The sequence below is a fragment of the Pyrus communis genome, chromosome 7, assembly GCF_041283825.1.
Source record: "Pyrus communis isolate YQ-2024b chromosome 7, ASM4128382v1, whole genome shotgun sequence".
Classification (NCBI taxonomy): domain Eukaryota; kingdom Viridiplantae; phylum Streptophyta; class Magnoliopsida; order Rosales; family Rosaceae; genus Pyrus; species Pyrus communis.
The window spans coordinates 13882266-13954354 of record NC_142571.1 but is presented as its reverse complement, the minus strand read 5'-3'; the positions used below and the strand labels follow the sequence as shown (position 1 = coordinate 13954354).

Sequence of the window (72089 nt, the reverse complement as noted above, 5' to 3'; positions counted from 1 at the left end):
AGAGGAATACACCCAACCCACGGAAAGGGTGGAAACACCTTTACCGGAGGCACCTATTGCTCCTATGCCATCTAATACAGGTATGGTTGTTCCAAATTTCATTATTTTTAACCCTGTTCCAAGATTCATGACTTCCAAGGAAGAAGAAGGTGAAAAAGACATCTTGGAAGCCCTTCCAAAGGTGACAAGTAAGGAATGTCATGAATTCATCAAAGAGGACGTTCTTGAAACCACAAAATCCAAAGAAGTTAAATTTGATGACATTGGACAAGTCATAACCATCACTTGCAATCTGGCCAAATCCAATATCCCTGAAACTTTCAAAGGAGTGGTGTTTGTCATTGAGTTCTTATCGGACAAAACAAGTAAGTTTTTTTTTCCAAATTCCATTAGATTTTATACTAACTTGCTATTTTTTTTGAATCAGGCACCTACACTAGAATTCAAACCACTGCCGGTTCACTTCAAGTATCACCTTCCATTCAAGGACCAATTCCATGCCGTTTGATTTTATTTATGTTAATAATAAAAAATAAAAATAAAAAAAAAAAAAAGAAAAAAAAAAAAAAGAAAAAAAAAAAAGAAAGATACTAAATGTGGAGAAAGGTGGAGCTTCACAAAGGTTGTTTGCGTGAAGCCCCACTACGAGGCGCAGAAGCGGAAGGCATAGAAGCGGGAGGCATAGAAGCGGGAGGCATCGGAGCGGAAGCCATCGGAGCGGGAGGCATCGGAGCTAGAGCATTCCAAGCCTCAATACTTGGCCAAGCGCTGGATGACCCAGGAAAAAGGTGCCTCTGGAGATAAGACGCAAGCCTTTGACGGTCACTGTGAATTCGACCCTCAGATTCTTGCAGCTCATCAAGCTTCCTCTTCATCCCCGACGAATAGTTATTTGCAAGCACATGCAAACTTCTATTCTCGTACTTAAGCTGCTGGATCTCTTGCTTAAGTCTTTCCACCTCTGCCATCAACGATTCCACTTGGCGGGACCGAGCAAGCAGGCGTTGGCCCATGTTGGACACAGAACTCGCACACTGAACACTAAGTGCGAGGGACTCTTGAACGGCCAACTCATCGGACCGTCCTGACAGCAGCCTACTATCTTTTGGAGTGAGGAGGTTTTTAGCTACTATTGTAGCTGTTGTGGCGTCCTGCATCACAGAGTCTTCACCTGAAAGAGGACCGTTAGAAGATAAAAAAGAAGGGCGCCATACATTACCTTGACGGGGCACAACCGGATCGCTGCTGAGACTCAAATCTAAGCTAAGGTTCGATGAGTTCGCCATTTTTTTTTCAACGATGTTCAAAGGGAAGGGGTGGATGGAGTTAAAATTTCACAAAGGGCCGGAGTCGAGTTTCAGGAATGGGAAATCTTCAGAGTGTGTGTGTTGGGGTGATTGATAGCTCTATAAAAAGCCAAGACGACGCGTCCACCGATTCAAAGAGCCGGATTTTCCGGCGTAATTTAGGCGACGCCCCCTCGGCTTTTCAAGAAAACGCGTTCAACTTTGTCAAAAGATTTCTGACAAAGCTGAAAACACGTGGAGGCCATCATCGCATCTACACATCTTTAGCCGACAAGCGCAAAGTTCGGCGACGCTTTCTCTGCTTTTCAGAAGACGTGTGCAGCTTTGTCAAAAGGAGCCGCATCTGCACTACCACGTGTCGTTCAGAAAGCGAAGGGGCGTCGTTCAGAAATCGAAGGGGCGCCTGCTCAGAAATCGAAGAGGCGCCACTATTTCAAAGAGCCGGATTTGCGGGATCAAAACGTTTGTCGACAAGGGTAAAAGTACCACCACTTGATATTATCTCTATATATGTCGACCTTTGCTTTTATGGCAGGGCAAACCTGAAGAAAATGCCCAACTCTCCCTCACCTCTGAGGGCGCACTCCCAGCAAAGCCTTTCAAAATACTCAATTCTTTCTTCTTCCCCAAAGATGATACCAGATGCCTGGAGTACATATGACCCAGGAGGAAACGGCGGATTGAAGCATGTGCTGATTCATTCACCGCTTCTTCAAAGCAAAGGTATCTCATATCATCAAGGTCAAAAGCAAAAGTATCTCATATCATGCTCTTTCCCTGTCTTTTTCTTTGTCCTTGTTCTTACTTGCATGGCAAAGTAAAAGAAGCAATCAGCCGGCACTTGGAGTCAGTCTTCCGATCTGGAGCCAACTGCTTGGAATCTATTCCTGATTGCTTACCTAGCGTTGCTCTCGAGTAGTCATCTTCAACGGTTGATACACTTCCAGAGAAGGGACCACTCCTGCAAAGATTGAACAAAGAAACAGATAACAGGAGGAAGCTCAGACCTTCGGGGGAGACACTAAAGGGAATCCTGCTGCCCAGTTCAAGAGTAGCACAAAGGAAAATCAACGATGGGCGGAAACCAGTTCAAGAGTAAGCCTGTGGAATCATAAAGATCAAAGCCTCAATGCAATCACCAAGGAGAAGAGGGAATTTACACTCCATAACCAGATTTGCGTCCCTAAACTCTTCTCTTTGTTAATTACATTCTGCCATGTTTAGTATGTTTAAGTGCTTTTTGTGTATTTACTTATGCTTTGTGTGAATCTATGCTTAAAACATTGAGGACAATGTTTGATTTAAGTGTGGGGGGGGGGTAACTAATGTTGTTAATTTAAATTCGTGGGATTTTATCACCCATAACTTCAAATGTTGTTCCTTGCTGTTTTAAGGTGTTTTTAAGTTGTTTTAGAGTGTTTTAGTGTGTTTTGTTTTATAATTCGAAAATCCCATAAAAATTTGAAAAATTGTTTTGAAAAACCCAAAAAGAGTTGTTTTAAGAGTCGTTTTTGTGTGTTTGTGTCTTAGGGTACCTTCCAACACAATGATAAGGATTTGGTTTATAATTGCATGACGGTTAGAAAGAGTTATAAACATAGAGAAAAGTTTGATTTACTCTTGGTATATGCTTGGTTATGGTTATAATGTATGACTTCACATGCAATCATAAAAGAAAAAAATTCGTTTTTGTAACATGCTTGAAGGAAGGAACTCAAACAAACGCTACAACCCTGAGAGACTTGAGCCTATAACGTTCTTTGGAGAGTATAATCTGTGATTTCTTGTTTTCTAAAGTCGTTGCATGATCTCATTATTCTTTGCTTGGTTACTACTTAGAAGGCGTTTCATCATATAGTTCCAAATGCTAGAACTCATGCCCATTTCATTCAAAGCATGTTATTGATTTGCATAACACATATTCAAGAAGAAGTTGTGTAGTGACCACCACCATAGCCAAATAGCCTTACTTCCCATACTTCGTATATGTTGTAAGTTTTAACCCCGTTGAGCCTCGTTTTGCCTTTATTCCTTGTTTACCCACATCACCCCTTACCTAGCTTAGAGTAGGACTTTCCTATACCCTTGTTCTTAAAGTTTAGTGAGCATGACTTAAATGAATTCCTTTTGAGTTACATTATGCAAGAAAATGAGTGTGGGGGAGTAAAAGTTTGTTCTTACGTTTATATGTATGTTTTGAGATTCAAAAGAAAAAGAAGAAAAGAAAAAAAAAAAAAAAAAAAAAAAAAAAAAAAAAGGAGTGAAAATAAGTAAGAATGAACTCACGAGCGTTGATGGTTGAAGAAAGGGTCCAAAAAGTTGAATATGGCCCTAAGTTTTGTGTGATTTTCCCTTGGGTGTTCAAAGTTGACTTCTGCGTTCTTAAGGGAATTCTAAGTGCCTAATTCAATACTTTGCTCACTATTGCTTTAAGAATGTTTGTTTATCCTTCACCTTTCATTGTTAGCCAATACCCTAGCCCCGTTACTACCCTTTGACTTCTATATTGAGTGTTATGTATTTCAATTGTGGAGTTTGAACTTGGTATGAGCTTATGGTGTCACTGGTTCTCGCGTCTAAGTAGTAGCATTCCATTCATGAGATCATATCTAAACATGCTTATTAACACCAGAAAATGCTTTCCTTATTATAACATATGTGAGTGTTCGTCTACATGTTTACATCAATCTTCTCACATATACCTAGTGTAGGGTGTGTAGTCAGAAAATCTGTGTGAAAAACGAGAGTACATCTAGTAAGAAATTGAGGGAATTCTCTAAAGGCATGTTACTACATTTGAAATGTGTTTTAATTGCTTAATTGTGAACTAGTATGTGGTGACTATGATTAAGAATGTACTTAAGTGTAAAGATGGCTCAAATCTGTGAGAATAATGATTTTTAACTTGTCATGTGCATTGGAAGTCCCTGATACGATAGTTGGAAGGTGTAGGTTGTGTTTTGTTCTTTTTGTTTTGTTTTTTTGTTTTGCTCGAGGACTAGCAAAAGTTAAGTGTGGGGGTATTTGATAGGAGCATATTTATGCGACTTAAATGGCTTGTTCTCGTACATTTACGTTATGTTTCTTTAGTTATTTTAGTACTTTAAGCTATTTTCGTGTGTTTGTAGGTCCAAAGGGCTAAAGGAGCAAAAAGATGCATTTTGGAGACTTTTGGAGCACTTTTGGGCTAAGGACGGATAGCTTATGCTTGAAGCCAAAGTGTTGGACGAAATTGAAGACCTAATTGGAGCCAAAGTGTTGGAACCTTGTTCTCTTTAGTTTTAGGACATTTAAACCTTTCCTAATCCCAATCATGCCATGCATAACACACATCCATTCTAACACATTGTCATTGCACATGCATTTCCTTCATTAGTTAACCCACATGCACTTATCACTTATCATCACCACATATCATATCACTTAATCACTTATCACTAATCATCACCACTTAACCACTTATCATATCATAACCACATATCATATCACTTATCACTTATCACTTAACATAACATCCACCTACTTCACCTACAACATCCACCTACTTCACCTACAACATCCACCCACTTCACCTACAACATCCACCCACTTCACCTACAACATCCACCCACTTCACCTACAACATCCACCTACTTCACCTACAACATCCACCACCCACTTCACCTACAACATCCACCTACTTCACCTACAACATCCACCTACTTCACCTACAAATGACATAGCCATATGTTCCCTCCACTACTCCTATAAATACCCTTGCATTCATTCATTCATGGACATCTCATTTTCATACACAACACACCACAAACACATCCCTTTCTCTCTTAGCCGTGAGTCTCCCTTAGAATCCAAAAACCATCTTTCCATTTCCATCACTCCTCACTCCATTCCACACTTCCATTCCCCCAAACCAACTATCCTTAGACCTTGTGCTACAACAACGAGGAAGAGAAGAGTGCCTAAACGTTCATACAATTCAAGTTTGAGTTGTTGGAATGTTTAGGTGTTTCTTTGATTTCAATGTTTAAATTCAATTCTCTTTGTTTGTACGTATGAGGAATGGAAGAGAAGAGTGCCTAAACGTTCATACAATTCAAGTTTGAGTTGTTGGAATGTTTAGGTATTTCTTTGATTTCAAAGTTATAATAAACTAAACCCCCTTTAGCTAGGGGGTGATTCGAAATATATGTTTATGCTTGCATTTTGATTTGATTACTTCTAATTGCATTTCATAAGTTGTTGATTCAATTTGTTTAACCGTTTGATTGATAACTTATTTATGTATGTTTATTAAGAATGCGCGCTTAATTTTCATGCATGAATATGACGCTAGAATATAAGTGATTTTCACCTAATCGTTATGAACTTATATTCACAAGTAGTGGAGGTTGCTTATAAACAATCGCGTTAAATGAATTCTTGGCACGAGTTTCATGCTCATCATAGTAACGAATGCCTCGTCAACACTTATAGTTTTCATAATGCTTAATGATCTTTGATTGTATCTTTATTGTGCTGTTCACGTAAAGGACTTTTGGAGAATGTTGTGAATTGCGTTGCGCTAACCCATCCAATTCATTAACTTAAGGAAAACTTGACGGTTAATTTAAGCGGACCTAATTAACCCGGGGTGATGAGTTTCATAATTTATTGAAATGTAATTGGAAATCTTTTTATTATGCAAGTGTAACATATGTGGAGATGACCCCCTTAGCTAGCATTCATCCATTCTATTTCATCAATTTCATATTTACATTCTGTTTTAATTTGTTCATTTAATTTAATTTCGTATAAACTTAAATCCCCCTTTACTTTAATGTCAATTTAGTTAGAAATCATTTTAGTTTGTGTTTTTAAAAGCATTTTGAGTCTTTGGTTTGTCTTAGTGTTTTAAAGTTTAGTTTTACATTCTTTGAGTCTAGTTTAGTGTTTATTATTACGTTTTTACGTTTTTGAGTCAAATCCAAGTGATTAACAATCCCTCCTAATCCCCGGTCCAGAACGATCCCTACTTATACTTATACTATAATTTGACGAAAAGAGGGTTTAATTTGTGTGCGTATAAATCACGCATCAATCAACACATGCATTCCCTTCACATTCACCCACATGCACTCCCACTCTTTAATCATATGCAGTCCCATCATAATTCCACCACCAATTCAGCCACAAAACATTATCATTGCACCACATTCAACCACTCCACATCCCTCACCAAGAAACCATTCAACACACACATGCATCCTGAAATTCTTTGCCATGCAATCACATGCATTTCCCTTGACATTTTCAGCCATCACACTTCATCATTACACCACCATTCACTCTTTAACCCACACACACTTCACACAAACAACATTCACATGCATTTCCAACACAAAACACACTCAAAACCGTGGCCACCTTTGCATTTCAGGATTCCCATTTGCATTTTCAGATTTCCAGCTTTCCCTTTTATTTTCCAGCTTTCATTCTTCATCATTGCAGCCATTCCACATGCAATTCTCCATCATTCCTCCACACAAACACCTTAAACAAATAGCCATATACATCTCCACTCCTCCTATAAATACCCTTGCATTCCCATCATTCAAAACATCTCATTCCATTGTAGATACCACAACACAAACACTCCATTCCTTCTCTAGCCGTGAGTTTCTCTCCATTTTCTGTACCATTTTCTCCACCACTCCTCACCTATTTCCATAATTCCTTTTCCATTCCACACTTCCATCCCCCAAACCAATTATCCCTAGACCTTATGCTACAATAAAGAGGAAGAGAAGAGGGCCTAAACGTTCATACAATTCAAGTTTGAGTTGTTGGAATGTTTAGGCGTTTCTTTGATTTCAATGTTTAATTTCAATTCTCTTTGTTTTGTATGAGGAACTAAACCCCCCTTTAGCTAGGGGGGGATTCGAAATATATGTTTATGCTTGCATTTTGATTTGATTACTTCTAATTGCGTTTCATAAGTTGTGGATTCAATTTGTTTAACCGTTTGATTGATAACTTATTTATGTATGTTTATTAAGAATGCGCGCTTAATTTTCATGCATGAATATGACGCTAGAATATAAGTGAGTTTCACCTAATCGTTATGAACTTATATTCACAAGTAGTGGAGGTTGCTTATAAACAATCGTGTTAAACGAATTCTTGGCATAAGTTTCATGCAATCATAGTAACGAATGCCTCGTCAACACTTATAGTTTTCATGATGCTTAATGATTCTTGCTTGTTTCTCTATTATGCAATTCATGTAGGGAACTTGTGAGGAATGCTTTGGGTTGTCGTATGCAATCATCCAATTCATTAACTTAAGGAAAACTTGACGGTTAATTTAAGCGGACCTAATTAACCCGGGGTGTTGAGAATTCATGGTTTATTGAAATGCAATTGGAAACCATTTTATTATGCAAGTGTAACATGTATGGAGATGAACCCCTTAGCTAGCTTCCCATCCATTCATTTCCGTCAAATCCATATTTACAATTTGTTTTGTTTCCAAGTATTCATTTTAGTTTAAATTCGTCCAAATCAATCCCCCCATATTTCGTTTAAGTCTTAGTCTTAATCTTTCTTATTTTTAGTTTTGCATTCTTTGAGTCTAAGTTAGTATTTCATATTGTTATTTTACGTTTTTGAGTCAGTTTCCAAGAGATTTGCAATCCCTCCTAATCCCCGGTCCAGAACGATCCCTACTTATACTTATACTACAAATCGACAAAAAGAGGGTTTAATTTGTGTGCGTATAAATCTCGCATCACATCACGGTTAACTTGGGGTGTTGAGCATCATAGATAATGAAAAGAAATTGGAGAATCGATTCATATATAAATGTGTCATGTGTGGAGAATGGACCTCTAACTAATCCATCCATCATCTTGTTTCTCAAATCCGTTTATACAATCTGCCTAGTTTATTAACTTGTTTTATTTAATTTGATTTCGTCAAAACCTTAATCCCCCTTTACTTTAGTGTCCAACTTAGTTAGAAAGTGTCTTAGTTTGTGTTTTTAAGTGTTTTGATTCAATTTGTTACACAAATTCGTCCAAATTCACCAAAGTGTCCAAAACTGCCCAGAAAGTGTTTTTAAGGCAGTTTTGAGTGTTTTGGGTGATGTTTGAGTCTTTTGGTTTGTTTTAGTGTTTTAAAGTTTAGTTTTGCATTCTTTGAGTCTAGTAAGTGTTTTATATTGTGTTCTTACGTTTTTGAGTCAATTTCACATTGATTAGCATCCCTAGTTAATCCCCGGTCTAGAACGATCCCTATTTGCTCATTTACTACAATTGTCATCCATAGGGTTAATTTGTGTGTTTAACTATTTTCGCATCAAATTTTGGCGTCGTTGCCGGGGATTAGCAAAATTGCTAATCCCTTGTGTTTTTGCCGTATGTTTTTAGTGTAATTTACCTAGTTTTCTCATTTTGTTTTGTTTTCTTGGTTTAGGTACTAGTGCATGACGCGGAGTTCTCAAACTGTGCATGCACATATCTTGGACTTTAACGACGATTTTGAACGTGATTTGAGAAGAAAGAGGAGGCATCCCGAACCTAGTGAACCTAGTGAACCTAGTTCAAGTTCAGAGGCCGAATCTGAGTTTGAAAGTGTGGAAGAAGAAGTTATGGCAGCAGACAATCGGACCATTAAAGAGCTTTCGGCCTCGGGGTTGGCCAATGCCGCACCATTATGCATTCAATACCCCGCGGCTGCCCAAGGCAAGACCGATGAATTCGAGTTGAAGTCAAGCTTGTTGCACCACATTCCGAAATACCATGGGCTTTCCATGGAAGATCCCAACAAGCATCTCAAGGAGTTCGAGGTTGTTTGTTCGAGCATGACACCCATAAATGTCGATAGGAACATTCTAATGATGAAAGCTTTTCCATTCTCTCTTGTGGAAAAGGCTAAGGATTGGCTTTATGAATTGGCACCCGGGACCGTTACTTCTTGGGAGAGCATGAAGAGAGCGTTCTTGGAGAAGTTCTTCCCTACTTCAAGAGTCATTCTCTTGAGGAAGAAAATTAGCGGAATCCAACAAAGTCAAGGAGAATCTTTTCCGGCATACTACGAGCGTTTTAAAGCCCTTGTTGCATCATGTCCTCAACATCAAATGAAGGAGGAGCTTCTCCTTCAATATTTCTATGAGGGCCTTCTTCCCATTGAAAGGCAAATGCTCGATGCTTCGGCGGGAGGTGCATTGGTGGACAAAACTCCTATGTCGGCCAAGACCCTAATTACAAACCGTGCTCTAAATGCACAACAATATGAAGGACTTGGGCAAAGGGACCCCCCACGGCAACACTTGAATGAGGTAAGTTCTCAATCCGATATTCAATCTCAGATAGCTAATCTTACTTCTATTGTGTCTCAGATGGCCGAAGGAATGAAGATACAAGGACCGATTGTATGTGGTGTATGTTCTATCCAAGGACACCCTTCGGAAAAATGCCCTCAATTGATTGAAAATGGGGGATGGGAGAGTGCAAATGCCATTGGATTTCCAAGCCACAATCAACCAAGGAATGATCCATATTCCAACACATACAATCCGGGTTGGAGAGACCATCCAAACTTCAAGTGGAGGGAACCTCAACAACCTCAACAACAAGGAGGCTTTAGACGACAACCCCCGGGGTTCTACACCAAGCCATTCGGCCCCAATCCAAACCAAGCACAACCTGCCCAAAACAATCAAGGTACGTCGTTGGGAAATGAAACACTTCTTAAATTACTTACCAATTTGTCTCAGGGGCAAGAGGATCAAACCAAAGCCATGCAAAACCAAGACAAAAGGGTGGATCACTTGGAGAAACAAATTGGGCAGATTGCGGAATTTGTAGGACAATTCCGAGACAAAGGCAAGCTCCCTAGCTTAACCATTGTCAATCCAAGGGGAGGATTCGAATCTGCCAAGGCAATCATGTTGAGAAGTGGTAAGGAGGTCGAAACCACCCCAAGCACGTCCAAAACAAGTCAAGAAGAGGACGTGTTGCTGCAAGAAGAGGAGGAACAAGGAATAAAGGCCACGGCAAGGGTGAAAGAATCTTTGCCGCAACCCCCTATTGTGCCAAAACCGTCCAACATGCCTAAGGTAAGTCCAAATTCGACTTTGTCAAGTTCTATTCCACTAAACGTGCCCTTTCCTAGCAGGTTTAGGCAATCAAAGAAGGAGGAGAGTGAAAAGGACATTTTGGAAACCTTTAGGAAAGTTCAAGTCAACATTCCGCTCCTTGATGCAATCAAGCAAGTCCCTAAGTATGCCAAGTTCTTAAAAGAGCTTTGCATCACTAAGAAGAGGATTTCGACCAAGGAAGTGGTGAAGGTAGGTGAGAATGTGTCCGCCATCTTGCAACGCAAACTACCTCCCAAATGCAAAGATCCGGGTAGTTTTACCATTCCTTGTGTCATTGGTAACACTAGATTTGAATCTGCCATGCTTGATTTAGGTGCTTCTATAAATGTTATGCCATATTCCATTTATGCATCTATGAACCTAGGATTGTTGAAAAATGATGTTGTTATCATACAATTGGCCGATAGATCTAATGCTTATCCAAAAGGAGTTTTGGAAGATGTTTTAGTGCAGGTTAATCATTTGATCTTTCCGGCGGATTTCTATGTTCTTGAGATGGATGAATCGGATCATGCACCCTCGCTGCCCATTCTACTTGGAAGGCCATTCATGAAGACGGCCCGGACTAAGATTGACGTGTTTAATGGAACTTTGTCCATGGAATTTGATGGGGAAGTGGTTAATTTCAATCTTTCTGATTCCATTAAGTATCCTAGTGAAGATCATTCATGTTTCTCTATTGATATTGTTGACTCTTTGGCGCAGGGATATCTTGAAGATTTGAATGACGATGCACTTGAAAAGGTCATTACAAGAGGTGTAGAAGTCAAAACCAAGGAGGCAAGCTATATGCAAACCCACGGCACACTTGAACTACCCTATGCCGTGCCTCCTAGTGAGGAATTCCTTGAAGTAGTTGCTGCCCTTGAGTCATTACCTAAACATGAGGGAAAGTTTCCTAACCGTGAGTCCATTCCCATTTCGACTAACAAATTGCTTCCATCCGTAATTCAGGGACCTATTCTTGAACTCAAACCTTTACCAAGTCATTTGAAGTACATTTTCTTGGGGGAAAACGAGACACTACCTGCCATCATCTCTTCCTCCCTCACGGCACAAGAGGAGGAGAAATTAGTTCGTGTATTGAAGGAGTACAAATCTGCCCTAGGTTGGACATTGGCCGATATTAAAGGTATAAGCCCTACAACTTGTATGCATCACATATTTCTTGAGGAGGGGGCCAAACCAACTAGAGAGGCTCAACGCCGTCTTAACCCTCCGATGATGGAAGTTGTGAAAAAGGAGATAATTAAACTTCTAGATTGTGGAGTTATTTATCCTATCTCCGATAGTCGTTGGGTTTCACCTATCCAATGTGTGCCTAAGAAATCTGGGGTAACGGTTGTGGAGAATTCCGAGAATGAGCTTGTGCCTATGAGAATTCAAACCGGTTGGCGGGTATGCATTGATTATAGGAAGATAAATTCCACCACAAGGAAGGACCACTTCCCATTGCCGTTCCTAGATCAAATGTTGGAAAGGTTAGCAGGTCATTCCTTTTATTGTTTTCTTGATGGTTATTCCGGTTATAACCAAATTGTCATTGCTCCGGATGATCAAGAAAAGACCACTTTTACTTGTCCCTTTGGAACGTTTGCATATCGACGCATGCCATTTGGCTTGTGTAATGCTCCTGCCACGTTTCAAAGGTGTATGGTAAGCATATTTTCTGATTATGTTGAGAAGATTATTGAGATATTCATGGATGACTTTAGTGTTTTTGGTGATTCATTTGATCATTGTTTGGATAATCTCACTTTAATCTTGAAACGTTGTGTTGAAACAAATCTTGTTTTAAATTGGGAAAAATGTCACTTTATGGTTAAACAAGGTATTGTTTTGGGTCATATAATCTCTGAAAAAGGAATTGAAGTTGATAAGTCTAAAGTAGATCTTGTACGCTACTTACCCTCTCCTACTTCGGTTAGAGAGGTTCGTTCTTTTCTTGGTCATGCAGGATTCTATAGACGATTTATCAAGGACTTTTCCAAGATTGCACAACCCCTATGCCGCCTCCTCCAAAAAGATGTGTCTTTTGAGTTCAACGAGGCATGCGAGAAGTCATTCAAGCATCTCAAAGAGCTCCTAACCACGGCACCCATCATAACTCCCCCGGATTGGTCCATTCCATTTGAATTGATGTGTGATGCCTCGGATTATGCACTTGGGGCTGTTTTGGGTCAAAGGAAAAATAAACAGTCACATGTTATTTATTATGCTTCACACACTTTAAATGATGCTCAATTGAATTATTCTACAACCGAAAAAGAACTTTTGGCGGTTGTATTTGCTTTAGATAAGTTTAGATCATATCTTCTTGGTACTAAAGTAATTGTTTTCACTGACCATGCAGCCTTGAAGTATCTTCTCACCAAAAAGGAGGCTAAGCCAAGACTCATTCGTTGGATGCTCCTACTTCAAGAGTTCTATCTTGAAATCCGAGACAAGAAAGGGTGTGAAAAACGTGGTGGCTGACCACCTAAGTAGAATGGTGCGTGAGGAAGAGTCCACCCCCATTTTAGAAACGTTTCCAGATGAGCAACTTCTGTCCATTGAGGTAAGAACCCCTTGGTATGCCGATTTGGTCAATTTCTTGGTGTCTAAGCAAGTTCCTAGTACCCTAAACAAGTTCCAACGTGATAAACTTGTTCATGATGCACGTTTTTATGTTTGGGATGATCCATATTTATGGAAATTCTGCCCAGATCAGATTGTGCGTAGATGTGTGCCCGAATCTGAATTTAATTCCATTCTTACATTCTGCCATACTTATGCATGTGGGGGACATTTTGGCACCCAAAGGACAGCCCTAAAGGTGTTACAATCTGGATTTTATTGGCCTAATCTCTTTAAAGATGCTAAAATGTTTTGTGTAACATGCGATAAGTGTCAAAGAACAGGTAACATAGGGCCTAAGGACCAAATGCCGCAACAATCTCTCTCCTTTGTGGAAATTTTTGATGTTTGGGGTATTGATTTCATGGGCCCCTTCCCTCCATCTTTTGGTTTCACTTATATCTTGCTAGCTGTCGATTATGTTTCCAAATGGGTGGAAGCCAAAGCCACCCGTACTAACGATTCTAAGGTTGTTGCAGATTTTGTGAAATCTAATATTTTTGCTAGGTTTGGGATGCCACGAGTTTTAATTAGTGATGGGGGTTCTCACTTTCGTAACCGCACCATTGAAGCTTTGCTCAAGAAGTACAACGTTACTCATAAGGTTTCACACCTTATCACCCTCAAACCAATGGGCAAGCGGAGGTTTCAAATAGGGAGATCAAACAAGTCCTAGAGAAAACCGTGGGACCCTCAAGAAGAGATTGGAGTTTGCGCTTGGACGATGCATTGTGGGCCTATCGTACGGCTTACAAAACTCCCCTTGGCATGTCACCTTTTCGGCTTATATATGGTAAGCCTTGTCATTTGCCCGTTGAGTTAGAGCACAAGGCACATTGGGCTGTGAAAACCTTCAATTTGGACATAGACGCTGCTGGAGTTCATAGGAAGCTCCAATTAGATGAACTTGAGGAGATTAGGAACGAGGCTTACGAGAATGCTCGCATCTACAAGGACAAGACGAAGGCTTATCATGATAAGATGCTTCGTACCAAAACGTTCTCCAAGGGGCAGAAAGTGTTGCTTTTTGAATCAAGACTTCGGTTATTCCCTGGTAAGTTACGTTCTAAATGGATTGGACCTCTTGTTGTTACTAATGTTTTTCCTCATGGTGCAGTCCAAGTCCAAAGCTTAAAAAGTGGCCACGAGTTCAAGGTGAACGGACATAGATTGAAGCCATACTATGAGAACTTTGTGGAGCATGTCGTGGAGGAGATCCCACTCCATGCCGTGGGCTCCAATGGAGCATGAACGTGTCTTCGTCCGGCTGCAAGACGTTAAAGAAAGCGCTACTTGGGAGGCAACCCATGCAATTCAACAAAGGAAGCTCAAGGAATCACTCCAATTCCAGATTTGCGTTCCTAAACCCTTCACTTTGTTGTTTATTTCGAATCTGCCTATTTAGTTGTTTTACTTGCTGTTTGTGTGTTTCTTTGTGTTTTGTGTGATTTTATGCTTGAAACATTGAGGACAATGTTTGATTTAAGTGTGGGGGGGTAACTAAGTGTTTTTGATGCAAATTCATGGGATTTTATCACCCTTTACTTATAGACTTGTTCCTTGCTGTTTTTAAGTATTTTTAAGCAGTTTTGGTGTGTTTTAGTGTGTTTTGAAGTAAAAATCCGAAAATCACATAAAAATTTGAAAAATTTGTTTTAAAAAAACCCAAAAAGAGTTGTTTTCAAAGTGTTTTTGCGTGTTTGTTTTTGTTTTAGGGTACCTTCCAACACAATGATGAGGATTCGGTTTGTAATTACATGGCTGTTAAAGAGAGTGATTAACATGGATGAAAGTTTGATTTACTCTTTGTGTATGCTTGGTTGTGATTATAACTTATGACTTCACATGCAATCATAAAGAAAAAAATCAGTTTTTGTAACATGCTTGAAGGAAGGAACTCAAATTAACGCTACAACCTTGTGAGACTTGAGCCTAAACGTTTATTTGGAGAGTTAGAATCTGTGCATTTTTGTTTTCTAAGTCGTTGCATGATCTCATTATTCTTTGCTTGGTTACTGATGCGAAATATATAAGCACACAAATTAAACCCTCTTTTCGACAATTGTAGTATAGATATAAGTAGGGATCGTTCTAGGCCGGGGATTAGGAGGGATTGCTAATCTAATGAAAATTGACTCAAAGATGTGAAAATATGTTTTAAAACACTTTAAATAGACTCACAAGACTCTTACTAACTTATATGACTCAAAACAAACTTTAAAGACTCAAAACAACCAAAAACAACCAAAAAGACTCAATTTAGACTCTATGACTTAATTTGGACGAAAATACACTTGGTTTTTGACTCTAAAGACTCAAAAAGACTCTTTTGGACAGATTTGGAACAAATAAGAAAGGGGGTTTTGATTTTGGACGAATTTTAAAAGAAACAAGTGTCTTAGAACTTTAAAACAGATTTTGGACGAAAATAAGAAAAACTAACGGATGATGGGATAGCCAAGGGATACTTCTCCACACATGATACTTTCTAACATAAATTGATTTCCAGTTGCTTTTCCGATAAACCATGAACCTCAACACCCGAGATTAACCGTGACATCACTAATTAACCCTCAGATTTCCCTTAAGTTAGTGGATTGGATGACATCATACGACAACCCAAAGCATTCTTCAAAAAGTCCCCTACATGACATCATAATAGAGATACGGTTAAAGATCATTACGTTCAATGGAAACCATAAGTATTGACAAAGCACTTGTAACTATGACATCATGATACGCATGCTAGGAATTTTCTTAACATGATTGTGAAAACAACCTTAACTACTTGTGAATATAAGTTTGTGACGATTATGTGAAACACCCTTATATTCTAGCCCCAAATTCAAGCATGCAAATTAAGTAGGCCTCCCTAATAAACATACAAGAATAAGTTATCCATCAAACGGTTAAGTAAATTGCATTCGCAATTTATGAAATCACAACTGGAATTAATCAAATCATATTATAATTGTAATCATGGTTTCAAAGCATCCCTAGGCTAAAACGAGTTTAGCCTCTCATGTTCATGACAAAACAAAGCAATATAGATTTAAACATTGAAAATAAAAGATAGATTACACCTAGACACGTCCAACACTCCAACTTGAATGTACAAACGCCCAAGGCTTGGTCTTCCTTCTCCTCTTCCTTGCTAGGTCTCGGCACAAAGGTCTATGGTGAGTTTGTGGACGATTTTCTGGATTTTGGATGGTTTTAGGTATATATGGTGGTGCGGCAAGGGGTTATGGTGGTGTATGGAGGTTGGGATGGATGTATGGAAGTAGGGGAATGATGGATGGGTGGTTGCAAGGTCACGGCAAGGGTTGATTTCTGAAGGGATGTATGAATGTTGTGTGAAGGGATGGTGGTGATTAAATGGCATGGCAAGGCTGTTTATATAGGCTATTTTGGCACACTTAGTGTAGGAAAAGGATTGCCTAATCCTATTGAAAAAGGGGTATCTTAAGGCAAAAACCAAAGGGGATTGGAAATAGGGAATTCGGCTAGGATTTAGGGATTCTAGAAGGTTTTTGGTGCGGCACATGTATAGGGCTGAGATAAGGTTTCTAGAAGGGAAGGTTTAGGGCAGATTCCTAAACCTAAAGGGCCAAGGATACATGATATTTGTGTAGGAAAAGGATTGTAATTCCTAAACCTACAAGGAATGGAGTTCTTGCGGCAATTTAGTGGATAAGGCTTCTAGAAACTGAATTATGTGCTTAAATGTGTAATTGATTCTCCCTAAGTAGCTAGGTTTAGGTCCCAATCTGATTTGGATAGGAGAGAAAAGGATAATGTTAGAGATAGGATAGGATAAGGTTTCTAGGATAGGATAAGATAAGGTTTGGATAAGGTGGGATAAGGTTCCTTGTTTCTTGCTTCTTCCTTATCTTCATTGGAATAGAACTTCTTCCACCAGATTTGTAGCCTTTCCTAGCTCTTCTAGTCTTCAATTTCGTCCATCCTCTTTGCTCCATGATTAAGCTATCCAATCCATGCCCAAAAATGCTCCAAATAGCTTCAAAATGCACTTTCTTGCTCCTTTTGCCATTAGGACCTAAAAACACACGAAAATACTTTAAAAGACTGAAATACATAGTAATTAACTCACTAAGTGTAAGGAAACAACACAACTAAGTAGCATAAATATGCTCCTATCAAATTCCCCCACACTTAGCTTTTGCTAGTCCTCAAGCAAAACGAAATAAATCAAAAACAAAACACATTCTAAACCTTCCAACATGTATCTCAGGGATTCCCAACGAACATGACACATTAGAGAACATCATCCCCACGGTTTTTAGCTTTCTTTATACTTCAACAAACACTTAATCATAGTTACTACCTATTAGTTCACATATAATCAATTAAAACAATGTTTCGAATGTAGTAACATGCCTTAGAGAATTCCCTCAATTCCTCACTAGAATGCACTCTATTTTCACACAGATTTTCTAACTTCACACCCTACACTAGTTATATGTGAGAAGATTGATGTAAATATGAAGACTAATACTCACATATGTTATATCAAAGAAAGCATTTTCTGGATTTACGACAATGACATGAATATGATCTCATGAATGGAATGCTACTACTTAGAACGAGAACCAGTGATTCCATATGCTCATACCAAATTCAAACTCCACATATTGAACACATAACATCAAGATAGAAGTTGAGGGTTGTAACGAGGCTAAGGTGTTGGCTAACAAAGAAAGGTAAGGATAAACAAACGTTCTTAAAGCAATAGTAAGCAAAGTAATGAAATTGACACTTAAACTCACTTCTAATGGCAAAAAAACTAACTTTTAAACACAAGGGAAGATTCATGCAACATTTAGGGTCAAATTCACTCTTTTGGACCCTTTCTTCAACAACCAACACTTGTGAGTTCATTCTCACTTATTTTTCAACTCCTTTTCTTTCTTTTGAACACTTTTCTATTTTCTTTTGATTTTTCTACGAATTTCTCTTCTTTCCTTCTCTTTTTTTTCTTTTTTTTTTTTTTTTTTTTTTTTTTTGTTCTTTTTCGTGCCCTATCATCTTCCCCCACACTTGTTTTCTGCCATGAATTGACTAAAGGAGTTCACTCTAAGTCGTGCTTCACTATCCTTTAAAAACCAAGGTATGGAAAGTCCTATTCTAGGCTAGGTGAGGATAATGTGGCTAACAACGAAAATAGGTTTTGAAAAGGCTCAAGAGGGTTAATCCTACAATACATATGAAAAGGGATAGGCTTTTTGGCTCTGGCTTGACTAACAACTTCATCTTATTGTATGTTATGCAATCAATATCATGCTTTGAATGAAATGGGCATGAGTTCTAGTATTTGGAACTATAATGAAATGCATTCTAAATAGCAACCAAGCAAAGAATGATGAGATCATGCAACGACTTTAGAAAACAAGAAATCATAGATTATACTCTCCAAAGAACGTTATAGGCTCAAGTCTCTCAAGGATGTAGCATTAGTTTGAGTTTCTTCCTTCAAGCATGTTACAAAAACTGATTTTATCTTTGTAATTACACTTTAAATAATCAACCCACATGCACCAATCAAACATAAACCCATTCACCACCAGAAAACAACCATGCCGTGGGTTCCCATTCCAGATTTCCAGCATTCCCTTTTATTTTCTGTCAAAACACATGCATTCCCACCCTTTAATCACATGCATTTCAGCCACATGCATCTCCCATCACCATTTCAGCTTTCCACCTAATTCCTAGTCATCATGTTCCCCCCATTTCACCTATAAATAAGCATGCATTGCAGCCACAAAACACACACTCTTCCATTTCAGAAAACCATCTCTCATACACATTCATTCACGCCAGAAATTCCTCCTCTCTCTCTAGCACTACCATACTTCACCATTCTTCATATTTTCTGCCCAAAAACACTCCTTGCCTTCCCCTACATCCATCCCTACCCTAAACACATCATTCTACATCATCCATAACCCCCAAAACTCACCAAAACCCCTTGTGCCGCAGCAACTAGAGGAGAAGAGGCCTAAACGTTCATACAATTCAAGATTGAGTTGTTGGAATTTTTAGGTGTACTTCGATTCTTGTTTTCAATGTTTACTTTGTTATTACTCTCTAAGTTTGTTGTAATCATGAGTGGCTAAACCCCTAATTAGTTAGGGGAAAGTTTGAAGCCATGAACATGTTTGAAATATGAATTGATTTCTTCCAATTGTGATTTATTAAGTTGTGATTGTAATTCAATTATCATGTTTATTAAAAACTTGTTTTTGTATGTTGATTAGGGATGCATACTTAGTCTTCATGCATAAACTCGATGCTAGTTTATAAACGAGTTTCACCTAATCGTCACAAGTTTATAAACATGAGTAGTGAAGGTTGCTAGTCACAACCGCGTTAATTGAATTCTTGGCAAAAGTATCATGCATTCATAGTTACAATTGCCTCGTCAACACTTATAATTCTCATAGAGCATAATGATCTCTCATTGTATCTCTTCTATGCATTCATGTTGAGAACCATTGGAGAATGATTTGAATTGTCGCATGCATCATCCAATTCAATAACATAAGGAAAATTTGAGAGTTAATTAGTGCATCACGGTTAACTTGGGGTGTTGAGCATCATAGATAATGAAAAGCAATTGGAGAATCGATTCATATATAAATGTGTCATGTGTGGAGAATGGACCTCTAACTAATCCATCCATCATCTTGTTTCTCAAATCCGTTTATACAATCTGCCTAGTTTATTAACTTGTTTTATTTAATTTAATTTCGTCAAAACCTTAATCCCCCTTTACTTTAGTGTCCAACTTAGTTAGAAAGTGTCTTAGTTTGTGTTTTTAAGTGTTTTGATTCAATTTGTTACACAAATTCGTCCAAATTCACCAAAGTGTCCAAAACTGCCCAGAAAGTGTTTTTAAGGCAGTTTTGAGTGTTTTGGGTGATGTTTGAGTCTTTTGGTTTGTTTTAGTGTTTTAAAGTTTAGTTTTGCATTCTTTGAGTCTAGTAAGTGTTTTATATTGTGTTCTTACGTTTTTGAGTCAATTTCACATTGATTAGCATCCCTAGTTAATCCCCGGTCTAGAACGATCCCTATTTGCTCATTTACTACAATTGTCATCCATAGGGTTAATTTGTGTGTTTAACTATTTTCGCATCAATATGATAAGTGATAAGTGGTGAATGATAAGTGATGAATGATAAGTGGTGAATGATATGATATGGTGAATGATATGATAAGTGGTGAATGATAAGTGATATGATATGTGATTATGATAAGTAATGGGAGCATGTGTATGGTTTTGGGAGAAAGGTGGAGATGCACGGCATAAGGGAATTGGAAAGGTTTAAATGTCCTAAAACTAAAGGGAACAAAGTTCCAACACTTTGGTCTTCAATTTCGTCCAACATTTTGGCGCCAAGCATAAGCTATCCATCCTTAGCCCAAAAGTGCTCCAAAAGTCTCCAAAATGCATCTTTTTGCTCCTTTAGCCCTTTGGACCTACAAACACACGAAAATAGCTTAAAGGACTAAAATAACTAAAGAAACATAACGTAAATGCACGAGAACAAGCCATTTAAGTCGCATGAATATGCTCCTATCAATATGACGCTAGAATATAAGTGAGTTTCACCTAATAGTTACGAACTTATATTCGCAAGTAGTGGAGGTTGCTTATAAACAATCGCGTTAAACAAATTCTTGGCATAAGTTTCATGCAATCATAGTAACGAATGCCTCGTCAACACTTATAATTTTCATAGAGCGTAATGATTCTTGCTTGTACCTCTTCTATGCATTCATGTTGAGGACTTGTGGGGAATGTTTTGAATTGTCGCATGCATCATCCAATTCAATAACGTTAGGAAGATTTGAAGGTTAATTAGTGCATCACGGTTAACTTGGGGTATTGAGTTTCATAGTTTATTGAAATGCAATTGGAAATCATTTTATTATGCAAGTATAACATGTATGGAGATGAACCCCTTAGCTAGGTTCCCATCCATTCAATTCCATCAAATTCATCTTCACATTCTGTCTAGTTTATTAACTTCTTTCGTTATTTCAATTCTCGTCAATTTAAAACCCCCCTTTACTTTCTTGTTCTTTAGTGTTTAGACTTTGTTTAGTTTATGTTTTAAAGTGTTTTGATTCAATTTATTTCCCAAAATTCGTCCAAATTCACCAAAGTGCTCAAAACTGCCCAGAAAGTGATTTTAAGGCTGTTTTGAGTGTTTTGGGTGATTTTTGAGTCTTTTGTTTTGTTTTAGTGTTTTAAAGTTTAGTTTTGCATTCTTTGAGTCTAGTATAGTGTTTTATATTGTGTTTTTACGTTTGAATCAAACCATAATCTTAAATTCGTCCAACATTGGGTTTAAGGTAAAAAACTGCCTAGTTAGTGTTTTTAGGCAGTTTTGAGTCTTTTGAACTTGTTTTGAGTCCTTTGAGTCTTTGTGAACGTTTTTAACTTTATTTTACGTTTTTGAGTCAGTTTCCAAGTGATTTGCAATCCCTCCTAATCCCCGGTAAAGAACGATCCCTACTTATACTTATACTACAATTGACAAAAAGAGGGTTTAATTTGTGTGCGTATAAATCACGCATCAAATTTTGGCGCCGTTGCCGGGGATGTCAAATTAAACCCTCTTTTCGTCAAATTGTAGTATAAGTATAAGTAGGGATCGTTCTTAACCGGGGATTAGGAGGGATTGCAAATCACTTGGAAACTGACTCAAAAACGTAAAATAAAGTTAAAAACGTTCACAAAGACTCAAAGTACTCAAAACAAGTTCAAAAGACTCAAAACTGCCTAAAAACACTAACTAGGCAGTTTCTGACCTTAAACCCAATGTTGGACGAATTTAAGATTATGGTTTGATTCAAACGTAAAAACACAATATAAAACACTATACTAGACTCAAAGAATGCAAAACTAAACTTTAAAACACTAAAACAAACCAGAAGACTCAAACATCACCCAAAACACTCAAAACAGCCTTAAAATCACTTTCTGGGCAGTTTTGAGCACTTTGGTGAATTTGGACGAATTTTGGGAAATAAATTGAATCAAAACACTTTAAAACATAAACTAAACAAAGTCTAAACACTAAAGAACAAGAAAGTAAAGGGGGGTTTTAAATTGACGAGAATTGAAATAACGAAACAAGTTAATAAACTAGACAGAATGTAAAGATGAATTTGATGGAATTGAATGGATGGGAACCTAGCTAAGGGGTTCATCTCCATACATGTTATACTTGCATAATAAAATGATTTCCAATTGCATTTCAATAAACTATGATACTCAACACCCCAAGTTAACCGTGATGCACTAATTAACCTTCAAATCTTCCTAACGTTATTGAATTGGATGATGCATGCGACAATTCAAAACATTCCCCACAAGTCCTCAACATGAATGCATAGAAGAGGTACAAGCAAGAATCATTACGCTCTATGAAAATTATAAGTGTTGACGAGGCATTCGTTACTATGATTGCATGAAACTTATGCCAAGAATTTGTTTAACGCGATTGTTTATAAGCAACCTCCACTACTTGCGAATATAAGTTTGTAACTATTAGGTGAAACTCACTTATATTCTAGCGTCATATTCATGCATGAAAATTAAGCGTGCATTCTCAATAAACATACATAAATAAGTTATCAATCAAACGGTTAAACAAATTGAATCCACAACTTATGAAACGCAATTAGAAGTAATCAAATCAAAATGCAAGCATAAACATATATTTCGAATCCCCCCCCTAGCCAAGGGGGGTTTAGTTGAATTTAAACATTGGAATCAAAGAAACACCTAAACATTCCAACAACTCAAACTTGAATTGTATGACCGTTTAGGCCCTCTTCTCTTCCATTCCTCATTCGTACAAAACAAAGAGTATTGAAATTAAACATTGAAATCAAAGAAACACCTAAACATTCCAACAACTCAAACTTGAATTGTATGAACTTTTAGGCCCTCTTATCTTCCTCTTCGTTGTAGCTGATGCGAAAATAGTTAAGCACACAAATTAACCCTCTTGTTGTCAAATTGTAGTAAAGATGCAAGTAGGGATCGTTCTAGACCGGGGATTAGGAGGGCTTGCTAAAACCTCTAAACTGACTCAAAAACATAAAAACAAAGTTAAAAACGTTCACAAAGACTCAAAGGACTCAAAATAGGTTCAAAAGACTCAAAACTGCCTAAAAACACTAAATAGGCAGTTTCTGACCTTAAACACAATTTTGGACGAATTTAAGGTTATGGCTTGATTCAAAACACTTTAAAACATAAACTAAACAGATTCTAAACACTAAAGAACAAGAAAGTAAAGGGGGGTTTTGATTTGACGAAAATTGAAATAACAAAACAAGTTGTAAAACTAGGCAGATTGTAAAACGAATTTTGGAAACAATATGATGGATGGATTAGTTAGAGGTCCATTCTCCACACATGACACATTTATATATGAATCGATTCTCCAATTGCTTTTCATTAACTATGATGCTCAACACCCCAAGTTAACCGTGATGCACTAATTAACTCTCAAATTTTCCTTATGTTATTGAATTGGATGATGCATGCGACAATTCAAATCATTCTCCAATGGTTCTCAACATGAATGCATAGAAGAGATACAATGAGAGATCATTATGCTCTATGAAAATTATAAGTGTTGACGAGGCAATTGTAACTATGAATGCATGATACTTTTGCCAAGAATTCAATTAACGCGGTTGTGACTAGCAACCTTCACTACTCATGTTTATAAACTTGTGACGATTAGGTGAAACTCGTTTATAAACTAGCATCGAGTTTATGCATGAAGACTAAGTATGCATCCCTAATCAACATACAAAAACAAGTTTTTAATAAACATGATAATTGAATTGCAATCACAACTTAACAAATCACAATTGGAAGAAATCAATTCATATTTCAAACATGTTCATGGCTTCAAACTTTCCCCTAACTAATTAGGGGTTTAGCCACTCATGATTACAACAAACTTAGAGAGTAATAACAAAGTAAACATTGAAAACAAGAATCGAAGTACACCTAAAAATTCCAACAACTCAATCTTGAATTGTATGAACGTTTAGGCCTCTTCTCCTCTAGTTGCTGCAGCACAAGGGGTTTTGGTGAGTTTTGGGGGTTATGGATGATGTAGAATGATGTGTTTAGGGTAGGGATGGATGTAGGGGAAGGCAAGGAGTGTTTTTGGGCAGAAAATATGAAGAATGGTGGAGTATGGCTGTGTTAGAGAGAGGGAATGAATTTCTGGCGTGAATGAATGTGAATATGAGATGGTTTTCTGAATATGGAAGAGTGAGTGATTTGTGGCTGCAATGGGTGCTTATTTATAGGTGAAAAAGAGGGAATATGACAGCTAGGAACTTGGTGGAAAGCTGAAAATGCATGTGCAATGTTTTGGGAGAAAATGGGAGTGCATGTGGCTGCAATGGATTAAAGGGTGAATGCATGTGCAATGATGAAGTGGGATGGCTGAAATTGTAAGGGGAATGCATGTGGGTGAATGTGTGGCTGCATGGTTGAATGATTAAAGGGTGCATGTGGCTGAATTGGTGGTGCAAAGAGAATGAATAATGAAATGGGAAAGCATGTGCAAGGTTTTGGTGTGAATGATTGAATGTGCATGTGGCTGATATGGATTAGGAATCCTTCAAATTCGTCCATTCCTTTTGCTCCAAACATAAGCTATCCATTCCAAGTCCAATTTTGCTCCAAAATGCTCCAAAATGCATCTTTTTGCTTCCTTAGCCATATGAACCTAAAAACACACGAAAATGGCTTAAACTACTAAAACAACTATGAATTAACAATATAAATGCACGAAAACAAGCTAAGTAAGTCGCCTAAATATGCTCCTATCAAATTCCCCCACACTTAGCTTTCGCTAGTCCTCGAGCAAAACAAAACGAAAGAAACTAAAAACAAACCAAAACACATTCTAAACCTTCCAACATGTATCTCAGGGATTTCAAACGAACATGACACAATATAGAACATCATTCCCACAACATTTAGCTTACTTTACACTTCAACAAACACTTAATCATAGTTACCACTTATTATTTCACATTTAATCAATTAAAACATCATTTTGAATGTAGTAACATGCCTTAGAGAATTCCCTCAATTCCTTACTAGAATGCACTCAATTTTCACACAGATTTTCTAACTCCACGCCCTACACTAGGTATATGTGAGGAGATTGATGTAAATATGAATTCTAACACTCACATATGTTAAATCAAAGAAAGCATTTTTCTGGATTTACGACAATGACATGAATATGATCTCATGAATGGAATGCTACTACTTAGAATGAGAACCAGTGATTCCATATGCTCATACCAAATTCAAACTCCACAAATTGAACACATAACATCAAGATAGAAGTTGAGGGTTGTAACGGGGCTAAGGGTAATGGTTTAACAAAGAAAAGTAAAGTAAAACAAAGGTTCTTAAAGCAATAGGAAGCAAAGTAATGAAATTGACACCTAAACTCACTTTTAATGGCAGAAATCAACTTTTAAACACAAGGGAAGATTCATGCACAATTAGGGTCAAATTCACTCTTTTGTACCCTTCCTTCAATAACCAATACTTGTGAGATCATTCTCACTTATTTTTCAACTCTTTTTCTTTCTTTTCAACTCTTTTTTCTTTTTATTTTTCCACGAATTTTTTTCTTTTTTTTTATTTCATTTCATTCTTTGGCCGTGCCCTATTATCTTCCCCCACACTTATTTTCTGCAATATATTGATCAAAAGGAGTTCATTCTAAGTCATGCTTCACTATCCTTTAAGAACAAGGGTATGGAAAGTCCTAATCTAGGCTAGGTGAGGATAATGTGGTTAACAAAGAAAATAAGCTTGAAAAGGCTAAAAAGGGGTAATCCTACAATACATGTGAAAAGGGATAGGCTTTTTGGTTTTGGCTTGACTAACAACTTCATCTTATTGTATGTTATGCAATCAATATCATGCTTTGAATTAATTGGGCATGAGTTCTAGTATTTGGAACTATAATGAAATGCATTCCAAGTAGCAACCAAGCAAAGAATGATGAGATCATGCAACGACTTTAGAAAACAAGAAATCACAGATTTATACTCTCCAAAGAACGTTATAGGCTCAAGTCTCACAAGGATGTAGCTTTAGTTTAAGTTCCTTCGTTCAAGCATGTTACAAAAACAGATTTTCTCTTTGTAATTACAGGTGAATTCATAAGCTATAACCATAACCAAGCATAAACCAAAGCATAAATCAACTTCCAGCCATGTTTACAACATTCTTTAATAGTCATGCAATTAAAACCAAATCCTCATCATTGTGTTGGAAGGTACCCTAAGACACAAAAACAACTCTTTTTGGGTTTTTTGAAACAATTTTTCAAATTTTTATGGGATTTTCGAATTTTTAAGTCAAAACACACTAAAACAGTTTAAAAACACTTAAAAACAGCAAGAAACAACATTAGAAGTTATGGTGGATAAAACCCTACGAATTTGCATCACAACACTTTAGTTACCCCCCCCACACTTAAATCAAACATTGTCCTCAATGTTTCAAGCATAGACTCACACAATTAACAAACAAACAAACAAAACAACAACTAAACAACCTAACATGGCAAAAACGAAATAGCAACAAAGAGAAGAGTTTAGGAACGCAAATCTGGAATTGGAGTGCTTTCTAGGTCTTCCTTTGTTGAATGCATGGGTTGCCTCCCAAGTAGCGCTTGCTTTAACGTCGTACAGCCGGACGAAGAACCCAATCACTCCAGATTGGAGCCCACGGCACCCAAGGGAAGCTCTTCCACAACATGCTCCACAAAGTTCTCATAGTATGGCTTCAATCTATGTCCGTTCACCTTGAACTCGTGGCCACTTTTTAAGCTTTGGACTTGGACTGCACCATGAGGAAAAACATTAGTAACAACAAGAGGTCCAATCCATTTAGAACGTAACTTAATCTCCTCAAGTAAGCCTCGTTCTTGTAGATGCGAGCATTCTCGTAAGCCTCGTTCTTGTCCTTGTAGATGCGAGCATTCTCGTAAGCCTCGTTCCTAATCTCCTCAAGTTCATCTAATTGGAGCTTCCTATGAACTCCAGCAGCGTCTATGTCCAAATTGAAGGTTTTCACAGCCCAATGTGCCTTGTGCTCTAACTCAACGGGCAAATGACAAGGCTTACCATATATAAGCCCAAAAGGTGACATGCCAAGGGGAGTTTTGTAAGCCGTACGATAGGCCCACAATGCATCGTCCAAGCGCAAACTCCAATCTCTTCTTGAGGGTCCCACGATTTTCTCTAGGACTTGTTTGATCTCCCTATTTGAAACCTCCGCTTGCCCATTGGTTTGAGGGTGATAAGGTGTGGAAACCTTATGAGTAACGTTGTACTTCTTGAGCAAAGCTTCAATGGTGCGGTTACGAAAGTGAGAACCCCCATCACTAATTAAAACTCGTGGCATCCCAAACCTAGCAAAAATATTAGATTTCACAAAATCTGCAACAACCTTAGAATCGTTAGTACGGGTGGCTTTGGCTTCCACCCATTTGGAAACATAATCGACAGCTAGCAAGATATAAGTGAAACCAAAAGATGGAGGGAAGGGGCCCATGAAATCAATACCCCAAACATCAAAAATTTCCACAAAGGAGAGAGATTGTTGCGGCATTTGGTCCTTAGGCCCTATGTTACCTGTTCTTTGACACTTATCGCATGTTACACAAAACATTTTAGCATCTTTAAAGAGATTAGGCCAATAAAATCCAGATTGTAACACCTTTAGGGCTGTCCTTTGGGTGCCAAAATGTCCCCCACATGCATAAGTATGGCAGAATGTAAGAATGGAATTAAATTCAGATTCGGGCACACATCTACGCACAATCTGATCTGGGCAGAATTTCCATAAATATGGATCATCCCAAACATAAAAACGTGCATCATGAACAAGTTTATCACGTTGGAACTTGTTTAGGGTACTAGGAACTTGCTTAGACACCAAGAAATTGACCAAATCGGCATACCAAGGGGTTCTTACCTCAATGGACAGAAGTTGCTCATCCGGAAACGTTTCTAAAATGGGGGTGGACTCTTCCTCACGCACCATTCTACTTAGGTGGTCAGCCACCACGTTTTCACACCCTTTCTTGTCTCGGATTTCAAGATCGAACTCTTGAAGTAGGAGCATCCAACGAATGAGTCTTGGCTTAGCCTCCTTTTTGGTGAGAAGATACTTCAAGGCTGCATGGTCAGTGAAAACAATTACTTTAGTACCAAGAAGATATGATCTAAACTTATCTAATGCAAATACAATAGCCAAGAGTTCTTTTTCGGTTGTGGAATAATTAAGTTGAGCATCATTCAACGTCCGTGAGGCATAGTAGATGACATGCGGCCTCTTGTCCTTTCTTTGTCCCAAAACAGCCCCTAAAGCATAATCGGACGCATCACACATAAGCTCGAACGAGAGGCTCCAATCCGGGGGAACAATAATGGGTGCCGTGGTCAACAACTCCTTGAGTTGGTTGAATGATGTCGTGCATTCCTTAGTGAATTCAAACGCCACTTCTTTTTGTAGGAGACGGCATAGTGGTTGTGCAATCTTAGAAAAATCCTTGATAAATCGCCTATAGAATCCTGCATGGCCAAGAAAAGAACGGACCTCTCTAACCGAAGTAGGAGAGGGTAAGTGACGTACAAGATCTATTTTAGACTTATCAACTTCAATTCCTTTTTCAGAGATGATATGACCCAAAACTATACCTTGTTTAACCATAAAATGACATTTTTCCCAATTCAAAACAAGGTTAGTTTCCATGCATCTTTTCAAGATTAAAGTGAGATTATGCAAACAAACATCAAATGAGTCTCCAAACACACTAAAATCGTCCATAAATACTTCAATTATCTTTTCAACATAATCAGAGAAGATACTTACCATGCATCGTTGGAAAGTGGCCGGTGCATTGCATAAACCAAATGGCATACGACGATATGCAAAAGTACCAAATGGACAAGTAAAGGTGGTCTTCTCTTGATCATCCGGCGTTATGACAATTTGATTATAACCCGAATAACCATCAAGAAAGCAATAAAAAGAATGACCGGCTAACCTTTCAAGCATTTGATCAATGAATGGCAAAGGGAAGTGATCTTTCCTTGTTGCGGCATTTAGCTTCCTATAGTCAATGCACACTCTCCAACCGGTTTGAATGCGTGTAGGCACAAGTTCATCTTCTTCATTCTTCACCACAGTCACTCCGGATTTCTTTGGCACAACTTGAACCGGTGAAACCCAACGGCTATCCGAGATAGGATAGATCACCCCACAATCTAGAAGCTTGATAATCTCCTTTTTCACAACTTCCATCATTGGAGGGTTGAGCCGGCGTTGAGCCTCTCTAGTTGGTTTAGCCCCCTCCTCTAAAAGTATGCGATGCATGCAAGTTGTAGGACTAATACCTTTTATGTCGGCCAAGGTCCATCCTATGGCCGTCTTGTGCTCTTTCAACACCCGAATCAATTTCTCCTCCTCCATTGCTGTGAGGGATAAGGAAACTATGACGGGCAACGTCTCATTGTCTCCCAAATAGACATACTTCAAATGATCCGGCAATGGTTTAAGCTCAAGAATGGGTGCCTGAATCACTGAAGGTAACAACTTGTTAGTCGAAACAGGAATTGGACTCGGGTTTGGAGGCTTACCAAAGTGTTGTGGCAATGACTCAAGTGCAGCAACCATGTCGGCCTCATCTTCACTTCTAGGCACGGCAAAACCAGATTTTTGCCCAATTCCTTGTGCAATTGTTGTTTCAAGTGTATCCCTCTCCAAAGAATCGAGAAATTCCTGCGCCAAATCATCAATTATATCAATAGAAAAGCAAGAATGATCGTCCTTAGGAAATTTAATACTTTCAGAAAGATTGAAATCAATGACTTCCCCATCAAATTCCATCGTTAAAGTTCCTTTAAACACATCTATCTTGGTGCGGGCTGTTTTCATGAAGGGCCTCCCTAATAGAATCGGTAATGGGGTGGAATGGGGTGAATCCTCCATGTCCAGCACGTAGAAATCCGCTGGAAAAATCAAGTTATCAACCTGTACCAAAACATCTTCCAAAACACCCTTTGGATATGCATTAGAACGATCGGCTAATTGAATTATCACACCATCATTTTTAAGCTCACCTAAGTTCATAGATGCATAAATAGAGTATGGCATAACATTAATCGAAGCCCCTAAGTCTAACATGCATTGTTCAAACTTAGTATTACCAATAACGCACGGAATTGTAAAACTACCCGGATCTTTGCATTTAGGGGGTAATTTCCTTTGTAACACAGCAGAGACATTTTCACTTACCTGGACCACCTCCTTGTTTGAAATCCTCTTCCTCGTTGTGCAAAGCTCTTTTAAGAACTTGGCATACTTAGGGACTTGCTTGATTGCATCAAGGAGCGGAATGTTGACTTGAACTTTCCTAAAGGTTTCCAAAATGTCCTTTTCACTCTCCTCCTTCTTTGATTGCCTAAACCTGCTAGGAAAGGGCACGTTTAGTGGAATAGAACTTGACAAAGTCGAATTTGGACTTACCTTAGGCATGTTGGACGGTTTTGGCACAATATGGGGCTGTGGCAAAGATTCTTTCACCCTTGCCGTGGCCTTTATTCCTTGTTCCTCCTCTTCTTGCAGCAACATGTCCTCTTCTTGACTTGTTTTGGACGTGCTTGGGGTGGTTCCGACCTCCTTACCACTTCTCAACATGATTGCCTTGGCAGATTCGAATCCTCCCTTTGGATTGACAATGGTTGAGCTAGGGAGCTTGCCTTTGTCTCGGAATTGTCCTACAAACTCCGCAATCTGCCCAATTTGTTTCTCCAAGTGATCCACCCTTTTGTCTTGGTTTTGCATGGCTTTGGTTTGATTCTCTTGCCCCTGAGACAAATTGGTAAGTAATTTAAGAAATGTTTCATTGTCCAACGACGTACCTTGATTGTTTTGGGCAGGTTGTGCTTGGTTTGGATTGGGGCCGAATGGCTTGGTGTAGAACCCCGGGGGTTGTTGTCTAAAGCCTCCTTGTTGTTGAGGTTGTTGAGGCTCCCTCCACTTGAAGTTTGGATGGTCTCTCCAACCCGGATTGTATGTGTTGGAATATGGATCATTCCTTGGTTGATTGTGGCTTGGAAATCCAATGGCATTTGCACTCTCCCATCCCCCATTCTCAATCAATTGAGGGCATCTTTCCGAAGGATGTCCTTGGATAGAACATACACCACATACAATCGGTTCTTGTATCTTCATTCCTTCGGCCATTTGAGACACAATAGAAGTAAGATTAGCTATCTGAGATTGAATATCGGATTGAGAACTTACCTCATTCAAGTGTTGCCGTGGGGGGTCCCTTTGCCCAAGTCCTTCATATTGTTGTGCATTTAGAGCACGGTTTGCGATTAGGGTCTTGGCTGCCATAGGAGTTTTGTCTACCAATGCACCTCCCGCCGAAGCATCGAGCATTTGCCTTTCAATGGGAAGAAGGCCCTCATAGAAATATTGAAGGAGAAGCTCCTCCTTCATTTGATGTTGAGGACATGATGCAACAAGGGCTTTAAAACGCTCGTAGTATGCCGGAAAAGATTCTCCTTGACTTTGTTGGATTCTGCTAATTTTCTTCCTCAAGAGGATCACTCTTGAAGTAGGGAAGAACTTCTCCAAGAACGCTCTCTTCATGCTCTCCCAAGATGTAACGGTCCCGGGTGCCAATTCATAAAGCCAATCCTTAGCCTTTTCCACAAGAGAGAATGGAAAAGCTTTCATCATTAGAATGTTCCCATCGACATTTATGGGTGTCATGCTCGAACAAACAACCTCGAACTCCTTGAGATGCTTGTTGGGATCTTCCATGGAAAGCCCATGGTATTTCGGAATGTGGTGCAACAAGCTTGACTTCAACTCGAATTCATCGGTCTTGCCTTGGGCAGCCGCGGGGTATTGAATGCATAATGGTGCGGCATTGGCCAACCCCGAGGCCGAAAGCTCTTTAATGGTCCGATTGTCCGCTGCCATTACTTCTTCTTCCACACTTTCAAACTCAGATTCGGCCTCTGAACTTGAACTAGGTTCACTAGGTTCGGGATGCCTCCTCTTTCTTCTCAAATCACGTTCAAAATCGTCGTTAAAGTCCAAGATATGTGCATGCACAGTTTGAGAACTCCGCGTCATGCACTAGTACCTAAACCAAGAAAACAAAACAAAATAAGAAAACTAGGTAAATTACACTAAAAACATACGGCAAAAACACAAGGGATTAGCAATTTTGCTAATCCCCGGCAACGGCGCCAAAATTTGATGCGAAAATAGTTAAGCACACAAATTAACCCTCTTGTTGTCAAATTGTAGTAAAGATGCAAGTAGGGATCGTTCTAGACCGGGGATTAGGAGGGCTTGCTAAAACCTCTAAACTGACTCAAAAACATAAAAACAAAGTTAAAAACGTTCACAAAGACTCAAAGGACTCAAAATAGGTTCAAAAGACTCAAAACTGCCTAAAAACACTAAATAGGCAGTTTCTGACCTTAAACACAATTTTGGACGAATTTAAGGTTATGGCTTGATTCAAAACACTTTAAAACATAAACTAAACAGATTCTAAACACTAAAGAACAAGAAAGTAAAGGGGGGTTTTGATTTGACGAAAATTGAAATAACAAAACAAGTTGTAAAACTAGGCAGATTGTAAAACGAATTTTGGAAACAATATGATGGATGGATTAGTTAGAGGTCCATTCTCCACACATGACACATTTATATATGAATCGATTCTCCAATTGCTTTTCATTAACTATGATGCTCAACACCCCAAGTTAACCGTGATGCACTAATTAACTCTCAAATTTTCCTTATGTTATTGAATTGGATGATGCATGCGACAATTCAAATCATTCTCCAATGGTTCTCAACATGAATGCATAGAAGAGATACAATGAGAGATCATTATGCTCTATGAAAATTATAAGTGTTGACGAGGCAATTGTAACTATGAATGCATGATACTTTTGCCAAGAATTCAATTAACGCGGTTGTGACTAGCAACCTTCACTACTCATGTTTATAAACTTGTGACGATTAGGTGAAACTCGTTTATAAACTAGCATCGAGTTTATGCATGAAGACTAAGTATGCATCCCTAATCAACATACAAAAACAAGTTTTTAATAAACATGATAATTGAATTGCAATCACAACTTAACAAATCACAATTGGAAGAAATCAATTCATATTTCAAACATGTTCATGGCTTCAAACTTTCCCCTAACTAATTAGGGGTTTAGCCACTCATGATTACAACAAACTTAGAGAGTAATAACAAAGTAAACATTGAAAACAAGAATCGAAGTACACCTAAAAATTCCAACAACTCAATCTTGAATTGTATGAACGTTTAGGCCTCTTCTCCTCTAGTTGCTGCAGCACAAGGGGTTTTGGTGAGTTTTGGGGGTTATGGATGATGTAGAATGATGTGTTTAGGGTAGGGATGGATGTAGGGGAAGGCAAGGAGTGTTTTTGGGCAGAAAATATGAAGAATGGTGGAGTATGGCTGTGTTAGAGAGAGGGAATGAATTTCTGGCGTGAATGAATGTGAATATGAGATGGTTTTCTGAATATGGAAGAGTGAGTGATTTGTGGCTGCAATGGGTGCTTATTTATAGGTGAAAAAGAGGGAATATGACAGCTAGGAACTTGGTGGAAAGCTGAAAATGCATGTGCAATGTTTTGGGAGAAAATGGGAGTGCATGTGGCTGCAATGGATTAAAGGGTGAATGCATGTGCAATGATGAAGTGGGATGGCTGAAATTGTAAGGGGAATGCATGTGGGTGAATGTGTGGCTGCATGGTTGAATGATTAAAGGGTGCATGTGGCTGAATTGGTGGTGCAAAGAGAATGAATAATGAAATGGGAAAGCATGTGCAAGGTTTTGGTGTGAATGATTGAATGTGCATGTGGCTGATATGGATTAGGAATCCTTCAAATTCGTCCATTCCTTTTGCTCCAAACATAAGCTATCCATTCCAAGTCCAATTTTGCTCCAAAATGCTCCAAAATGCATCTTTTTGCTTCCTTAGCCATATGAACCTAAAAACACACGAAAATGGCTTAAACTACTAAAACAACTATGAATTAACAATATAAATGCACGAAAACAAGCTAAGTAAGTCGCCTAAATATGCTCCTATCAGTAGCACAAGGTCTAAGGATAGTTTGATGGTGTGAATGGTTTGGGGAGTGGTTGGAGTGGCTGCAATGGAGGAGAAAAGTGTTTTGGTGGCTGCTGCAAGGGTGTGGAGAGGTTTTGACGAATTTCTGGAATATGGAAGAGTGAATGAGAATGAATGCAATGGATGCTTATTTATAGGTGAAATGGGGGGAACATGACAGCTAGGAGGGAATGTGGCTGCATGTTTGAATGATTAAAGGATGCATGTGGGTTGGAATTGCATGTGCAATGAATATGTGGCTGCATGTGCAAGGGGACAATCTGAAAATGCATGTGAAAGCATGTGTTGGCTGCAATGATGAGAGTGCTGATGCGAAAATTAACTTAACACACAAATTAACCCTCTTTTGACAATTGTAGCATATAAATAAGTAGGGATCGTTCTAAACCGGGGATTAGGAGGGATTACTAAATCACTTGGAAACTGACTCAAAAACGTAAAACAAAGGTTAAAACACTAAACTAGACTCAAAGAATGCAAAACTAAACAATAAAAACACTAAAACAAACCAAAAGACTCAAAACTGCCCCAAAACACTCAAAACTGCCTTAAAAACACTTTCTGGGCAGTTTTGAGCACTTTCACTAATTTGGACGAACTTGGGTAAAAACTTGAATCAAAACACTTAAAAACACAATCTAAAACATATTCTAACTAATTAGACACTCTAAGACACTTGGGGATTTGGTTTTTGACGAAAATCAAACAAACAAAACAAATATGTAAAATAGGCAGATTCTGACGAAATTGGTGGAATTAAATGGATGGTGAGATGGCTAGGAGGTTTTTCTCCACACATGGCATACTTGCATACAAAATAATCTCCAGTTGCTTATTCGATGAATTTATGAACCTCAACACCCCAAGTTAATTAGGTATGCTTAAATTAACTCTCAGATTTCCCTTAGGTCATTGAATTGAATGGAATTAGCGCATTGCAATCAAATTATTCCTTAAAAGTTTTCTATATGAAAGCGCATAATAGAAAGACAATCAAAGATCATTAGGTTCTATGGAAATCATAGGTGTTGACGAGGCATTCGTAACTATGAAAGCGCATGATACTTATGCCAAGAATTTACTTAACATAATTGCGACCAACAATCTTAACTACTCATGGATATGAGTTCCCAACGATTAGGTGAAGTTCCCTCATATCCTAGCATCATGTTTATGCATGCAAATCAAGCGTGCACTCTCAATTCATATACATAAGCAAGTTTTAATTAAAATAGATAAGTAAATTGAATTCATCATTCATGAAATCACAACTGAAAGTAATCAAATCATCATGCAAATATAACCATGGTTTCGAAATTCACCCCCTAGCCAAAAGGGGGATTAGTTCCTCATGCTTGCACAACAAAAAGTATTGAATTTAAACATTGAAATCATAAGAAAGAATACACCTAATTGCTCAGTGATCCAAGATGAATTCGATGCACAGATTGGCTCCTCTTCCTCCTCCTTGCTGCGGCACAAAGTTTGGGTGATGGAATTGGTGGTTTTGGATGGTGTTTTCTTGTTTGGAGGGATGGAGGATGGTTGATTATGGTGGGGAAGGGTGCGGCAGAGATATATGGATGTGTAGGGAGGTCTATGGAGGCTTAGAATGGAGAATGGAGGTGCGGCACAAGGGTTTCTGAATAGCATAAGGGGGTGGTACGAATTTGTGGCTGAAAATATGTTTATATAGTCCTAGGGTTTATTAGATTAGGGTTTACTTAGCAGATTTGGTGGATTAGGGCCCTAGAATTCAGCCATGGGTTGTCAAATCCACCTAGGAAGAGGTTTTTGGCCCACATAGTTTTATAAAAGGATTTGTATACCCAAATCCACAACGATTAGGCCTAGGAAATCAGAATCCCAAAGGCATTGGGCCTAGGAAGGTGTGGCTGATTTAGGGGAGAGGTTTGCTTGGCTTGCAAGGCAAGGCAAAGCCTTCTAGAAAGGTTTGGGGCGCCACTTTTCTAGGGCTTCTAGAGAAAATAGGTTTTGTGGCAGATTTTGGGCCTTCTAGAATAGGATTCTTCTAGAAATAGGTTCTAGAATTATCCATTTAGGTCCCCATGCAATTAGGATTAAGACATGATAAGGTTTGGATAAGATAAGATGAGATAAGGTTTGGATAATGTTTTGGATAATTGGATAATGTTGGATAAGGTTGGATAATGTTTTGGATAAGGTTTCCTCTTTTCTTGCACTTTCCTTATCCACTTTGTCCTTAGCTTAGTTCCTTCCTCTTCTTATCACATTTCCACCTTCTTGAAGTCCAAATTCGTCCATCCATGTTAGCCCACATGCAAGCTCACCACCTAGTGTCCAAAATAGCTCCAAAATGCACCAAAATGCACTTTCTTGATACTTTAACCCATAGGACCTACAAACACACGAAATTGAGTTGTAATACGACATTAACTAAGAAATAATAGCACAAATGCACAAGAATAAGCTAGTTAAGTCGCCTAAAAATGCTCCTATCAAGTGCATGTGGCTTAATTAATTAAAGGGAGTGCATGTGCAATGTTTTAAAGGATGGAATGCATGTGAATATGATGGAAATCTGATATGGTGATGGGAGATGCATGTGGCTGATTTATGCATGTGAATGCATGTGGCTGCAAGGTGTGAATGATTATGGGTGTATGTGGCTACAATTGATTAGGAATCCTTCAATTTCGTCCATTCCTTTTGCTCCAAACATAAGCTATCCATTCCAAGTCCAATTTTGCTCCAAAATGCATCTTTTTGCTTCCTTAGCCATATGAACCTAAAAACACACGAAAATGGCTTAAACGACTAAAACAACTATGAATTAACAATATAAATGCACGAAAACAAGCTAAGTAAGTCGCCAAAATATGCTTCTATCACACACGAAAATGGCTTAAACTACTAAAACAACTATGAATTAACAATATGAATGCACGAAAACAAGCTAAGTAAGTCGCCTAAATATGCTCCTATCAAATTCCCCCACACTTATCTTTTGCTCGTCCTCGAGCAAAACAGAAAAACAAAACAAACAAAACGACACTAAACAAGTAAAACACAACCTAAACCTTCCAACAATCGTCTCAGGGATTTCCAATGCACATGACAAGTTAAAAATCATTATTCCCACAGATTTTAGCCATCTTTACACTTAAGTACATTCTTACTCAAAGTCACCACATACTAGTTCACAATTAAGCATTTTAAAACCATGATTTGAATGTTGTAACATGCCTTAGAGAATTTCCTCAATTCCTTATTAGAATGCACTCTATTTTCACACAGATTTTCTGACTACACACCTGTTGATGTATATTTCCTTCCTAATTGATAGGAGCATATTCATGCGACTTAAATGGCTTGTTCTCGTGCATTTACGTTATGTTTCTTTAGTTATTTTAGTACTTTAAGCTATTTTCGTGTGTTTGTAGGTCCAAAGGGCTAAAGGAGCAAAAAGATGCATTTTGGAGACTTTTGGAGCACTTTTGGGCTAAGGATGGATAGCTTATGCTTGGCCCCAAAGTGTTGGACGAAATTGAAGACCTAATTGAAGACCAAAGTGTTGGAACCTTGTTCCCTTTAGTTTTAGGACATTTAAACCTTTCCAATTTCCTTAGCCGTGCATAACATTCCAACATTCCACTCCTTCATTTCAGCCACACTCCCACATATCATTACTTATCATCACCACTTGTCATATCATAACCACATATCATATCACTCATCACTTATCACTTATCACTTTTCATCATCACTTATCATAATCACTTATCACTTATCATCATCACTTATCACTTATCACTTAACATGCATAACACACATCCATTCTAACACATTGTCATTGCACATGCATTTCCTTCATTAATTAACCCACATGCACCCTTTATTCTTTCATCATTTCAGCCATCTTCCACACCCTTTAATCATTCAAACATTCACCCACATGCATTTCTAACCCACATGCACCCTAGATTCTAATCACCCATTCACATTTAATCATTCATTCCCATCAGATTTCTAGCATATCCACATGCATTCATCCTAGCTGTCATGTTTCCCCTTTCATCATTCCCTCACATTCTTTAAATCAGCCAACACATGCATCCACCTTTCTCCCATCAGATTTCCAACATTGCACATGCATTCCCCTTACAATTTCAGCCATCCGAGCTGTTTTGCACATGCATTCACTTAACCTAGCTGTCATGTTCCCTCTCCCATCCATTCATCTCCCTATAAAAACCATACACACTTCACACAACATTCATTCACACTCATTCACACACAATTCACTCTTCCATATTCCAGAAATTCGTCAAAACCTCTCCACACCCTTGCAGCAGCCACCAAAACACTTTTCTCCTCCATTGCAGCCACTCCAACCACTCCCCAAACCATTCACACCATCAAACTATCCTTAGACCTTGTGCTACAACGAAGAGGAAGATAAGAGGGCCTAAACGTTCATACAATTCAAGTTTGAGTTGTTGGAATGTTTAGGTGTTTCTTTAATTTCAATGTTTAATTTCAATACTCTTTGTTTTGTACGAATGAGGAATGGAAGAGAAGAGGGCCTAAACGTTCATACAATTCAAGTTTGAGTTGTTGGAATGTTTAGGTGTTTCTTTGATTCCAATGTTTAAATTCAACTAAACCCCCCTTGGCTAGGGGGGGGATTCGAAATATATGTTTATGCTTGCATTTTGATTTGATTACTTCTAATTGCGTTTCATAAGTTGTGGATTCAATTCGTTTAACCGTTTGATTGATAACTTATTTATGTATGTTTATTGAGAATGCGCGCTTAATTTTCATGCATGAATATGACGCTAGAATATAAGTGAGTTTCACCTAATAGTTACGAACTTATATTCGCAAGTAGTGGAGGTTGCTTATAAACAATCGCGTTAAACAAATTCTTGGCATTGATAGGAGCATATTTATGCGACTTAAATGGCTTGTTCTCGTACATTTACGTTATGTTTCTTTAGTTATTTTAGTACTTTAAGCTATTTTCGTGTGTTTGTAGGTCCAAAGGGCTAAAGGAGCAAAAAGATGCATTTTGGAGACTTTTGGAGCACTTTTGGGCTAAGGACGGATAGCTTATGCTTGAAGCCAAAGTGTTGGACGAAATTGAAGACCTAATTGGAGCCAAAGTGTTGGAACCTTGTTCTCTTTAGTTTTAGGACATTTAAACCTTTCCTAATCCCAATCATGCCATAACACACATCCATTCTAACACATTGTCATTGCACATGCATTTCCTTCATTAGTTAACCCACATGCACTTATCACTTATCATCACCACTTAACCACTTATCATATCATACACTCAATCACTTATCACATATCACTTATCACACACCACATATCACTTATCACATATCACTTACCACTTATCATTCACCACATATCATTCACCACTTATCATATCATACATTCATTTATCACTTATCATAATCATTCACTTATCACTTAACATATCATAAACTTATCACTTATCACTCATAATCACCTACAACATCCACCTACTTCACCTACAACATCCACCTACTTCACCTACAACATCCACCTACTTCACCTACAACCTCCACTTACTTCACCAACCTCACACACTTACTTCACCTACAAATGACATAGCCATATGTTCCCTCCACTACTCCTATAAATACCCTTGCATTCATTCATTCATGGACATCTCATTTCATACACAACACACCATTTTTCCATTTCCCTTGTAATCCAAACACCATTTTTCCATTTCCCTATTAATCCAAACACCACTCCCCAAACCATTCACACCATCAAACTATCCTTAGACCTTGTGCTACAACAACGAGGAAGAGAAGAGTGCCTAAACGTTCATACAATTCAAGTTTGAGTTGTTGGAATGTTTAGGTGTTTCTTTGATTTCAATGTTTAAATTCAATTCTCTTTGTTTGTACGTATGAGGAATGGAAGAGAAGAGTGCCTAAACGTTCATACAATTCAAGTTTGAGTTGTTGGAATGTTTAGGTATTTCTTTGATTTCAAAGTTATAATAAACTAAACCCCCTTTAGCTAGGGGGTGATTCGAAATATATGTTTATGCTTGCATTTTGATTTGATTACTTCTAATTGCATTTCATAAGTTGTTGATTCAATTTGTTTAACCGTTTGATTGATAACTTATTTATGTATGTTTATTAAGAATGCGCGCTTAATTTTCATGCATGAATATGACGCTAGAATATAAGTGATTTTCACTTAATCGTTATGAACTTATATTCACAAGTAGTGGAGGTTGCTAATAAACAATCGCGTTAAATGAATTCTTGGCACGAGTTTCATGCTCATCATAGTAACGAATGCCTCGTCAACACTTATAGTTTTCATAATGCTTAATGATCTTTGATTGTATCTTTATTGTGCTGTTCACGTAAAGGACTTTTGGAGAATGTTGTGAATTGCGTTGCGCTAACCCATCCAATTCATTAACTTAAGGAAAACTTGACGGTTAATTTAAGCGGACCTAATTAACCCGGGGTGATGAGTTTCATAATTTATCGAAAGATCAACTGGAAATCTTTTTATTATGCAAGTGTAACATATGTGGAGATGACCCCCTTAGCTATTCTATCATCCAAGAGATTTGCAATCCCTCCTAATCCCCGGTCCAGAACGATCCCTACTTATACTTATACTACAATTGTCAAAAAGAGGGTTTAATTTGTGCGCGTATAAATCCCGCATCAAATTTTGGCGCCGTTGCCGGGGATTAGAAAATTTGCTAATCCCTTGGATTGTTTGTTTCTGTATTGTCTTTTAGATTTAGTTTTTATTTGTGTTTTGTTTGTTAAGAACAACATGGCACTTGATAACGCTTCTCTTTTGTCACAGCTCATGGAAAGGTCCCAAATGCAAAGAGTTGATATATCTAATCTTCAATCAAGGAATATGATAGGAGCATATTTGCGCACCTTAGTTTAGCTTGTTTTTGTGCATTTATAGTGTTTTTCCTTAGTAAAGTAGTCTTTTAAGCTAGTTCTATGTGTTTTCAGGTTTTAAGAGCAAAGTATGCAAAAGGATGCATTTTGGAGCCTTTTGGAGCAAATTAGAGCTTGGAATGGACATCATATGCTTGGAGCCAAGAGGATGGACGAAATTGAAGACTTGAAGATGATGATTCCTACTTGAGCAAGGTTTCCTAGTTGAAGTAGGAAAGTCCCTAAATGGAAGATGGTTTCCTAGTTGAATTAGGATTCCTAGTTAAGATGGGTTTCCTAGTTGAATTAGGATTCCTAGTTAAGATGGGTTTCCTAGTTGAAATAGGATTCCTAGAAGAATGAAGATTCCTACTCAACTAAGGTTTCCTACTTGATGAAGGAAAGTCAAAATCCAAATGGTCTCAAGTGAAGCAACAAAGAAGCTTTCCAAGTCCAAGAAGGAGAAGAATTCCAAGATGAAGAAGGATTAGCTTTCCTAATCCTAATGCACAAGGTTTTCAGCCACAAAGAGGAGTCCTAAACACTTTAGGACACCTTATCCTAATCCTATAGGGATGCCATGCACTTTACCTTATCTTGGAGGGTTTCTAGAAGCCTTAGATGCCCTATCCTATCTTTGCCGTGGGTTTTATCCAAATCCCCTTAGTTTTTAGGCTTTCTAGAAGCCCTAACATTATCCCTACAAAGGTGCTGCACCCTTATCTCTTTTTCCCTACAAATTTGGCCCTTAAAACATGATTCTAGGAACCTTATCTTATCTCCTACAAAAGTGGCGCCCCAAATCCTTCTAGAAGTGCCAATTTCTGCCACAAAACACTTTGTTTCTAGAACCCTAAAAATCTGGCGCCTCTATTCCTTTTCCTTTGGGGTTTCCTACCTTCTAGATGGCCTATTTCCTTGTGGATTTGGGTTATTCAAGTCCATATCTGATTACCCTAGGGTTTTAAGTGCCTATATATACTCATATTAACCCCTAGATCAGATTACCACCTCTCATACACATTCATTAATTCCAGAAATTCGTCCAACCCTCTCCACACCCTTGCCGCAGCCACCAAACACCTTTCTCCTTAGTTTTAAGCCTTGCCGCACCATCCCCTTCCCCTAAACACTACTACATCCCTCCATAACCATTCATCCATACACCTAAGGCCCTAAACCTGTCCCTAGACCCTTGCCGCACCAAGGAGGAGGAGAAGGAAGCTCGGGAGTTCATGCAATTCGAGTTCGCGTCGCTGGAATTTCTAGGTGTTTCTTTTCCTTTGAATTCAATGTTTAATTTCAATTCTCTTTGTTTTGTGCGTATGAGGAACTAAACCCCCCCTTGGCTAGGGGGGGATTCGAAACCATGAACATACTTGCTATATGAATTGATTACTTCTAATTGCGTTTCATAAGTTGTGAATTCAATTTACTTATCTATGTGAATTACATTGATTTGTGTGTGTTGGTTGAGAGTGCACGCTTAATTATCATGCATAAATTGGATGCTAGGATATAAGGAAATTTCACATAATCGTTATGGAATTATATTCACAAGTAGTAAAGGTTGATGATCTCAATCGCGTTAAGTAAATTCTTGGCACAAGTTTCATGCAATCATAGTAACAAGTGCTTCGTCAATGCTTATGGTTTTCATAGAACTTAATGATTCTTGCTTGTATCTCTATTATGCAATCATGTAGGGGACTTGTGGGGAATGTTTTGGGTTGTCGTATGCAATCATCCAATTCAATAACGTTAGGAAAATCTGAAGGTTAATTTAAGCGAACCTAATTAACTTGGGGCGTTGAGAATTCATGGGTTATTGAAAAGCAATTGGAAATCGTTTTATATGCAAGTATAACATGTGTGGAGATGAACCCCTTAGCTAGCTTCCCATCCATTCAATTCCATCAAATTCGTTTTACAATCTGTTCTAATTTAAAAAGTTTGTTTTGTTTTTAAATTCGTCCAAAACCAATCCCCCTTTACTTTGTTGAGTCATAGTAGTTAGAAATCACTTTAGTTTGTGTTTTTAAGTGTCTTAGGTCAAAGTAAAACCAATTTTCGTCCAAAGTTGTGTCTAGTGTTCAAAACTGCCCAGATTGTGTTTTTAAGGCAGTTTTGAGTGTTTTGGTGCTGTTTTGAGTCTTTTGGTTTGTTTTGGTGTTTTAAAGTTTAGTTTTGCATTATTTGAGTCTAGTATAGTGTTTTAAACTTGTTTTTACGTATTTGAGTCAGTTTCCAAGTGATTAACAATCCCTCCTAATCCCCGGTCCAGAACGATCCCTACTTACATTCTTCACTACAATTGATAAAAAGAGGGTTTAATTTGTGTGCGTATAATTCTCGCATCAAATTTTGGCGCCGTTGCCGGGGATTAGCAACTTTGCTAATCCCTTGGATTGTTATTTTCGTTTTCTTATTAGATCAGATTCTTATGTTATTTTGTTTCTTGTTTTAGATACTAGTTTATGACTCGGAGTTCTCATCCAATTCGTGAACATATCTTGGACTTTGACGACGATTTTGAGCGTGAGTTGAGACGTAAGAGGAAGAACCCGGAACCTAGTGAATCAAGTGCAAGTTCCGAGTCCGTTTCTGAATTTGAAGAAGAAGTGGAAGACATGGCAGCGGACAACCGAACAATAAAGGAGCTCTCCGCTTCGGGATTGGCCAATGCCGCACCCTTGTGCATCCAATATCCAAGGGCGGCCCAAGACAAGACTGCCGAGTTCGAATTGAAGTCAAGCCTGTTACATCACATTCCGAAGTACCATGGGCTATCCATGGAAGATCCGAACAAGCATTTGAAGGAGTTTGAAGTCGTTTGCTCAAGCATGACTCCGGTGAACGTAGATGAGAGCATCTTGAAGATGAAGGCCTTTCCCTTTTCTCTCCAAGAGAAAGCAAAAGATTGGTTGTACGAATTGGCTCCCGGAACTGTCACATCATGGGAGAGCATGAAACGGGCTTTCTTGGAGAAGTTTTTCCCAACTTCTCGAGTCATCCTCCTACGAAAAAGGATAAGTGGAATTCAACAAGATGAAGGTGAATCCTTTCCTACTTATTATGAACGTTTTAAATCTCTTGTTGCTTCATGTCCACAGCATCAAATGAAGGAGGAACTACTTCTACAATACTTTTACGAAGGACTTCTACCTATTGAACGTCAAATGCTAGATGCCTCAGCGGGAGGAGCCTTGGTGGACAAGACCCCTACGGCTGCAAAGATGTTGATTGCTAATCGAGCGTTGAACGCTCAACAATACGAAGGCGTTGGACAGAGGAGTACCCCACGGCAACACCAAGTCAATGAGGTAAGTGTCATAACCGAACTTCAAAATCAAATGGCTAACCTTACTACGTTGCTTTCTCAGGTGGTGGAAGGTCCAAAAGTCAAAACCGTAGCTTCTTGTGGCGTATGCTCCATGCAAGGACACCCTACGGACAAGTGCCCACAATTAATCGAGAATGGAGGGTGGGAGACACTCAATGCCGTGGGATATGGCGACCAATACCAAACACGTGGTGATCCGTTTTCTAATACTTACAATCCCGGTTGGCGTGATCATCCGAATTTCAAATGGCGAGACCCCCAACAAGGTCAACAACAAAGCGGATTTAGGCAACAACCCCCGGGTTTCTATCAAAAGCCGTTGGCACCACCACAAGCCCAAGCACAACCTGCCCAAAGCAATGTAGGTAATTCAAGTGATAATGATAAGATTTTTCAATTACTTACTACTTTGACGCAGGAAGTCCAAACTCAAAACAAAGAGAGGCAAATCCAAGACAAGAGGGTGGACAACTTAGAAAAGCAAGTGGGACAAATTGCCGAGTTCATGGGGCAATTTCGTGAGCAAGGAAGGTTGCCTAGCTCAACGGTGGTCAATCCGAAAGGTGGATTCGAATCTGCAAAAGCTATGCATTTGCGAAGTGGAAAGCAAGTCGGATCTGACCTCAAACCATCCAAATCACGTTCCAACGAGGAGGACGAGTTGAGAACTGAAGAGGAGGAGCAAAGGCCACTCACGGCCAAGGTGGAACCAAATGTGCCGCAAGTTCCAAGTGATCCCAAGTCGTCCAATTCACCCAATAAAGGTAAAAACGTGTCAAGTTCAGTTCCTACTAATGCTTTTCCTTTGAATGTGCCCTTTCCTAGCAGGTTTATGCAATCTAAGACAGAGGAGGATGAAAAAGACATCCTGGAGACGTTTAGGAAGGTGCATGTCAATATCCCGCTCCTTGATGCAATAAAGCAAATTCCGAAGTACGCTAAGTTTTTGAGGAAGATTTGTACAACAAGGAAACGGATTCGGGAGAAAGAGGTGGTACATGTAAGTGAGAATGTCTCTGCAATGTTGCAAAGAAAGCTGCCACCTAAATGCAAAGATCCAGGTAGTTTCACTATCCCTTGTGTAATTGGAAATACAAGGTTCGAACATGCTATGCTAGATTTAGGTGCATCAATTAATGTCATGCCATACTCTGTTTATGCATCTATGAATCTAGGAGAGCTTAAAAATGATGGTGTTATTATTCAATTAGCGGATCGATCTAATGCATACCCGAGAGGAGTTTTGGAAGATGTTTTGGTGCAGGTGGACCACTTGATTTTTCCTGCAGATTTCTATGTGCTTGACATGGAGGATTCAACCCACTCTCCACCATCGCCACTCTTACTTGGACGACCTTTCATGAAAACAGCCCATACCAAGATTGACGTGGCCAAGGGAGCCTTAACTATGGAGTTTGGCGGTGATACGATTAACTTTAAAGTTTCTGAATACATTGAGAATCCTAATGATGTTCGTTCTTGTTTTGCCATTGGTACAATTAAAAATATAGGGCAGGAACGTTCAACACCAATCAAGAAGGATGCGTCTAGAACCACCATCGAGGAAGGAATTGAAGGAGAGCATAAGGAGCACGCCACTACCTTACAAACACCCAATCTGGCCGTACCTAAGGATAAAATTGGCGAGATGGTTCCAAATCGATTTCAAGGTGGTGAGAGCGTCTACATGAACTATAGGAACCAAAATACCACCATTAGGGAGGATCACTATCCCCTCCCATTCATAGAGCCATATGACGAAAGTGTTGAAGGGCAAGTTGTGGAGGACATCCCACTCCATGCCGTGGGCTCCAAGAGAGGATAAGAAGAATGTTCGTCCGGCTGTACGACGTTAAAGCAAGCGCTACTTGGGAGGCAACCCATGCATTCAACAAAGAAAGACCGAGAAAGCACTCCAATTCCAGATTTGCGTTCCTAAACTCTTCTCTTTGTTGTTGATTTTGTTTCTGCCATGTTAGGTTGTTAGATGTTGTTTTGTTTGTTGTTTGCTATTTGTGTGAGTCTATGCTTGAAACATTGAGGACAATGTTTGATTTAAGTGTGGGGGGGTAACCAAAGTGTTTTGATGCAAATTCGTAGGGTTTTGTCACCCATAATTTCAAATGTTGTTTCTTGCTGTTTTTAAGTGTTTTTAGGCTATTTTGGTGTGTTTTAGTATTTGTTGTTCTGAAAATCCGAAAATCCCAGAAAAAATTGAAAAAATTGTTTTGAAAACCCAAAAAGAGTTGTTTTTAAGTTGTTTTTGTGTGTTTGTTTGTGTCTTAGGGTACCTTCCAACACAATGATGAGGATTCGGTTTGTAATTGCATGACTGTTAAAGAGAATGATTAACATGGATGAAAGTTTGATTTATGATAGGAGCATATTCATGCGACTTAATTAGCTTGTTCTCGTGCATTTATGTTGTGTTTACTTAGCTATTTTAGTGTTTAAGGCCACTTTTGTGTATTTTCAGATTATAAGGCCAAAGTGTGCAAGAAGATGCAAATTGGAGTATTTTGGAGCGAAAGAGGAATGAATGAGTTGAAGACTTGAAGAAACGACGAATTCCTACTCCAACGATGAATTCTTACCAAAACGAGGAATCCTACTCAAACAAGGTTTCCTATTTTAGGAAAGTTAACCCTAAGTTTCCCGTTTTGGTAACCTTTCCTAATCTTAAACGTCCGTATTTTCTAGCCACTTTGAAGTCCTTGTAGGCGCTTTAGGACACAAAACGAAGGCCCTAGCCCAATTTCCAACCTATGTCGTGCCTTTAGCCTAATTCCCTTCCCTTGCCGTGCAAGGGGGGTAGTTGTGTCTCATTTCATGCATTAAACCCTAACCTTAAACCCTAATATTCAATCCTATTCCCCATGCAGCCGCACTATTATTCATTGACTTCAACATTCACATATTTCCATTCTTGCCGCAGCACCATATCCCAATATTTTTTTTCAGCCACAAAAAAAAACCCAAAGGGCCGCACTTTCTCCCTGCCAAAACAGCCGCACTTTATCCCTTTATTCCACCCTAATTCCCTAGCAGCCGAAAATCCCATTTCTTTTGTCTCATATCATTCAGCCATTCTCTCCCAAAATTCCCCATAAGCCGTGCCCCCCATTTGATGATTAACCGAAGATACCATTCACCCTAATTCTAATCCTGCCGCAGCCACCATATATTAATTTTCTTCTCTGCCGTGCAGGTGGAGACCAATTCCAGCCTTCCCCTCATCTTCACGCAGCCACCCTTCCATATTTCTCCAAGTCCCATATTTCCGTGCCTCCCCCATTTTCCTCCCAAAAACAGTGCAGCCACCACCACCTAAAACCACTGCCGCAGCCATCATCTTCCATTCCAGCCACCATTACACCATCCCACACCTTCCACCACCATTGCCGCATCACTTTAACACCCTAAATCCATCCCAAACCCAAAATAACATCCAAATCATCCATTTAACCTCACTGCCGCAGCAAGGAGAAGAGGAAAGAGGACTTAGACGCGCAGAAATTCAAGTGGATTCGTTGGGCGTTCTAGGTGTAATCCATCCTTTGTTCTTTATGTTTAAATTCAATTTTATTTTTCTTGTTGTGAACATGAGAGGCTAAATCCCTATTTAGCTAGGGGGTGATTCGAAACCATGTTTATGCTTGCAATATGATTTGATTACGTTTGGTTGGAATTTCATGAATGGTGGATTCAATTTGTTTAACTGCTTGATTGATAACTTATTTGTGTATGTTTATTGAGAGTGCACACTTAATTTTCATGCATGAATATGACGCTAGAATATAAGTGAATTTCACCTAATAGTTATGAACTTATATTCACAAGTAGTGGAGGTTGCTATTAAACAATCGCGTTAAATAAATTCTTGGCATAAGTTTCATGCAATCATAGTAACGAATGCCTCGTCAACACTTATAGTTTTCATGATGCTTAATGATTCTTGCTTGTATCTCTATTATGCAATTCATGTAGGGAACTTGTGGGGAATGCTTTGGGTTGTCGCATGCAATCATCCAATTCATTAACTTAAGGAAAACTTGACGGTTAATTTAAGCGGACCTAATTAACCCGGGGTGTTGAGTTTCATAATTCATCGAAAGACCAACTGAAAATCAAATTGTATGCAAGTGTGACATGTGTGGAGAAGAACCTTCTAGCTAGCATTCATCCATATTTTCATCACATTCATATTTATATTCTGCCTTTTAATTATAATCTTTGCATTTAGTTAATTTCGTCAAAACCTCAATCCCCCTTTACTTTAGTGTCTAATTTAGTTAGAAAGTGTCTTAGTTTGCGTTTATAAGTGTTTTGTATTCTTTGAGTCTTTTGATTTGTTTTAGTATTTTATTGTTTAGTTTTACATTCTTTGAGTCTAGTTTAGTGTTTTTAACGTTTGTTTTACGTTTTTGAGTCAATTTCCAAGTGAATTAGTAATCCCTCCTAATCCCCGGTCTAGAACGATCCCTACTTGCATCTTTACTACAATTGTCACAAGAGGGTTTTAATTTGTGTGCTGAATTAGTTCGCATCAAATTTTTGGCGCCGTTGCCGGGGATTAGCAACTTTGCTAATCCCTTGGATTGTTATTTTCTGTTTAATTTAGTTTTTGTTAAGAATTCTGACCTTGTTTTGTTTTCCTTGTTTTAGGTACTAGTGCATGACTCGGAGTTCTCAACCGATTCGTGAGCATATCTCTGATTTTGACAGCGATTTTGAGAGGACTTTGAGACGGAAGAGGAAGCCACACGAACCAAGTCCACAAAGCCCAGAACCTGACCTCGAAGAACAAGTTCTAGAGGAGGAGGAAGAACCCACGGCAAGGATCTTTGAGGAACCACAAGTCATGGCCGTGGATACCCGGACACTCAAAGAGCTTTCGGCCTCAGGTTTGGATAATGCCGCACCCTTGTGCATTCAATACCCCACCGCTGCCCAAGGTAAGACGGATGAGTTTGAATTAAAGTCAAGTTTGCTTCATCATATTCCTAAATACCATGGCTTGTCCATGGAAGATCCTAACAAACATTTGAAAGAATTTGAAGTAGTTTGCTCTAGTATGACTCCCGTCACTGTTGACGGAAATATCTTGAAGATGAAGGCTTTTCCATTCTCTTTGATGGATAAAGCCAAAGATTGGTTATATGAGTTAGCTCCCGGCACTGTCACTTCTTGGGAGAGTATGAAGAGAGCGTACTTGGAGAAGTTCTTTCCAACTTCTCGCATCATCCTCCTACGCAAAAAGATAAGCGGAATCCAGCAAGAAGAAGGTGAGTCTTTTCCTACGTATTATGAACGATTTAAATCACTTGTTGCTTCTTGTCCACAGCATCAGATGAAGGAGGAGTTGCTCTTGCAATATTTCTACGAGGGTCTCCTACCTCTAGAACGTCAAATGCTTGACGCATCGGCGGGTGGAGCATTGGTGGACAAAACGCCCAGGGATGCCAAGGTCTTGATTGCTAACCGAGCATTGAACGCTCAACAGTACGAAGGAGTAGGCCAAAGAGGACCCCCACGACAACAAGTACATGAGGTAAGTTCCACACCCGACATTCATTCACAATTAGCTAATCTTACTTCCATTGTGTCTCAGATGGCCGAAGGAATGAGGGTGCAAGGACCAGTTGTATGCGGGGTGTGTTCGATCCAAGGACATGCTTCTGAGAAGTGCCCACAGCTCATAGAAAATGGTGGATGGGAAAGCGCCAACGCCATTGGATTTCAGGGCCAAAACCAACCAAGGAACGATCCGTACTCGAACACCTATAATCCAGGTTGGAGAGACCACCCGAACTTCAAGTGGAGGGAGCCCCAGCAACCACCACAACAAGGAGGCTTTAGACAACAACCCCCGGGGTTCTTTCCCAAAACCTACGGCCCAACCCAAAATCAAGCCCAATCCGGCCCAAGTGCCTCAGGTACGTCTCTTGACAATGATGCACTCCTTAAGATACTAACTAAGTTGTCTAATGGGCAGGAAGATCAAGCGAAGGCTATGCAAAACCAAGATAAGAGGGTGGATCAACTTGAGAAACAAATTGGGCAGATTGCCGAGTTTGTAGGTAAGTTTCGAGATCCCGGACAACTCCCTAGTTCCACCATTCCAAATCCGAAGGGAGGTTTCGAATCAGCCAAAGCAATCACCCTAAGAAGTGGTAAGGAAGTTGGGGCAGTTCCTACATCAAAAACAGGTCATAACGAGGATGAAATTTTGCAAATGGAAGAGGAAGAAACAAGGTTGCCCACGGCAAAGGTGATTCCACCTTTGCCGCAAGTCCCTATGGTCCCAAATCTGTCCAATTCGGCCAATAAAGGTAAAAATGGGTCAAATTCAGTTTCTACTAATGTTGTTCCTTCGAATGTGCCTTTTCCTAGTAGGTTCAGGCAAACGAAGAAAGAAGAAGCCGAAAAGGACATCCTTGAAACATTTCGGAAAGTGCAAGTGAACATACCCCTTTTGGATGCAATAAAGCAAGTCCCGAGGTACGCCAAGTTCTTAAAGGAGCTTTGCACCACAAGGAAGAGGATGTCGACCAAGGAAGTCGTAAAGGTAGGTGAAAATGTCTCTGCCATCTTGCAACGCAAACTACCCCCCAAATGCAAGGATCCGGGTAGTTTTACCATTCCTTGTGTGATAGGTAATACACGTTTTGAATCTGCCATGCTAGACCTAGGAGCTTCTATAAATGTTATGCCATATTCAATTTATGCATCTATGAACTTAGGAGTATTGAAAAAGGATGGTGTAATCATACAATTAGCCGATAGATCTAACGCTTATCCAAAGGGAGTTTTGGAAGATGTGTTAGTGCAGGTAAAAGGTTTAATCTTTCCGGCGGACTTCTATGTGCTCGAGATGGATGAATCTGACCATGCCCCTTCATTGCCAATCCTACTTGGCCGGCCATTCATGAAGACGGCTAGGACAAAGATTGATGTGTTTAATGGAACTTTGTCCATGGAATTTGATGGGGAAGTTGTTAATTTTAGTCTTTCTGATTCTATTAAGTATCCTAGTGAGGATCATTCATGTTTCTCCATTGATGTAATTGACTCTTTGGCGCAGGGATATATGGAAGATTTGAATGCCGATGCACTTGAAAACGTCATTACAAGAAGCATGGAGCTCAAAACCAAGCAAGGGGGATTGATGCTAGGCCACGGCACACACTCTCTACTCCATGCCGTGCACCCTAGTGAGGAATGTATGGAGTTGGTTGCTGCCCTAGAGTCACTTCCTAGGCACGAGGGTAAGTTTTCTAAATTTGAGTCGATTCCCATTTCGACTAACAAGTTGTTACCATCCATAGTTCAGGCGCCCACCCTTGATCTCAAACCACTACCGGGCCATTTGAAGTACATTTTCTTGGGAGAAGAGGAGACTTTACCGGCCATCATTTCTTCATCACTCACGGCACAAGAAGAGGAGAAACTAGTGCGCGTTTTGAAGGAGTTCAAATCTGCCCTAGGTTGGACGTTGGCCGATATCAAAGGTATTAGTCCCGCCACATGCATGCATCATATATTTCTTGAGGAGGGGGCCAAACCAACTAGAGAGGCTCAACGTCGTCTTAACCCTCCGATGATGGAAGTTGTGAAGAAGGAGATAATCAAGCTGTTAGATTGTGGAGTCATCTATCCTATCTCGGATAGTAAGTGGGTTTCACCGATCCAATGTGTGCCGAAGAAATCTGGAGTGACGGTTGTGGAGAACGCGGAGAATGAGCTGGTGCCCACTCGAATCCAAACCGGTTGGCGTGTATGCACTGATTATAGGAAGATAAATGCCACCACGAGGAAGGACCACTTCCCATTGCCGTTCCTAGATCAAATGTTGGAAAGGTTAGCGGGTCATTCATTTTATTGTTTTCTTGATGGATACTCTGGTTATAATCAAATTGTTATTGCCCCGGATGATCAAGAAAAGACCACTTTTACATGCCCCTTTGGTACATTTGCTTATCGTCGCATGCCATTTGGTTTATGTAATGCACCTGCTACATTTCAAAGATGCATGATGAGCATATTTTCAGATTATGTTGAGAAAATTATTGAGGTTTTTATGGATGATTTCAGTGTGTTTGGTAATTCATTTGATGGTTGTTTGAGTAATCTTAGTTTGATTTTGAACCGTTGTGTTGAAACAAATCTTGTGCTTAATTGGGAAAAATGTCACTTCATGGTTAAACAAGGTATTGTTTTAGGACATATTATTTCTGAAAAAGGCATTGAAGTAGATAAATCTAAGGTAGACCTTGTTCGTCACTTACCCGCTCCAACTTCGGTTAGAGAGGTTCGTTCGTTTCTTGGTCACGCAGGTTTTTATAGGCGGTTCATAAAGGATTTCTCGAAGATTGCACAGCCACTATGTCGATTGCTGCAAAAAGAGGTGGCATTTGAGTTTGATGATGCATGCTCCACGGCATTCAAGCACCTCAAGGAGGCTCTCACTTCGGCTCCCATTATCACACCTCCAGATTGGAGCCTTCCATTCGAGTTGATGTGCGATGCTTCGGACTATGCGATTGGTGCTGTTTTGGGGCAGCGGAAGGACAAACAACCTCATGTTATTTATTATGCTTCTAGAACATTAAATGATGCTCAATTAAATTACTCAACAACTGAAAAAGAATTACTTGCTGTGGTATTTGCATTAGATAAGTTTCGGTCATACTTACTTGGGACTAAAGTTATTATTTTTACTGATCATGCAGCTCTCAAGTATTTGCTCACAAAAAAAGAGGCCAAGCCTAGACTAATTCGATGGCTGTTACTTCTACAAGAGTTTGACATTGAGATTCGGGATAAGAAGGGCGTGGAGAATGTGGTGGCTGACCACCTAAGCCGCATGGTGCATAATGAGGAGTCCCTACCCATTGCAGAGACATTCCCCGATGAACAATTGCTGTCCATAAAGGTTAGTACACCGTGGTATGCTGATATAGTTAATTTTTTGGTGTCAAAACGTATTCCAAGTGAGTTCAATAGGCACCAACGTGACAAACTTAGGCATGATGCACGGTTTTATGTGTGGGATGATCCATACTTATGGAAATTTTGTCCCGATCAAATTATACGTCGTTGTGTGCATGATTCTGAATGTCATTCAATTTTGAGTTTTTGTCATACATATGCATGTGGAGGGCACTTTGGCACACAACGCACGGCCCTCAAAGTGTTACAATGTGGATTTTATTGGCCTAGTATTTTTAAGGATGCTAGAACGTTTTGCTTAACATGTGATAAATGCCAAAGAATGGGTGGCATTAGTGCAAAGGACCAAATGCCGCAGGTTTCTATCCTAAATGTTGAAATTTTTGATGTTTGGGGTATTGATTTTATGGGTCCCTTCCCTTCATCGTATGGTTTCATGTATATTTTGCTTGCGGTTGATTATGTGTCAAAATGGGTGGAAGCCAAGGCCACCCGGACTAATGATTCTAAAGTGGTTGCAGATTTTATTAGAACTAACATTTTTGCAAGGTTTGGAATGCCACGAGTGATCATTAGTGATGGAGGGTCACACTTTTGCAATCGGACCATTGAAGCATTATTGAGGAAATACCATGTCACCCATAAGGTTTCTACACCTTATCATCCTCAAACGAATGGCCAAGCCGAGGTTTCCAACCGAGAGATCAAGCAAATACTTGAGAAGACCGTTGGGCCAACAAGGAAAGATTGGAGCTTACGGTTAGATGATGCACTTTGGGCGTATCGTACGGCGTACAAAACCCCCATTGGGATGTCCCCCTTTCGACTTGTCTATGGCAAGGCGTGCCATCTTCCCGTTGAATTGGAGCACAAAGCACTTTGGGCCATCAAGAAGTTTAACATGAACCTCGATGAAGCGGGAAGTCAAAGGAGATGGCAATTAAATGAGCTTGATGAGATAAGGCACGAGGCGTACGATAATGCAAGCATTTACAAGCAAAAGACCAAAGCTTTCCATGATAACATGATCCGTGGGAAATCATTCTCAATTGGGCAGAAAGTGTTATTGTTCAATTCCCGATTACGTTTGTTTCCTGGTAAGTTACGTTCTAAGTGGATTGGACCATTTGTTATTACTAATGTTTTTGTTCATGGTGCAGTCCAAATCCAAAGCTTGAAAACGGGACATGAATTCAAGGTGAACGGGCATCGTTTGAAGCCCTATTATGACACCTTTGTGGAGCATGCCGTGGATGACATACCCTTGGAAGCCGTGGGCCCTAGTAAGGAGTGAATGAGGTCTTCGTCCGGCTGCAAGACGTAAAAGAAAGCGCTACTTGGGAGGCAACCCATGCACTCAACAAAGGAAGAATTTGGGAATCGCTACACACTCAGATTTGCGTCCCTAAACCCTTTCCTTTGTTGCTTACTTTATGTTATGTGTAATGTGTTTAATTGTGTCTAAAACATTGAGGACAATGTTTAGTTTAAGTGTGGGGGGGTAACATTCTGTTTTGAGATATTTTTGCATGAAAAGTCGTAGGGTATTACCACCTAACATGTCTAAACTTGTTTCCCACTGTTTTTGAGTGTTTTTAACATGTTTTGAAGTCTTTTTATGTGTTATTTTGAAAAATCCGAAAATCCCCTAAAAAATTGAAAAATTGTTTTGAAAAACCAAAAAAAAAAAGAGTTGTGTTTGTATGTTTGTTTGTGTCGTAGGTCACCTTCCAACACAATGATGAGGATTTGGTTTTTAATTGCATGATGGTTAAAGAAAGTCACAAACATGGATGGACGTTTGATATACTCTTTGGTTTATGCTTGGTTGTAGTTATAGTTTACGAATTCACATGTAATCACAAATGATAAAAATCAGTTTTTGTAACATGCTTGAAGGAATGAACTCAAACTAACGCTACATCCCTGTGAGACTTGAGCCTAAACATTATTTGGAGAGTTAAAATCTGTGCATCATTGTTTTCTAAAGTTGTTGCATGATCTCATTATTCTTTTCTTGGTTACTACTTAGAAGGCGTTTCATCACTTAGTTCCAAATGCTAGAACTCATGCCCATTTCATTCAAAGCATGTTATTGAATTGCATAACACATATTCAAGATGAAGTTGTGTAGTGACCACCATCAAAGCCAAATAGCCGTGTGCCCTTCACTCATTTTGTGTTTAAGTTAACCCCATTGAGCCGTGTTAGCTATGTTCTTTGTTAACCCATATCATCCTCACCTAGCCTAGATTAGGACCATCCGTACCCTTGTTCTTGAAGCATAGTAAGCATGAATGAATTCCTTTTGATTAACATGTTGCAGAAAATAAGTGTGGGGGAAGGATTATTGATGTGAGTTATGTGCCATAGGCACAGCTAAAAAAAAAAAAAAAAAAAAAAAAAAAAAAAATGAAAAAAGAGTTGAAAAGAGATGAAAAAGAGTTCCAAAGTATGGTTTGTTGACGTAAGGGCCCAAAACAATGAATTAGGCCCTAAGAGTTGTTTGAATCTTCCCTATTTGTCTAAAAGTTGATTTCTGCATTCTAAGGGAATTCTAGGACATAATTTCATTACTTTACTTGCTATTGCTTAAAGAACTTTTGTTTATCCCTATCTTTCCTTGTTAGCCAAATACCCCAAGCCCCGTTACAACCCTTGACTTCTATCTTGAGTGTTGTGCATTTCAATTGTGGAGTTTGAATTTGGTATGAGCATATAGTGTCACTGGTTCTCGCATCTAAGTAGTAGCATTCCATTCATGAGATCATATCTAAACATGTTTAATTACTCCAGAAATTGCGTTCTTTGTTATAACATATGTGAGTACTAGTCTTTCATGTTTACATCAATCTTCTCACATATAACTAGTGTAGGGAGTGTAGTCAGAAAATCTGAGTGAAAATTGAGTGCATAACTAGTGAGGAATTGAGGGAGTTCTCTAAGGCATGTTACTACATTCAAAATGTGTTTTAATTGATTAAATGCGAACTAGTGAATGGTGACTATGATTAAGTATATGCTTGAGGGGAGGGAAGACTAAAAGCTATGTGAGTAATGATCTTTGACATGTCATGTTTTATTGGAAATCCCTGAGGCAAACGTTGGAAGGTTTAGGTTATGTTTTGTTTGTTTTGTCTCGTTTTGTTTAGTTTAGTTTTGTTTTGCTCGAGGACTAGCAAAAGTTAAGTGTGGGGGAATTTGATAGGAGCATATTCATGCGACTTAATTAGCTTGTTCTCGTGCATTTATGTTGTGTTTACTTAGCTATTTTAGTGTTTAAGGCCACTTTTGTGTATTTTCAGATTATAAGGCCAAAGTGTGCAAGAAGATGCAAATTGGAGTATTTTGGAGCGAAAGAGGAATGAATGAGTTGAAGACTTGAAGAAACGACGAATTCCTACTCCAACGATGAATTCTTACCAAAACGAGGAATCCTACTCAAACAAGGTTTCCTATTTTAGGAAAGTTAACCCTAAGTTTCCCGTTTTGGTAACCTTTCCTAATCTTAAACGTCCGTATTTTCTAGCCACTTTGAAGTCCTTGTAGGCGCTTTAGGACACAAAACGAAGGCCCTAGCCCAATTTCCAACCTATGTCGTGCCTTTAGCCTAATTCCCTTCCCTTGCCGTGCAAGGGGGGTAGTTGTGTCTCATTTCATGCATTAAACCCTAACCTTAAACCCTAATATTCAATCCTATTCCCCATGCAGCCGCACTATTATTCATTGACTTCAACATTCACATATTTCCATTCTTGCCGCAGCACCATATCCCAATATTTTTTTTCAGCCACAAAAAAAAACCCAAAGGGCCGCACTTTCTCCCTGCCAAAACAGCCGCACTTTATCCCTTTATTCCACCCTAATTCCCTAGCAGCCGAAAATCCCATTTCTTTTGTCTCATATCATTCAGCCATTCTCTCCCAAAATTCCCCATAAGCCGTGCCCCCCATTTGATGATTAACCGAAGATACCATTCACCCTAATTCTAATCCTGCCGCAGCCACCATATATTAATTTTCTTCTCTGCCGTGCAGGTGGAGACCAATTCCAGCCTTCCCCTCATCTTCACGCAGCCACCCTTCCATATTTCTCCAAGTCCCATATTTCCGTGCCTCCCCCATTTTCCTCCCAAAAACAGTGCAGCCACCACCACCTAAAACCACTGCCGCAGCCATCATCTTCCATTCCAGCCACCATTACACCATCCCACACCTTCCACCACCATTGCCGCATCACTTTAACACCCTAAATCCATCCCAAACCCAAAATAACATCCAAATCATCCATTTAACCTCACTGCCGCAGCAAGGAGAAGAGGAAAGAGGACTTAGACGCGCAGAAATTCAAGTGGATTCGTTGGGCGTTCTAGGTGTAATCCATCCTTTGTTCTTTATGTTTAAATTCAATTTTATTTTTCTTGTTGTGAACATGAGAGGCTAAATCCCTATTTAGCTAGGGGGTGATTCGAAACCATGTTTATGCTTGCAATATGATTTGATTACGTTTGGTTGGAATTTCATGAATGGTGGATTCAATTTGTTTAACTGCTTGATTGATAACTTATTTGTGTATGTTTATTGAGAGTGCACACTTAATTTTCATGCATGAATATGACGCTAGAATATAAGTGAATTTCACCTAATAGTTATGAACTTATATTCACAAGTAGTGGAGGTTGCTATTAAACAATCGCGTTAAATAAATTCTTGGCATAAGTTTCATGCAATCATAGTAACGAATGCCTCGTCAACACTTATAGTTTTCATGATGCTTAATGATTCTTGCTTGTATCTCTATTATGCAATTCATGTAGGGAACTTGTGGGGAATGCTTTGGGTTGTCGCATGCAATCATCCAATTCATTAACTTAAGGAAAACTTGACGGTTAATTTAAGCGGACCTAATTAACCCGGGGTGTTGAGTTTCATAATTCATCGAAAGACCAACTGAAAATCAAATTGTATGCAAGTGTGACATGTGTGGAGAAGAACCTTCTAGCTAGCATTCATCCATATTTTCATCACATTCATATTTATATTCTGCCTTTTAATTATAATCTTTGCATTTAGTTAATTTCGTCAAAACCTCAATCCCCCTTTACTTTAGTGTCTAATTTAGTTAGAAAGTGTCTTAGTTTGCGTTTATAAGTGTTTTGTATTCTTTGAGTCTTTTGATTTGTTTTAGTATTTTATTGTTTAGTTTTACATTCTTTGAGTCTAGTTTAGTGTTTTTAACGTTTGTTTTACGTTTTTGAGTCAATTTCCAAGTGAATTAGTAATCCCTCCTAATCCCCGGTCTAGAACGATCCCTACTTGCATCTTTACTACAATTGTCACAAGAGGGTTTTAATTTGTGTGTTAAAGAGAATGATTAACATGGATGAAAGTTTGATTTACTCTTTGGTTCATGCTTGGTTGTGGTTATAACTTATGACTTCACATGTAATCAAAAAGAAAAAAAGAAAAATCAGTTTTTGTAACATGCTTGAAGGAAGGAACTCAAACAAATGCTACAACCTTGTGAGACTTGAGCCTAAACGTTTATTTGGAGAGTTAAAATCTGTGCATTCTTGTTTTCTAAAGTCGTTGCATGATCTCATTATTCTTTGCTTGGTTACTACTTAGAAGGCGTTTCATCATTTAGTTCCAAATACTAGAACCCATGCCAATTTCATTCAAAACATGTTATTGAATTGCATAACACATATTCAAGATGAAGTTAATAGTGACCACCATAGCCAAATTGCCATATTTCCCTATTTCATTTGTTTGTAGGATTTAACCCCGTTGAGCCTTGTGTAGCCTACTTTCTTGGTTAAACCACAATTATCCTCACCTAGCCTAGATTAGGACCACCCATACCTTTGTTCTTGAAGCATAGTAAAAGCATAACTCAAAGATGAATTCCTTTTGATCATTGCATTGTAGAAAACAAGTGTGGGGGAAGGATTCTTGATATAGGGGTGTGCCAAAGTCTTGAATGAGGCACGGCAAAGAAAAGAAAAAAAAAAGAGAGAGAAAGAAAAGAAAAAAAGAAAATTCGTGGAAAATAAGAAGAAAAAAAAAGAAAAAGTTGTGAAAAGTATGAAAAGGAGTTGGAAGAGCATAAAATGAGCTCTAAGTTGTTGATTATTGAAGAAAGGGTCCAAAACGTTGCATTTGACCCTAAGTATGCATGTGTATTCCCCTTTGTGTTTAAAGTTATTCTCTGCACTCTAAGTGAATTCTAAGTATCAAGTTCATTGCTTTGCTTACTATTGTTTAAAGAACGTTTGTTTTATCCTTTACCTTTCTTTGTTAGCCAATACCCCTAGCCCCGTTACAACCCTTGACTTTAATCTTGAGTGTTATGTGTTTCAATTTGTGGAGTTTAAAATTGGTACGAGCATATGGTGTCACTGGTTCTCGCATTTAGGTAGTAGCGTTCCATTCATGAGATCATATCTAAACATGTTATTAACTCCGAAAAGTGCTTTCTTTGTCATACATATATGTGAGCATTCGTTTTCATATTTACATCTATCTTCTCACATATAACTAGTATAGGGTGTGTAGTCAGAAAATCTATGTGAAAATTGAGTGCATATCTAGTAAGGAATTGAGGAAATTCTCTAAGGCATGTTACTACATTCAAAATCATGTTTTAATTGGTTATTTGTGAACTAATGAGTAGTGACTATGATTAAGTAAATGCTTAAGCGTAAAGATGGCTAAAATCTGTGGGAATGATGATTTTTAACATGTCATGTGCATTGGAAATCCCTGAGGCGATTGTTGGAAGGTGCAGGTTGTGTTTTACTCGTTTTACTTCGTTTATTTACTTTGTTTCATTTTGTTTTGCTCGAGGACTAGCAAAAGCTAAGTGTGGGGGAATTTGATAGGAGCATATTTGCGCACCTTAGTTTAGCTTGTTTTTGTGCATTTATAGTGTTTTTCCTTAGTAAAGTAGTCTTTTAAGCTAGTTCTATGTGTTTTCAGGTTTTAAGAGCAAAGTATGCAAAAGGATGCATTTTGGAGCCTTTTGGAGCAAATTAGAGCTTGGAATGGACATCATATGCTTGGAGCCAAGAGGATGGACGAAATTGAAGACTTGAAGATGATGATTCCTACTTGAGCAAGGTTTCCTAGTTGAAGTAGGAAAGTCCCTAAATGGAAGATGGTTTCCTAGTTGAATTAGGATTCCTAGTTAAGATGGGTTTCCTAGTTGAATTAGGATTCCTAGTTAAGATGGGTTTCCTAGTTGAAATAGGATTCCTAGAAGAATGAAGATTCCTACTCAACTAAGGTTTCCTACTTGATGAAGGAAAGTCAAAATCCAAATGGTCTCAAGTGAAGCAACAAAGAAGCTTTCCAAGTCCAAGAAGGAGAAGAATTCCAAGATGAAGAAGGATTAGCTTTCCTAATCCTAATGCACAAGGTTTTCAGCCACAAAGAGGAGTCCTAAACACTTTAGGACACCTTATCCTAATCCTATAGGGATGCCATGCACTTTACCTTATCTTGGAGGGTTTCTAGAAGCCTTAGATGCCCTATCCTATCTTTGCCGTGGGTTTTATCCAAATCCCCTTAGTTTTTAGGCTTTCTAGAAGCCCTAACATTATCCCTACAAAGGTGCTGCACCCTTATCTCTTTTTCCCTACAAATTTGGCCCTTAAAACATGATTCTAGGAACCTTATCTTATCTCCTACAAAAGTGGCGCCCCAAATCCTTCTAGAAGTGCCAATTTCTGCCACAAAACACTTTGTTTCTAGAACCCTAAAAATCTGGCGCCTCTATTCCTTTTCCTTTGGGGTTTCCTACCTTCTAGATGGCCTATTTCCTTGTGGATTTGGGTTATTCAAGTCCATATCTGATTACCCTAGGGTTTTAAGTGCCTATATATACTCATATTAACCCCTAGATCAGATTACCACCTCTCATACACATTCATTAATTCCAGAAATTCGTCCAACCCTCTCCACACCCTTGCCGCAGCCACCAAACACCTTTCTCCTTAGTTTTAAGCCTTGCCGCACCATCCCCTTCCCCTAAACACTACTACATCCCTCCATAACCATTCATCCATACACCTAAGGCCCTAAACCTGTCCCTAGACCCTTGCCGCACCAAGGAGGAGGAGAAGGAAGCTCGGGAGTTCATGCAATTCGAGTTCGCGTCGCTGGAATTTCTAGGTGTTTCTTTTCCTTTGAATTCAATGTTTAATTTCAATTCTCTTTGTTTTGTGCGTATGAGGAACTAAACCCCCCCTTGGCTAGGGGGGGATTCGAAACCATGAACATACTTGCTATATGAATTGATTACTTCTAATTGCGTTTCATAAGTTGTGAATTCAATTTACTTATCTATGTGAATTACATTGATTTGTGTGTGTTGGTTGAGAGTGCACGCTTAATTATCATGCATAAATTGGATGCTAGGATATAAGGAAATTTCACATAATCGTTATGGAATTATATTCACAAGTAGTAAAGGTTGATGATCTCAATCGCGTTAAGTAAATTCTTGGCACAAGTTTCATGCAATCATAGTAACAAGTGCTTCGTCAATGCTTATGGTTTTCATAGAACTTAATGATTCTTGCTTGTATCTCTATTATGCAATCATGTAGGGGACTTGTGGGGAATGTTTTGGGTTGTCGTATGCAATCATCCAATTCAATAACGTTAGGAAAATCTGAAGGTTAATTTAAGCGAACCTAATTAACTTGGGGCGTTGAGAATTCATGGGTTATTGAAAAGCAATTGGAAATCGTTTTATATGCAAGTATAACATGTGTGGAGATGAACCCCTTAGCTAGCTTCCCATCCATTCAATTCCATCAAATTCGTTTTACAATCTGTTCTAATTTAAAAAGTTTGTTTTGTTTTTAAATTCGTCCAAAACCAATCCCCCTTTACTTTGTTGAGTCATAGTAGTTAGAAATCACTTTAGTTTGTGTTTTTAAGTGTCTTAGGTCAAAGTAAAACCAATTTTCGTCCAAAGTTGTGTCTAGTGTTCAAAACTGCCCAGATTGTGTTTTTAAGGCAGTTTTGAGTGTTTTGGTGCTGTTTTGAGTCTTTTGGTTTGTTTTGGTGTTTTAAAGTTTAGTTTTGCATTATTTGAGTCTAGTATAGTGTTTTAAACTTGTTTTTACGTATTTGAGTCAGTTTCCAAGTGATTAACAATCCCTCCTAATCCCCGGTCCAGAACGATCCCTACTTACATTCTTCACTACAATTGATAAAAAGAGGGTTTAATTTGTGTGCGTATAATTCTCGCATCAGAATAACGTGTTTTCCAATACTTACAATTCGGATTGGAGTGATCATTCAAACTCTATGTGGTGGGAACCTCAAAATGCTCAACAAGGAGGATATTGGCAGCCACCACAACCTCATATTCAATATGCCCAACCAAATTTAAGTTCGTCAATAGATTATAATCAAAAGCTTAACGAATTAATTTGTTTGGTGCAGGGCTCACAAAATCAAGACAATGAGGCTCGACAAGAAGACAAAAGGTTGGATCACTTGGAAAAGCAAATTGGGCAGATAGCGGAGTTCGTAGGACAATTTTGCGACCAAGGCAAACTCCCTAGTTCAACCATTGTAAATCCGAAGGGAGGATTTGAAGCACCTTTGCCGGAAGCACTTATTGCTCCTACGCCATCTAATTCAAGTAAGGTTGTTCCAATTAGTTCTAACCCCATTCCACCTAATATCCCTATTCCTTGCAGGTTCATGAATTCCAAGGAAGAAGAAAGTGAAAAAGACATCTTGGAAGACCTTCCAAAGGTGCAAAGTAGGGAATTTCATGAATTCATCAAAGGGGATATACTTAAGACAACAATGCCCAAAGAAGTTGAATTTGATGACATTGGACAAGTCATAACCATCACATGCAATCTGGCCAAGTCCAATATCCCTGAAACTTTCAAAGGAGTGGTGTTTGTCATTGAGTTCTTGTCAGACAAAACAAGTAAGTCATTTTTTTCAAATTCCATTACATTTTATACTAACTTGTTGTTTTTTATGAATCAGGCACCTACATTAGAATTCAAACCAATGCCGGTTCACTTCAAGTATCACCTTCCATTCAAGGACCAATTCCATGCCGTTTGATTTTATTTATGTTAAAAAAAAAAAAATAATAATAATAATAATAATAATAAAAGTGGCGAGGCTTCACAAAGGTTGTTTACTTAAAGACCCACTACGTGGCAAAACTCTTGAAGCGGAAGGCATCGAGACGGAAGGCATCGGGGCAGAAGACATAGGAGCGGAAGGCATCGGAGATAGAGGCATCGAAGATAGAGCATTCGAGGCCTCAATACTTGGCCAAACGCTAGATGATCCAGGAAAAAGGTGCCTCTGGAGGAAAGACGAAAACCTTTGACGGTCACTTTGAATCCGACCTTCAGACTTTTGCAGTTCATCAAGCTTCCTCTTCATGCCCGTCGAATAGTTGTTGGCAAGCACGTGCAAACTTCTATTCTCATGCTTAAGCAGTTTGATCTCCTGTTTAAGACTTTCCACCTCTGCCATCAATGATTCCACCTGACGGGAGCGGGCAAGCAGGCGTTGGCCCATGTTGGACACAGAACTCGCACACTGAACACTAAGTGCGAGGGACTCTTGAACGGCCAACTCATCGGACCGTCCTGACAGCAGCCTACTATCTTTTGGAGTGAGGAGGTTCCTAGCTACTATTGTAGCTGTTGTGGCGTCCTGCATCACGGAGTCTTCACCTGTGAGAGGACCGTTAGAAGATAAGAAAGAAGGGCGCCATACGTTACCTTGACGCGGTGCGGCCGTATCACTGCTGAGACTCAATTCTAAGCTAAGGTTCGATGGGTTTGCCATTTTTCAAAAGTGTTCAAAGAGATGGGGTGGATGGAGTTAATTCTCAAAGGGCCGGAGTCGATTTTCAAGAATGGGAATTCTTCAGAGTGTGTTTGTTGTGGTGATCGATAGCTCTATAAGAAGCCAAGGCGACGCGTCCACCAATTCGAAAAGCCGGAATTTCCGGCGTAATTTAGGCGACGCGTTCTCTGCTTTTCAGAAGACGCGTTCAACTTTGTCAAAAGATTTCTGACAAAGCTGAAAACACGTGGAGGCCATCATCGCAACTACACATCTTTAGCCGACAAAGCGCAAAGTTCGGCGACGCTTTCTCTGCTTTTCAGAAGACGTGTGCAGCTTTGTCAAAAGGAGCCGCATCTGCACTACCACGTGTCGTTCAGAAAGCGAAGGGGCGTCGTTCAGAAATCGAAGGGGCGCCTGCTCAGAAATCGAAGAGGCGTATTCAAAGATCGAAGAGGCGCCACTATTTCAAAAAGCCGGATTTGCGGGATCAAAACGTTTGTCGACAAGGGTAAAAGGTACCACCACTTGATATTATCTCTATATATGTCGACCTTCGTCTTTTATGGCAGGGCAAACCTGAAGAAAATGCCCAACTCTCTCTCACCTCTGAGGGCGCACTCCCAGCAAAGCCTTTCGAAATACTCAATTCTTTCTTCTTCCCCAAAGATGATACCAGATGCCTGGAGTACATATGACCCAGGAGGAAACGGCGGATTGAAGCATGTGCTGATTCATTCACCGCTTCTTCAAAGCAAAGGTATCTCATATCATCAAGGTCAAAAGCAAAAATATCTCATATCATGCTCTTTCCCTGTCTTTTTCTTTGTCCTTGTTCTTACTTGCATGGCAAAGTAAAAGAAGCAATCACCCGGCACTTGGAGTCAGTCTACCGATCTGGAGCCAACTGCCTGGAATCTATTCCTGATTGCTTACCTAGCGTTGCTCTCGAGTAGTCATCTTCAACGGTTGTTACACTTCCAGAGAAGGGACCACTCCTGCAAAGATTGAACAAAGAAACAGATAACAGGAGGAAGCTCAGACCTTCGGGGGAAACCAAAAGAACCATCCTGCTGCCCAGTTCAAGAAGTAGCACAAAGGAAAATCAACGATGGGCAGAAACCAGTTCAAGAGTAAGCCTTTGGAATCACAAAGATCAAAGCCTCAATGCAATCACCAAGGAGAAGAGGGAATTTACACTCCATAACCAGATTTGCGTCCCTAAACTCTTCTCTTTGTTAATTACATTATGCCATGTTTAATATGTTTAGTTGCTTTTTGTGTGTTTACTTATGTTTTGTGTGAATCTATGCTTAAAACATTGAGGACAATGTTTGATTTAAGTGTGGGGGGGTAACTAAAGTGTTTTGATGCAAATTCGTAGGGTTTTATCCACCATAACTTCTAATGTTGTTCCTTGCTATTTTAAGGTGTTTTTAAGTTGTTTTAGAGTGTTTTAGTGTGTTTTGTTTTATAATTCGAAAATCCCATAAAAATTTGAAAAATTGTTTTGAAAAACCCAAAAAGAGTTGTTTTAAAGTTGTTTTTGTGTGTGTGTTTGTGTCTTAGGGTACCTTCCAACACAACGATAAGGATTTGGTTTATAATTGCATGACGGTTAGAAAGAGTTATAAACATAGAGAAAAGTTTGATTTACTCTTGGTATATGCTTGGTTATGGTTATAATGTATGACTTCACATGCAATCATAAAAGAAAAAAAAAATTCGTTTTTGTAACATGCTTGAAGGAAGAAACTCAAACAAACGCTACATCCCTGTGAGACTCGAGCCATTACTTTCTTTGGAGAGTTATTTTCTGTGATTCTTTATTTTCTAAAGTTGTTGCATGATCTCATTATTCCTTGCTTGGTTGCTACTTAGAATGCAATTGTATCATGATAGAACTAAATGCTAGAACTCATGCCCATTTCATTCAAAGCATGTTATTGATTTGCATAACACATATTCAAGAAGAAGTTGTGTAGTGACCACCACCATAGCCAAATAGCCTTACTTCCCATACTTCATATATGTTGTAAGTTTTAACCCCGTTGAGCCTTGTTTAGCCTTTATTCTTTGTTTACCCACATTTTCCTCACCTAGCCTAGTTTAGGACAATCCCCACCCTTGTTCTTAAAAGATAGTGAGCATGACTTAATTGAATTCCTTTTGAGTTACATTATGAAAGAAAATAAGTGTGGGGGAGAGAATGTTTAAGTGTTGATGTTTTGAGATTCAAAAGAAAAGAAAAAAAAAAGAGAAAAGAAAGAAAGAAAGAAAAAAAAAAAGAGCTTGAAAAAAAAATAAAAAAAAATAAAAAAAAATAAAAAAAATGAAAGAATAAGTGATTGAAGAAAGGTTCCAAAACACCAATTCTGGGCGTAAATTGTCTAAATTCTCCCTTTTTGTTCAAAAGTTGAGTTTTCATTCAAAAGTGAATTCTAAGTTGATTCAAATGCTTTGCTCACTATTTCTTTAAAAACCTTTGTTTTCCATATCCCTTCTTTGTTATCCACATACCCCAAGCCCCGTTACAACCCTTGACTTCTATCTTCAGTGTTGTGTATTTCAATTTGTGGAGTTTGAACTTGGTATGAGCATATGGTATCACTGGTTCTCGCGTCTAAGTAGTAGCATTCCATTCATGAGATCATATCTAAACATGCTTATTAACTCCAGAAAATGCTTTCCTTATTATAACATATGTGAGAGTTCGTCTACATGTTTACATCAATCTTCTCACATATACCTAGTGTAGGGTGTGTAGTCAGAAAATCTGTGTGAAAAACGAGAGTACATCTAGTAAGAAATTGAGGGAATTCTCTAAGGCATGTTACTACATTCAAAACATGGTTTTAAATGCTTAATTGTGAACTAGTATGTGGTGACTATGATTAAGAATGTACTTAAGTGTAAAGATGGCTCAAATCTGTGAGAATAATGATTTTTAACTTGTCATGTGCATTGGAAGTCCCTGATACGATTGTTGGAAGGTGTAGGTTGTGTTTTGTTCTTTTTGTTTTGTTTTTCTATTTTGCTCGAGGACTAGCAAAAGCTAAGTGTGGGGGTATTTGATAGGAGCATATTTATGCGACTTAAATGGCTTGTTCTCGTACATTTACGTTATGTTTCTTTAGTTATTTTAGTACTTTAAGCTATTTTCGTGTGTTTGTAGGTCCAAAGGGCTAAAGGAGCAAAAAGATGCATTTTGGAGACTTTTGGAGCACTTTTGGGCTAAGGACGGATAGCTTATGCTTGAAGCCAAAGTGTTGGACGAAATTGAAGACCTAATTGGAGCCAAAGTGTTGGAACCTTGTTCTCTTTAGTTTTAGGACATTTAAACCTTTCCTAATCCCAATCATGCCATAACACACATCCATTCTAACACATTGTCATTGCACATGCATTTCCTTCATTAGTTAACCCACATGCACTTATCACTTATCATCACCACTTAACCACTTATCATATCATACACTCAATCACTTATCACATATCACTTATCACACACCACATATCACTTATCACATATCACTTACCACTTATCATTCACCACATATCATTCACCACTTATCATATCATACATTCATTTATCACTTATCATAATCATTCACTTATCACTTAACATATCATAAACTTATCACTTATCACTCATAATCACCTACAACATCCACCTACTTCACCTACAACATCCACCTACTTCACCTACAACATCCACCTACTTCACCTACAACCTCCACTTACTTCACCAACCTCACACACTTACTTCACCTACAAATGACATAGCCATATGTTCCCTCCACTACTCCTATAAATACCCTTGCATTCATTCATTCATGGACATCTCATTTCATACACAACACACCATTTTTCCATTTCCCTTGTAATCCAAACACCATTTTTCCATTTCCCTATTAATCCAAACACCACTCCCCAAACCATTCACACCATCAAACTATCCTTAGACCTTGTGCTACAACAACGAGGAAGAGAAGAGTGCCTAAACGTTCATACAATTCAAGTTTGAGTTGTTGGAATGTTTAGGTGTTTCTTTGATTTCAATGTTTAAATTCAATTCTCTTTGTTTGTACGTATGAGGAATGGAAGAGAAGAGTGCCTAAACGTTCATACAATTCAAGTTTGAGTTGTTGGAATGTTTAGGTATTTCTTTGATTTCAAAGTTATAATAAACTAAACCCCCTTTAGCTAGGGGGTGATTCGAAATATATGTTTATGCTTGCATTTTGATTTGATTACTTCTAATTGCATTTCATAAGTTGTTGATTCAATTTGTTTAACCGTTTGATTGATAACTTATTTATGTATGTTTATTAAGAATGCGCGCTTAATTTTCATGCATGAATATGACGCTAGAATATAAGTGATTTTCACTTAATCGTTATGAACTTATATTCACAAGTAGTGGAGGTTGCTAATAAACAATCGCGTTAAATGAATTCTTGGCACGAGTTTCATGCTCATCATAGTAACGAATGCCTCGTCAACACTTATAGTTTTCATAATGCTTAATGATCTTTGATTGTATCTTTATTGTGCTGTTCACGTAAAGGACTTTTGGAGAATGTTGTGAATTGCGTTGCGCTAACCCATCCAATTCATTAACTTAAGGAAAACTTGACGGTTAATTTAAGCGGACCTAATTAACCCGGGGTGATGAGTTTCATAATTTATCGAAAGATCAACTGGAAATCTTTTTATTATGCAAGTGTAACATATGTGGAGATGACCCCCTTAGCTATTCTATCATCCATTCATACTTTCATCATATTCATATTTACATATTTTTTATTCTGTCTAGTTTATTTAACTTGTTTCGTTATTTCAATTTTCGTATAAACTTAAATCCCCCTTTACTTTAATGTCAATTTAGTTAGAAATCATTTTAGTTTGTGTTTTTAAAAGCATTTTGAGTCTTTGGTTTGTCTTAGTGTTTTAAAGTTTAGTTTTACATTCTTTGAGTCTAGTTTAGTGTTTTATATTGTGTTTTTACGTTTTTGAGTCAAATCCAAGTGATTAACAATCCCTCCTAATCCCCGGTCCAGAACGATCCCTACTTATACATATACTACAATTTGACGAAAAGAGGGTTTAATTTGTGTGCGTATAAATCACGCATCAGGCATAAGTTTCATGCAATCATAGTAACGAATGCCTCGTCAACACTTATAATTTTCATAGAGCGTAATGATTCTTGCTTGTACCTCTTCTATGCATTCATGTTGAGGACTTGTGGGGAATGTTTTGAATTGTCGCATGCATCATCCAATTCAATAACGTTAGGAAGATTTGAAGGTTAATTAGTGCATCACGGTTAACTTGGGGTGTTGAGTATCATAGTTTATTGAAATGCAATTGGAAATCATTTTATTATGCAAGTATAACATGTATGGAGATGAACCCCTTAGCTAGGTTCCCATCCATTCAATTCCATCAAATTCATCTTTACATTCTGTCTAGTTTATTAACTTCTTTCGTTATTTCAATTCTCGTCAATTTAAAACCCCCCTTTAATTTCTTGTTCTTTAGTGTTTAGACTTTGTTTAGTTTATGTTTTAAAGTGTTTTGATTCAATTTATTTCCCAAAATTCGTCCAAATTCACCAAAGTGCTCAAAACTGCCCAGAAAGTGATTTTAAGGCTGTTTTGAGTGTTTTGGGTGATGTTTGAGTCTTTTGGTTTGTTTTAGTGTTTTAAAGTTTAGTTTTGCATTCTTTGAGTCTAGTATAGTGTTTTATATTGTGTTTTTACGTTTGAATCAAACCATAATCTTAAATTCGTCCAACATTGGGTTTAAGGTCAGAAACTGCCTAGTTAGTGTTTTTAGGCAGTTTTGAGTCTTTTGAACTTGTTTTGAGTCCTTTGAGTCTTTGTGAACGTTTTTAACTTTATTTTACGTTTTTGAGTCAGTTTCCAAGTGATTTGCAATCCCTCCTAATCCCCGGTTAAGAACGATCCCTACTTATACTTATACTACAATTGACAAAAAGAGGGTTTAATTTGTGTGCGTATAAATCACGCATCAAATTTTGGCGCCGTTGCCGGGGATTAGAAAATTTGCTAATCCCTTGGATTGTTTGTTTCTGTTATGTATTTTAGATTTAGTTTTTTTTATTTGTGTTTTGTTTGTTGAATTCAAGTACTAGAGAAGAACAACATGGCACTTGATAATGCTTCTCTTTTGTCACAGCTCATGGAAAGGTCCCAAATGCAAAGAGTTGATATATTTAATCTTCAATCAAGGAATAACGTGTTTTCCAATACTTACAATTCGGATTGGAGCGATCATTCAAACTCTATATGGTGGGAACCTCAAAATGCTCAACAAGGAGGATATTGGCAGCCACCACAACCTCATATTCAATATGCCCAACCAAACTCAAGTTCGTCAATAGATTATAATCAAAAGCTTAATGAATTAATTTGTTTGGTGCAGGGCTCACAAAATCAAGATAATGAGGCTCAACAAGAAGACAAAAGGTTGGACCACTTGGAAATGCAAATTGGGCAGATCGCGGAGTTCGTAGGACAGTTTCGAGACCAAGGCGAACTCCCTAGTTCAACCATTGCAAATCCGAAGGGAGAATTTGAAACTGCCAAGGAAATCATGTTGAGAAGTGACAAGGAGGTTGGAACGGACCCTCAACCATCAAAATCAAATCACAAGGAAGAGGAATACACCCAACCCACGGCAAGGGTGGAAACACCTTTACCGGAGGCACCTATTGCTCCTATGCCATCTAATACAGGTATGGTTGTTCCAAATTTCATTATTTTTAACCCCGTTCCAACAAGTATCCCTATTCCTTGCAGATTCATGACTTCCAAGGAAGAAGAAGGTGAAAAAGACATCTTGGAAGCCCTTCCAAAGGTGACAAGTAGGGAATGTCATGAATTCATCAAAAAGGACGTTCTTGAAACCACAAAATCCAAAGAAGTTAAATTTGATGACATTGGACAAGTCATAACCATCACTTGCAATCTGGCCAAGTCCAATATCCCTGAAAATTTCAAAGGAGTGGTGTTTGTCATTGAGTTCTTGTTGGACAAAACAAGTAAGTCCTCTTTTCCAAATTCCATTACATTTTATACTAACTTGTTGTTTTTTATGAATCAGGCACCTACACTAGAATTCAAACCAATGCCGGTTCACTTCAAGTATCACCTTCCATTCAAGGACCAATTCCATGCCGTTTGATTTTATTTATGTTCATAAAAAAATGAAAAAAAAAAAAAAACAAAAAAAACAAAAAAAAAAAAAAAAAAAAATTTATTTAGTAAATAAAATACTAAACATGGAGAAAGATGGAGCCTTCACAGAGGTTGTTTACGTGAAGCCCCACTACGAGGCGTCGAAGAACAGGTAACATAGGGCCTAAGGACCAAATGCCGCAACAATCTCTCTCCTTTGTGGAAATTTTTGATGTTTGGGGTATTGATTTCATGGGCCCCTTCCCTCCATCTTTTGGTTTCACTTATATCTTGCTAGCTGTCGATTATGTTTCCAAATGGGTGGAAGCCAAAGCCACCCGTACTAACGATTCTAAGGTTGTTGCAGATTTTGTGAAATCTAATATTTTTGCTAGGTTTGGG

The 72089-nt window shown here is 38.7% G+C and overlaps 1 protein-coding gene across 1 annotated transcript; it reads left to right on the top strand.

The window, feature by feature from the left end:
* The first annotated feature begins 51557 nt into the window (after nt 1–51557).
* Nucleotides 51558–60731, top strand: LOC148695756 (uncharacterized). The gene is made up of 2 exons (XM_088697388.1): nt 51558–51951; nt 60616–60731. The coding sequence occupies exons 1-2, from the start codon at nt 51558–51560 to the stop codon at nt 60729–60731; spliced, it is 510 nt and encodes a 169-aa protein (XP_088553514.1).
* The last annotated feature ends 11358 nt before the right edge of the window (nt 60732–72089 follow it).

Excerpts from the sequence above, each read along its gene's own strand:
- LOC148695756 (XM_088697388.1), top strand. The coding sequence starts at position 51,558 with ATGGATGAATCTGACCATGCCCCTTCATTGCCAATCCTACTTGGCCGG. Across the intron at positions 51,952-60,615 it reads GTCACTTCCTAGGCACGAGG|GTTTTAAGAGCAAAGTATGC; the intron begins GTAAGTTTTCTA and ends ATGTGTTTTCAG.